This window comes from Triticum urartu, chromosome 5A (assembly GCF_056163025.1).
Source record: "Triticum urartu cultivar PI428250 chromosome 5A, HENAU_Tu73, whole genome shotgun sequence".
NCBI classification, from domain to species: Eukaryota; Viridiplantae; Streptophyta; class Magnoliopsida; order Poales; family Poaceae; genus Triticum; species Triticum urartu.
In genome coordinates, this window is record NC_141877.1 from 619,309,010 (window position 1) to 619,380,060 (window position 71,051).

General features: G+C 50.1%; 3 protein-coding genes across 3 annotated transcripts; 2 read left to right on the top strand and 1 right to left on the bottom strand.

The window, feature by feature from the left end:
* Positions 1 to 46,222: 46,222 nt before the first annotated feature.
* Positions 46,223 to 53,753, top strand: LOC125511087 (wall-associated receptor kinase 2). Its single transcript, XM_048676367.2, has 3 exons — positions 46,223 to 47,192; positions 51,949 to 52,125; positions 52,556 to 53,753. The coding sequence occupies exons 1-3, from the start codon at positions 46,271 to 46,273 to the stop codon at positions 53,590 to 53,592; spliced, it is 2,136 nt and encodes a 711-aa protein (XP_048532324.2). The 5' UTR covers positions 46,223 to 46,270; the 3' UTR covers positions 53,593 to 53,753.
* Positions 47,912 to 51,462, bottom strand: LOC125511088 (serine/threonine-protein phosphatase 7 long form homolog). The gene is made up of 7 exons (XM_048676369.2): positions 51,146 to 51,462; positions 49,783 to 50,550; positions 49,431 to 49,697; positions 49,152 to 49,363; positions 48,762 to 49,061; positions 48,580 to 48,678; positions 47,912 to 48,456 (listed from the first exon to the last, which is right to left on the bottom strand). The coding sequence occupies exons 2-5, from the start codon at positions 50,368 to 50,370 to the stop codon at positions 48,770 to 48,772; spliced, it is 1,359 nt and encodes a 452-aa protein (XP_048532326.2). The 5' UTR covers positions 50,371 to 50,550; positions 51,146 to 51,462; the 3' UTR covers positions 47,912 to 48,456; positions 48,580 to 48,678; positions 48,762 to 48,769.
* Positions 53,754 to 68,491: 14,738 nt separating the features above from the next.
* LOC125511090 (remorin 4.1-like) lies at positions 68,492 to 70,582 on the top strand. Its single transcript, XM_048676374.2, has 2 exons — positions 68,492 to 69,364; positions 70,121 to 70,582. The coding sequence occupies exons 1-2, from the start codon at positions 68,630 to 68,632 to the stop codon at positions 70,310 to 70,312; spliced, it is 927 nt and encodes a 308-aa protein (XP_048532331.1). The 5' UTR covers positions 68,492 to 68,629; the 3' UTR covers positions 70,313 to 70,582.
* Positions 70,583 to 71,051: the final 469 nt, after the last annotated feature.

Sequence of the window (71,051 nt, forward strand, 5' to 3'; positions counted from 1 at the left end):
ATCGTCGGTATCCTCATACCTAGTTCAATCTTGTTTCCGGCAAGTCTCTTTACTCATTCCGTAATGCACGATCCCGTAACTAACTAATTAGTCACATTGCTTGCAAGGCTTATAGTGATGTGCATTACCGAGAGGGCCCAGAGATACCTCTCCGATTCTCGGAGTAAGAAATCCTAATCTCGATCTATGCCAACTCAACAAACACCATCGGAGACACCTGCAGAGCATCTTTATAGTCACCCAGTTACGTTGTGACATTTGATTGCACACAAAGTGTTCCTCCTGTATTCGGGAGTTGCATAATCTCATAGTTAGAGGAATATGTATAAGTCATGAATAAAGCAATAGCAATAAAACTAAACGATCATAATGCTAAGCTAACTGATGGGTCTTGTCCATCACATTATTCACTAATGATGTGATCCCGTTCATCAAATGACAACACATGTCCATGGCTAAGAAACTTAACCATCTTTGATTAACGAGCTAGTCAAGTAGAGGCATACTAGGGACACTCTGTTTGTCTGTGTATTCACACATGTACTAAGTTTCTGGTTAATACAATTCTAGCATGAACAATAAACATTTATCATGATATAAGGAAATATAAATAACAACTTTATTATTGCCTCTAGGGCATATTTTCTTCAATGATATATGTTTGTTCATATTCACATAGAAGTTATATTGTCATAGATCGATCAACATGTTGTACTCGCTCAATATCTTTGCTCGCCAAAATTCCGCACTAAGTAGAGATACTACTTGTGCATCCAAAAACCTTAAACCTAAACCCTTGTTTTGAGAGTCCACCATACCTACCTATGGATTGAGTAAAATCCTTTAAGTAAGTTATCATTGGTGCAATAAGGCAATAAAAATTGCTTCTAAATGTGTTTGATCATTTAGTGTAAGAGAAACTAAGCGGTGTACGAACTTGTGATGGCAAAGTAATAAAAGCAACGGACTGCATAATAAAGGTTGCTATCATAAGGGGCAATATAACGTGACGTTCTTTTGCATTAAGACATTGTGCATACAAACCAAAAGGCGCATGAAAACCTCTGCTTCCCTCTGCGAAGGGCATATCTTTTACTTTTGTGTATTTAGTTTTTATGCAAGAGTCAAAGTGTTTTCCTATATTCCTTTTTATTTTTTCTCTTTGGCAAGCATCATGTGGTGGGGAAAGATCTAGGCACATATACCCCAGTTGGATATCAGTGAGCATGAGTTATTATTGTTGACATCACCCTTGAGGTGATTAAGTTGAGAGGCGAAACTATAAGCCCCTATCTTTCTATGTGTCCGGTTGAAACTTTTTGCTCATATATATATTGTGAGTGTTAGCAATCACAGAAGATTAAATTATGGTTGAGTATGTGGACTTGCCAAAAGGCTCCGATACGTGACCCTTCCTGAAAATATGATGAATTGTAGTAGCAAAGTTGACTGAGAACATAGTTTGTTGGTTTTCAATAAAGTTTATGCTTTTTTACTTCGATGTTGTGATGAATTGTTACTTGTTCATGAGAAGTTATATGATAGAGCTTTATGATAAAGTTTGTTGCCGTTATAATAATAAGCATGATGCTACTATGTCTGTATTTTGTTTTTTGTCGACACCTCTCTCGCTAAACATGTGGACATGATGTTCAATAATGGCTTTCGCTTGAGGACAAGCGGGGTCTAAGCTTGGGGAAGTTGATACGTCCATTTTGCATCATGTTTTACTACTATTATTTATAACATTTTATGCATAATAATGCTTTATGGAGTAATTCTAATGCTTATTCTATGGCGATCGTCAGTAGCCACTCGCCTATCCCCGACGGTTTCTGGATCGTGTGGGAAGGACCCCCATATTGCAGTCACTCACTTGGCGACAGTTCAGAATGTCGTCACGGAAAGGGCTTAAAAACCGTTTGTATAGCACGTTACGGTACCAGTGTACTATCTCAGAGTCAAGTCCATATTTAGTGCTAAACTTGTGAAAAGCATCGGTATCCATAAAAGATTTAAAACAATCAAACTTAAGTGCTATACCTGACTCATTACCTTTGTCGAGTTCCCTATCTTTAGAATTCCATTTAATTATTTCAAGAAGGTCCCACCTGAATTCAATAGTTTTCTTCATAAAAGAGCCAGTCGAAGAATAATCGAGCATGGTTTGATTATCATGACAAAGTCGAGCATAAAAATTCTGTAAGATAATTTCCTTTGAGAGCTCATGACTGGGGCATGTATACATCATATACTTATGCCTTCCCCAAGCTTGAGCGATACTTTCTCCTTCACGAGGCCAAAAATTATATATATAATTCCGATCACAATGAACTAGACGCATAGGATAAAACTTTTGATGAAATTCCAATTTCAATCGATTCCAATCCCAAGCTCCAATATAATCACATAGACTATACCATGTCAATGCTTTCTCCCCTAAAGATCAAGGGAAAATCTTCTTCTTAAATTCATCTCCAGGTAAACCTGCAAGCTTAAATAATCCACAAACTTCATCCACCTAGATTAGGTGCATATCAGGATGTAATGTTCCATCTCCTGCATAAGGATTAGCCAGTAGTTTCTCTATCATAACTGAAGGAATCTCATAACAAATATTTTCAGTAGGTGCAGTAGGTTGAGGGGAAACTCTTTGTGCTTCCGGTCGAGGTCACGATACCCCGAACAAACCCCTCAAAGGATTGTTTTCCATAGTAGCAAGTAATAGTAAATTTCAGCACGTAATATAAATTTTTCCTTACCAAATTCCACTCACCAAAAGTGTTTCACTCACCGGCAACAGCACCAGAAAAGAGCCTTGATGACCCACAAGTATAGGGGATCAATCGCATTCCTTTCGATAAGTAAGAGTGTCGTTGAACCCAACGAGGAGCAGAAGGAAATGACAACCGGTTTTCAGCAAGGTATTTTCTCCAAGCACTAAAATTACCAGTAACAGATAGTTTGGTAGCAAGATAATTTGTAATAAGTAACAAGTAACAATAAAGCAAGGTAGCCCAATCCTTTTTGTAGCAAAGGACAGGCTGGAACGATCTCTTATAATAAGTAAAATGTTCTCGAGGACACATGGGAATTTCATCTAGTCACTTTCATCATGTTGGTTTGGTTCGCGTTCGCTACTTTGATAATTTGATATATGGGTCGACATGTGCTTGGGTGTTGTTCTTACTTGAACAAGCCTCCCACTTATGATTAACCCCTACCGCAAGCATCCGCAACTACGAAACAAGAATCAAGATAAAATCTAACAAAACATTAAACATATGGATCCAAATCAGCCCCTTACGGAATAGCGCATAAACTAGGGTTTAATCTTCTGTCACTCTAACAACCCATCATCTAATAACTAGTCCACAGTGCATTCCCTTAGGCCCAAAGATGGTGAAGTGTCATGTAGTCAACGTTCACATAACACCACTAAGGTAATCACAACATACATATCATCAAAATATAGAAGGGATACCAAATTCACATGATTACTTTTAGAAGTCTTCTCCCATGTCCTCAAGAACAAGCAACTACTCACAAGTAATATCATGCTCAACATCAGAGGATATTAAATAGCATAATGGATCTGAACATATAATCTTCCACCAAATAAACCAATTAGCATCAACTACAAGATGTAATCAGCATACTAGTCACCCACATTTACCAATTTAAAGTTTTGATACAAAGACTGAGCACAAGAGATGAAATGAACTAGGGTTTGAGCCGAGATGGTGTTGGTGAAGAAGTTGACAAAGATTGATCCTCGCAAGATGAGAGGGTTCTTGGTGATAACGATGGCTTCGATTTCCCCCTCCCGGAGGGAAGTTTCCCTGGCGGAATCGCTCCACCAAGTGCAAAAGTGCTCATGCCCAAGTTCCTCCTTGAGACGGTGGCGCTCCATCCCAGAAGTCCTCTCCTTATTTTTTTTCTAGGGAAAATGGGTTCATATACCAGAAGATGGGCACTAGGGGCTGGCTAGGGGCCCCACCACCCACTAGGGCGCACCTGGGGGCGCGGGGGGGGGGGGGGGGGGGGGGGCAGGCGCGCCCTGGTGCCTTGTGGGCACCTCGATGGACCCCTATGGTATTCTTTTACTCCAGTATTTTTTATTTATACCAAAATAAATCTCTGTAAAATTTTAGCTCATTTGGAGATGTGCAGAATAGGTATCTCTGACATAGCTTTTTCAGGTCTAGAATTCCAAGTACCGGCAATCTCCCTCTTTGTGTAAACATTGCATATTATGAGAGAAAAGGCATTAGAATTGCTCCACATAGTTTCATATTGATAGAAAATTTTATAAATAACGGTAGGAAAACATGATGCAAAATGGACGTATCATGTGCCCATTAACATGTGCTAAACTCAACCTTAATTTGAAGAATTTTAAAAGCTGCCTCTTTTGCTTGTTAAGGGTATAATCACCCCCAACCCCACCCCCACTCTAGACCCTTGTTCTCAATCTTTCAGACTGTAACCCAAAATTTTTATAATAAAACTCTCTCTACCCCCACAAAGAAACAACATGCTAAAATTGACAAAGATAAAGTTGGAGAGGAGACTCAACAAGGTAAGATTCAAGGTAAGAAAAATAAATTAGCGAATAAATATGGTAAATAAAGAGAACCTTTGATTCACAAGTCTATGCTTTATTAGAATGATTCTAATAAAACTAAAGACTATGAAAGATTCGCAAATTTCTTGAATTCAAAACTATATTGTTGCAAACCCGATAGAATGATGATCTAAAAAGTACACCTTATTAAAAATACATGAATCACATTATCACAAATAAAATAAAGATACCTACTAAAAAATATCCACCATGCTTCTAATTACTATTGCTAAGTTGGCTAAAAGATGTGAACAAACCTCTACGAGCTGATTGTAATTGTAGATTTTACACTAAGTATAATCATTGTAACTACTGCATGACGCTAGAACGTCTAAAGATATTACTTGCATAATTCATTGATTAACTTCCAACCTAGCACCTATAAACTCAAGAACTACATCGTCTGGGCTTTACCTATTTAAAAGTGTCCCTCTTTTCAAGAGTGAATTTCTTCCTATCATCATTTCAATCACAATTCACTATTCTGAATTAAGGGAATGGGAGAAATATTTCTCTATGTGAATTCAAAGCAAATCAAATGCGTTGACGGACAAATAAATGAACAACATTTACGGAGCAAATAAATAGGTTTGACCAACGAAATGGAGCATTGAGTAATGAAGAGGTCTTTATCGTGTTTAATTATGAATGAAATAAATGGCATTTAGTTCTCCCCATCTACATCTCTATATAAATAACCCCTTGGAGGCGATACAACCAAAGCACGCACTCCTATCCTCTTCTATCTACTCAACATTTAGGTAAACATTCCTTAATTCTATGTGTTCTTCATCTTGCATTGTGAAAAGTGATCTACATAACCATTGATATTTTTCTTCCTACTAATTTGTAGGTTGGACCACTTGCCGGTAGCAGTAGCTGAGGGAGATAGGTTCGATATGGAAAATGTTCAAGATGAAAGCACCGGCTCGTCATCTCCCAGTTCATGTGTATCATCCGATAACAGTCCCGTCGAGATGATGCATGGGGGGTGCCCGCGATGCTATCGGCATGTTCTCGTGCGTAAGGAGAACTTCCCTATGTGCATCAATTGCAAGCAGCCCACCCTCCTCGACTTGCAAACTATGCTCGACAACATGCGGCATGCCAGGCGTCAGTAAATAAGAGCATGGCTATGATGTCATGCTTAGTTAACTTGCACTATTATTGTGTATCTATGTTAATCAGTATTGGATGCTTATTTCTTGTCATAATGCTCATAGTTTTATATGTAAACATATTAATTAAGTAAATAATGGCAATAATTGGCACTTGCATTAGATTTGTTGTCTCTAACTAAACAAAAAATGTTTCAATAAGGTTTGCTTGAAATCTTGTTCCTCGGTTATCCAAAATATGAAACTGGGAGTTGTCTTCTAGAATTGTAGGTTTAAGTTTTCTCCATGTTAGAACACTTGAGTGCTACCTTAACTTCGTATTCTCAGCCTCGGGGTTCTTAGAGTCTTCTTTGAGATCACTGAGTACAATCCCTTGATGGAAGATTCTCAACTGTTATCATTGGCACCACCCTTTTTAGCTTGGAAGCAACAGAGGTTTTTGAGGCTTTGGATCTCATGCTCGTTCCATCCTCAACCTCTTGGATTTAATGCTCCATCATAAGTTTGGGGCCTTTCCATTTTGGAGTGTCATGATCCAACATGTCCTATTAAATGGTTGGTGGGTTCATTGTGACACCCCGATTCAAAGAACCGGAGGCCCTCGAGTTCCAGCACAGATATCCATGTCATCTAGTGTTACGGCATATTTCTCCCTTAGTGGTTTTAGTGATTGATGACAATACTTTTTGCGGACTAACCGTGGGCATTGAGTATTAAGAGATTATTAGATGGCACGAGACGGTTTGTTCCCCCTCGGTGATTAAGAGCACAGACGGTTATTTTCTAGTGATTTCTTTTTTGTGGATTTGAGTCGTAGAATTCCATACTGTTAAGAGGGGGGCCGCATTTGGAAAGGTTAGGGTGGAATAAACATGCACACATTCACATTTGCACCTTCCTTCCTTCTCAACAATTTGGAGCTCTTCTATCTTCTGCTTGGGCTTGTTTAAGGAATTCCTTGATGGTCTTAAAGTTTCTACCGATCTGTCACAAGTGGAGTCAAATGCCAACTCTGGCAAGGAGGGGCTGGTAGCGATAAGCCTACCTTGCCTTAAGGAAAGAATGGGATGGGCATCCATGTCACGGTTGCCCCTCCTCCGGTCTATGGAGGACCAGTCCATGCACCTCATATATGCACCACCTTGGTCCTCCTCCTAAGCTGTGTCAAATGATTTTCCTAATTGGGTTTTTCTTATCAACTCATTTGAATCATAGCTCAACGCATCTATGGAGAATCAATTACAATTCACTATTCCCATATTAAGGGAATGGGAGAAAGATTTCTCAATGTAAATTCAAAACAAAATAAACGACCATTGACGGAGAAATAAATGAACAAAATGGAACAAATAAATAGGTTTGACCAACAAAGATGTAGCATTGAGTAATGAAGAGGTCCTTATGTTGTTTGATTATGAATGAAATAAATGGCATTTAGTTCCCCCCATCTACATCTCTATATAAATAACCAGGGGCCATAATTTTCACTAGAGGCTTCTCTCTCGAACACACAGCATACGATGAGTAAACCAATTATTGTTGGGCAATTGATAGAAAAGGCCATGGTTATGATGATATTCAAGGCAATGATCATGTATATAGGCATCATGTTCGAGACAAGTAGACCGACACTTGCCTGCATCTACTACCATTACTCCATGCATCGACGACTATCCAACATACATCTAGGGTATTAAGTCAATAAAGCAGAGTGACGCCTTAAGTAAGATGACATGATGTAGACAAAGTAAACTCAACTAATAAGAATAAACCCCATGGTTTTATCCTTAAGGGCAACAATACAAGTATGTGTCTTGCCCCTTTCTATCACTGGGATAGAGCACCGCAAGATTGCACCCATCACAAAGCACCTCTCCCACTGAAGATAAATCAATCGAGTTGGCCAAACCAAAAGGACAGATCGGAGAGACATACAAAGCTATAACAATCATGCATAATGAAGTTCAAAGAAGACTTAATTAATATTCATGAATATTTAGACCATAAACCCACAAGTCATCGGATCCTAACAAACACACCGCAAAACAAGATTATATCGGATAGAACTACAAGAACATCAGGTACTCAAGATCATTGAGAGAGAAAAAAACCATCTAGCTACTACCTATGGACTCGTAGGTCCATGGTAAACTACTCATGCATCATCGATAGGGCAGCAAGGATGATGTAGAAGCCCTTCATGATCGATTCCTCCTCCGGTAGAGTACTGGAGAAGGCCTCTAGAAGGGATCACAGACGAAAAGAGGCTTGCAGCGGCAGAAAAGGTGTTTCGGGCTCTCTTCTGTTGGTTTGGGAATATTTATGAATTTATAGAGGCAAAATTAGGTCAAGAGGTGCCACGAGGGCCCACAAGCTCAAGAGGTATGCCTGCCCCCCCTAGGTGCGCCCCGAGGCTTGTCGCTCCCTCGTGACTCTCCTGGTCTTCTCCTGAACCTTCTAGGGTCCCTTCTGGTCCAGAAAAATTAATCCAAAGATTTTTTTGTTTGGACTTTGTTTGATATTGATTTTCTGAAAACCCCAAAACAAGCAAAAAGCAGGTACTGACATTAGGCATTGAGTTAATAGGTTAGTCCCAAAAAATGATATAAAATTGCATATAAAACATCCAAGATTGATACTAAAATAGCATGGAACAATAAAAAATTATAGATACATTGGAGACATACCAGCATCTCCAAGCTTAATTCCAGCTAGCCCTCGAGTAGGTAAATGATAAAAATAGAATTTTTGATGTGGAATGCTACCTAACATGTTCATCATGTAATCTTTCTTTTAGGGTATGAATATTAATATCAGAATGATTCAAAGCAATAGTCTATAATTTGATATAAAGACACCGATACTCAGGCATACCAACAAACAATCATGCCTTGTCATGCTCCATCTTCCTAACACAAAGTATTAATCATGCACAACCCCGATGACAAGCCGAGAAATTGGTTCATACTTTTTAATGCGCTTTAGCTTTTTCAACTCCCATGCAATACATGAGCGTGACCCATGGATGTAGAACTATGGGTGGAATAGAATGCAGTGATAGATATTAATAAGGGGAAGTCAAAAGGAAGATGGTCTCTGATGCGGCTTGAACTACGTCGGTATTTCCCCAAAGAGTAAGGGATGATGTAGCACATCTACGATTCCCTCAGTGATGGGACCAAGGTTATCGAACCAATAGGAGAACCACGCAACACCATGTAAACAAGTCCTACACACAAAGAACAAATACTTGCAACCAGACGTAAGAGAGGGGTTGTCAATCCCTCACGGGTAAAAACATAGGTAAAATTATAGTAGACTGGATAAATAGATCTCGGGGGAACGCGAGATAAAATAAATAATAATAATAAATTGCAGCAAGGTATTTTTGTATTTTTGGATTAATTGATCTAAAAATAAAAGCAAATAAAAATAGATTGCGAAGGCAAATATAATAAAGAAGAAACCCGGGGGTCGTAGGTTTCACTAGTGGCTTCTCTTGAGAAAAATAACGTACCGTGGGTAAACAAATTACTTTTGGGCAATTGATAGAACTTCAAATAATCATGACGATATCCAGGAAATGATCATTATATAGGCATCATGTCCAAGATTAGTAGACCGACTCCTGCATGCATCTACTACTATTACTCCACACATCGACTGCTATCCAGCATGCATCTAGTATATTAAGTTCATGGATAAACGGAGTAATGCAATAAGAATGATGACATGATGTAGACAAGATCTATTTATGTAGAAATAGACCCCATCTTGTTATCCTTAATAGCAACGATACATATGTGTCGGTTCCCCTTCCGTCACTGGGATCAAGATCGAACCCATCACAAAGTACCTCTTCCCATGGCAAGAAAATTTGATCTAGTTGGCCTAACTAAACCCAAAGATTCAAAGAAGAAATACGAGGCTATAAGTAATCGTGCATATAAGAGATCAAAAGACTCAAATAACTTTCATGGATAAAAACATAGATTTGATCATAAACTCAAAGTTCATCGGATCCCAACAAACACACCACAAAAAGAGATACATCAAATAGATCTCGAAGATACCATTGTATTGAGAATCAAAAGAGAGAGAGAGGAAGCCATCTAGCTACTAACTACGGACCCGTAGGTCTACAATGAATTACTCACGCATCATCGGAGAGGCACCAATGAGGATGATGAACCCCTCCGTGATGGTGTCTAGATTGGATCTGGTGGTGCTGAAACTTGCGGTGGCTGGAATAGATTTTCGTTGACTCGCCTAGGGTTTCTGGAATATTGGGGTATTTATAGAGCAAATAGGCGATGTGGGAGGACACTGAGGTGGGCACAACCCATCTGGGCGTGCCTGGGCCCCCAGGCGCGCCTTGGTGGGTTGTGCTCCCCTCGGAGCCCCCCTCTAGTACTTCTTTGGCCCAACAGGTGTCTTCTGGTCCAGAAAAAATCTCCAAAAAGTTTCCCTGGGTTTGGACTCCGCTTGGTATTGATTTTCTACGAAGTAAAAAACAAGCAAAAACAGCAACTGGCACTGGGCACTATGTTAACAGGTTAGTCCCAAAAATTATATAAAGTTGCTATAAAATGATTGTAACATCCAAGAATGATAATATAATACTAGAACAATAAAAAATTATAGATACGTTGGAGACATATCAACATCCCCAAGCTTAATTCTTGCTCGTCCACGAGTAGGTAAATGATAAAAATAGAATTTTTGATGTGGAATGCTGCCTAACATTGTCGGTGCAACAAACGCTGGGTCCGTTGCCCAGACAGTGCACAGGCACGGGAGCAAGATTACAGCACCAAGATCAGGCCAAAGTACAAGAGATCAAGATCTTCAAACGACCAACGTGCAGATCAAGAGGACCAAGACCAAGCCAGAGAAGTAGGAAACCACCAGGAGAAAAGCCTCCGTTGCCAGGCAGGTGAGCTTGGCAAGGACGGGGTCACCCCCAGAAGAAAACCTCCAAGTCACCCCGGCAGGGCCTGCCGGGACTCGTGGAGACGAAGTCACCTCACCAAACCACCTCACCACGATGCACGTCGTCGATCAGTGCGGTGTCAAGCCGCAAAGTGACTAAGTGCCAGCCATTTGCCACATGGCAGCCTCTTTCCACAGGAAATGCCTACAGACGACACCCATCCTGCAACGTGTCAAGAGACCAGGCGTGAAGCTGGCAAAATAGCCCGGCAAGGCTTGCCGGGCAAGCGACGATGTGACGTTGAGCGGCGCATTTAATGTGCTTTGTCAGCCCGTAGAATTAGGTATGATAGCACTATTTGCTATCTTATCGGTGCACAATGACTAATTTGCCACTTTGGTGATCCCTTAGTCTATAAAAGGAGGCCCAAGGCAACATTAGAGAGGGTTGGACCCTGAGTTAGAGAATCCACCCCCTCACATCTCATACGCACATAGTCGTTTCACCCTAAGGCAACCCTACCGGGCAAATGGGCTACGACCACCACCATTTTCCACCATCGTTCCACCAAAGCAGGAGTAGGGTTTTATGCCTCACGGCGGCCCGAACCTAGGTAAAACTACCCGTGTGATCTCTGTCGTGCTGTCCCACACTCCTCTGCTCTTTGTGCAACGTGCAATCCCCCGTCGAACCTGCAAAGGACCCTTGGTCCCATAGGTGGTCGTGGTTCCCCGTGACATCTTTAGCGCGCGAGGTAGGAGAGTCACTTGCGCAAACCGGAAAGCGTGAGCAGCGCGTCATCTTCATCTTCGACGGCGCCATCGACCATGGCGCCTAAGAAGAAACCCGGTGCTTCAGCTCACCCGTCCACCTCGAAGTCTCTGCCGCCCGCAGCCACCAATGCCACGGGGGATGTGGAGGCGCATGAGGATGTGGACGCTGTTGGGGATGTGGTCGGAGCAGGCGGCACCGTCACCACCTCCCCCGCGGCCGAAGCAGGAGCAGGAGACAACAGAGGAGAGCAGCATCAGGAACATCCCGGTGGCCATGCTCCGCGAGGTACGGGTGAAGGGGTTATCCCATCTGCGCCCCTTCCTCTCACCGACGGGCACAACCACGGTGATGGCGCTCAGTCCAGAGCAAATCGCCGCCCTCCGGCCGCCCTGCCACGGGCGCGATCGCAGTGCGTGCGCCTCCCCCGGAGCGAGTCTGCCAGGTCGCTGTGCCCAACGGAGCCGCGAGACCTCAAGCGCCTTCGTCATGTCACCATGCCATCCAAATGGCGGCCTCGGAACAGCGAGGACATGGTGCTGTCACAGCTAGCACCGTCAGAAGCCGAGCGATGGTGCGGTCCACATCATCATCACCTGTGCCAAGCACTGATACGGAGGCCATGGCGCGGGCTCAGCTGCTACTGAGGTTTCCGCCGACAGCCGAGCAGATGGACGAGAGGCATGCCACCATCCAGAGTCTGCTCCATTTCGCCGAGGCTAGGGGCTCACAGCGAGCTGGCCCGCCAAGGCCTCCACAAGCGACGACGACTCGCGCTGCTGGTCATACAGAAGGGGCCACCCCCACGGTACAGTCTCCACCATGGCAACCAATGCGAGTGCGGCAGAATCAAGAACCTGATGACATCTCAATAGCCTCTTCTGACCCTCGAGCACGTCCAGGCCAACGGCGAGCCCCGGAGGACATGCGAAGGGGAGACGCGTGCGTCGTCATTGAGCGATGCCATGATGACCACCTCGGACCAATGGGTGTGATAGTCCCGACGTTGACGAGCCTACGGTCGAGGTTGGTGGGTGCCTACCTTTCGAGGTTGGGTGCCCTGCCTTTACTCGTGAGCTGTGGCAAGTCCGTTGGCCGTCCGTTCGCACGTTCAAGCCAGAGATACCCGAGAAGTATGATTGGAGGCTAAACCCGGTAGAGTTTCTGAGCATATACACCATCGTTGTTCAAGTTGTCGGGGGAAGAGATGAGAAGGTGTTTGCCAACTACTTCCCTTTGGCACTCAAGTCCAATGTGAGGTCTTGGCTGATGCACCTGTCGGAGAACTCCATTTCGTCATGGGCTGACTTGTGCCATGAGTTCATTGGCGCCTTCACTGGTGGCCATCAAGAACCAGGGCGGCCCAGTGAGTTGCAGCTTCTCCAGCAGAAAGAAGGAGAGAGTACTTGCTGAGATTTAGTAGAGTCCATAGGAACATCCCAAATATCCATCCAGCTCATGTGATAGCCGCCTTCCAATCCAATGTGCGCAACTGCATGATTCGTTCCATGATGAACGTACGGTTGCCCAAGACTGTGAATGAGCTTTACACCTTGGTGGAGAAGTGTGCTCAGATAGAGGAGGGAAGTAAACTCCCCGGAGAAGAGGATTGCATCAACGTCGACTCAGAGGATGATGACGAATCCACCAGTCAGAAGAAGAGTAAGAAGCGCAGCAAGAGGTGCAAGGATAAAGAAGTGATGTCTGTTGAAGGATCAAGCACACTTAGTACTGACAAGAAGGCTAGGGCCGAAGCCCCCGGCAAGGAAGATGCCATGTGCGCTGACTGCCGGGAGGCTGCGGCTGCCAAGAAGGCTGGGAAAGGCGATAGGCCATACTACAAGATTCATCAGACCAAGGGCCACGATCTTCAAGAGTGTCATCAAGTTGAGCAGCTTGTCAAGAGGCAGCGAGCAGAATATGAGAAGCGTGATAAGGAAAAAGGTTAGAATGTCGCTGGTGGGAAGGGCCGAGGCGGTGAAGCAAATCGCCCCGGCAAACCATTCCGGAACCAAGGAAAACCCGCCAAGGGTCGAGAGAAGGAAGCTTGTAATGATGAGAGTGATGGACGGGATGAAGAGGAAACCAGTGAGCAGGAGTTCCAGAAGGCCACTGACGCCCTTTGTATTGACGGGGGTGCATCCCTGCACTCCTCTCATCGCCAACTCAAACAGTGGGCATGTGAGGTCAATGTCATGGAGCCAGCGACAGAGGCTTGGAAGCCGCTCAAATGGTCATACACTCCTGCTAACTCTTGAGCACTTGCGTTGGTTTTCCCTCGAAGAGGAAAGGGTGATGCAACAAAGTAGTGTAAGTATTTCCCTCAGTTTTTGAGAACCAAGGTATCAATCCAGTATGAGGCCACGCACGAGTCCCTCCCACCTACACAAACAAATAAATCCTCGCAACCAACGCAATAAGGGGTTGTCAATCCCTACACGGTCACTTAAGAGAGTGAGATCTGATAGATATGATAAGATAATATTTTTGGTATTTTTATGATAAATATGCAAAGTAAAATAAAAGGCAAAGGAAATAACTAAGTATCGGAAGATTAATATGATAGAAGATAGACCCGGGGGCCATATGTTTCACTAGTGGCTTCTCTCAAGAGCATAAGTATTTTACGGTGGGTGAACAAATTACTGTTGAGCAATTGACAGAATTGAGCATAGTTATGAGAATATCTAGGTATGATCATGTATATAGGCATCACGTCCGAGACAAGTAGACCGACTACTGCCTGCATCTTCTACTATTACTCCACACATCGGCCGCTATCCAGCATGCATCTAGAGTATTAATTTCATAAGAACAGAGTAACACCTTAAGCAAGATGACATGATGTAGAGGGATAAACTCATGCAATATGATGAAAACCCCATCTTGTTATCCTCGATGGCAACAATACAATACGTGCCTTGCTGCCCCTACTGTCACTGGGAAAGGACATCGCAAGATTGAAACCAAAGCTAAGCACTTCTCACATTGCAAGAAAGATCAATCTAGTAGGCCAAACCAAACTGATAATTTGAAGAGACTTGCAAAGATAACCAATCATACATAAAAGAATTTAGAGAAGATTCAAATATTGTTCATAGATAAACTTGATCATAAACCCACAATTCATCGGTCTCAACAAACACACCACAAAAGAAGATTACATCGAATAGATCTCCACAAGAGAGGGGGAGAACTTTGTATTGAGATCTAAAAAGAGAGAAGAAGCCATCTAGCTAATAACTATGGACCCGAAGGTCTGAGGCAAACTACTCACACATCATCGGAGAGGCTATGGTGTTTATGTAGAAGCCCTCCGTGATCGATGCCCCCTCCAGTGGAGCTCCGGAACAGGCCCCAAGATGGGATCGCATGGATACAGAAAGTTACGACAGTGGAATTAGGGTTTTGGCTCTGTATTTGATCGTTTGGGGTACGTAGGTATATATAGGAGGAAGAAGTATGTCGGTGGAGCAGCAGGGGGGCCACGAGGGTGGAGGGCGCGCTTGGGGGGGGGGGGGGGGGTAGGCGCGCCCCCTACCTTGTGGCCTCCCTATTGGTTGCTTGACGTAGGGTCCAAGTCTCCTGGATCTTGTTCGTTCCAAAAATCACATTCCCGAAGGTTTCATTCCGTTTGGACTCCGTTTGATATTCCTTTTCTTCGAAACCCTAAAATAGGCAAAAAAAACATCAATTCTGGGCTGAGCCTCCGGTTAATAGGTTAGTCCCAAAAATAATATAAAAGTGGATAATAAAGCCCAATAATGTCCAAAACAGAAGATAATATAGCATGGAGCAATCAAAAATTATAGATACGTTGGAGACGTATCAACTCCCATCATCTTTGACAACGAGGACCATCCTGACCATACCACTGCGGTAAGATGTTTTCCATTGTTGGTCTCTCCAACAATTTGCAACCTCAAGGTCACAAAGATGTTGGTTGACGACGGGGCCGGGTTGAATCTGATTTCCCCAAAGGTCATCAGCAAACTTCAGATAGCAGAGGAAGAGCTAAAGGTCACGGGCACATTTCAAGGAGTTAATTCCGATAGGAGTCATCCTAAGGGAAAGATCATGTTGCCAGTGACATTTGGGGGAGAACTGAACTATCGGACTGAGAAGATTGTGTTTGATGTGGTCGACCTCCCGCTGCCGTACAATGGGATCCTTGGACGCCCAACCCTGGCTAAATTCATGGCAGCATCAAACTATGCCTACAACACCTTGAAGATGCCTGGGCCGGCAGGAGTCATTTCCATCCCATCAGATGAGAAGGACGCAATCGTTTGTGTGGGTAAGATGTACGGGACGCAGTCGCGGCAGAGGCAGCGGCAGTAGCAATTCCCGCCAAGGAGAATAGAGGAAAGAAGGAGGATAGCAGGGACGCTAGCAAGGAATCCGGGAAGCATACCTCTTTGGAGTGTGTTGTGCCTGTTGATGACTTGCCGGAGAGTTCCAAGAGCAAGAGATCCAAGGTTGCTGCACCACAAGTGAAGAAGGTCTAGGCAGGGCTGGCTGGCATTGATGGTACCTTCAATATCATCGCCACCCTTGATGACAAATAGGAAAGCGCGCTCGTTGCCTTCCTGCGGGCAAATATCAATGTGTTTGCCTCGCAACCATCTGATATCCCCAGTGTTCCCAGGGAGGTAATAGAGCACCACCTTGCTGTCCGCCCACATGCCCGACCTATCAAGTAGAAAGTTCAGAAGCAGGCCTTGGAGAGGCAGTATTTTATTGCAGAGGAGATTAAGAAACTTGAGGCAGCTGGTTTGGTCAGAGGAGTGCTAGATCCAACATGGTTAGTGAATCCAGTGGTTGTTCGCAAGGCTAATGGGAAATGGAGGCTTCGCATAGATTTCACAGATCTCAACAAGGCTTGACCGAAGGACCCATTTCCCTTGCCGCGCATCGATCAGATTGTGGATTCCACTTTAGGCTGCAATTTTCTCTCCTTTTTAGATGCAAATTCTAGATATCATCAAATCTTCATGTCCAAAGAAGACGAAGAGAAGACCTCATTCATCACCTCATGTGGTACGTATTGTTTGTTCGCATGCCAGTTGGATTAAAGACTGCTGGGTTGAATTTTTCTGATGGAAAGTGAGCATGAAGATTTGTTTGATGGAAAGTGAGCATGAAACCATTACAGATGGAAAGATTGAATTTTTCTGATCATTTTTCATATATATAATTTGTTTGATTTGGAGCTATGGTTGATTTTCTATGATTTTTAGAAGTTTTGGCTATTTTCTGGAATTTCTATATAAGAATAAATCCAGAAAATGAATAATTGCATCAGCACTGCGTCACTGTGACGTCAGCGAGTCAAAGGCGCCAGCCCAAGTCAAACCTGACGGCTGGGACCCACACGTCAGTGAAACAGCTAATTAACAGGGTTAAGTTAATACTAACTAACTGTCAGTGGGGCCTGGGCCCGCATGTCAGTGACCTAAACTAACTAAAATTAGTTAGTGCTAACACTAGGTTAATTAGCAGAGGGGGCCCACTTGTCATAGACTCAGGGGGAGTCAACCTGGGCCCACCCAGTCAAGTCAATGGGTCAAACCCGCCGGCGTTGGTCCACGGCTCAACGCCGGCGACGACAGACGCGGCGGAGAGCGTCGGGTTTTTGCCCACAGTCGACCAAATCAACTACAGTTTGGTCCTACGCGTAGCTGGGGCTCGCGTGCATCTGGTAGGCCAAGCGGGAGGAGCTGGGGTGGTCGGAAAAGGCGTCGGCGACGAGTTTGGCGGCGGCCGGAGCTCGGCTTCGTGCGAGCGTGGCGCTAGAGCAAGCAGGCGAGCGTGTAGAGGGGCTAGGCGGCCTCCTGGAGGCACCAGCAGTGTGATGCGGTGCAAGGGAGCGGGTGGTTCGAGCTCGGGTCACGGCGGCGACAAAGCAGGGCGGCGGTGGGTTTCGGTCACCGACGAAGCGGCAGCTACGGCATGCAAACGAGAAAACGGGGAGGGGGAGGAGGAGCAGCAGCTCACAGCGGTTGCAGCAGGCGTCGAAGCGGGCTCGGGGAAGCTCGGGAGGCGGCAAATCGTCGGTGACAATCTCCGGTGGCCGACGAGGGGAACGGCAGTGGTGGCGGCGTTGCAGCGTGTCCGAAGCCTCGTGGCTCGTCGAGGAGGTCAAGGGAGATGCGGCGAAGCTCGTGGACACAGTGGGGCGGCACGGGGACGACGGTGGCTATGGCTATGGCGGCAAGATGGTGGCGGCTGCGTCGGCCATGGCTTCAGGGGAGCGAGGGAGAGAGCAGGGGGGGGAATGAGGTGTCCAGGGGGTCGAGGGGAGACCGGGGAGGCGGTTCAGGCATCGCGGTGGCAAGGGATGTAGGCAGGCAGGGAGGTGGCATGTCGCCACGGCACGCGCGTGCGCTGTCTCCCTCCTCTGCCTACTGGCAGAGGTAGAGGATGACTGGCATGGGCCCTGGTGGGCTAGGCCACCAGCTGGGCCAGCCAGGTGGGCTGCCAGGTGAGGTAAGCTCAGGTGGGTTTCTCTCTCTCTGTTTTCTGTTTTGTTTTATTTTCTATTATTCTTTAACTTTAGGGCTATATTAAAAAGAGGGTTGCTAGGAGGAGTTCAGTCACCCCTCTCTCTCTCTCCTCGATTCTCTCTTCTTGATTCCGATTTCGATCCCAGCTTGTTTTTGGGTTGGCCGATTCTCGATCCCCTCTACCCTGGGGGTGGCTAGTCCTATTTATAGGCAAAGGCCCTGGGCCTCTTCCCAAATATTGAGCGGGAAGGGCGCCAACAATTGGCCATTATAAAGGTTAACATCTGGTACACTTATCCTGACTAAAGTTGGTCCTCGCCTGCCAAAGGCTCTGGTGGTGACGCTGGCTTGGGCTCCACAATGACTTCCTCCCTGCCGTTGGACTGGTCTTGGTCTCATTGCACCGAAACGGGTGCCTTTGCTTGATGCTCTCGCCTGCGCTTGCTCCCTTTGCACCAAAGAGGAAAGGAGGACACTGCGCGGCTGGCGCCCGCCTGGCGCCTTTGGTCGTCATGGCTTGCGTCACGGGCACCTCGTGAGGTACCCCGCCTTGATCTCTCCGCCTCCTCGCGAGCCAGCGTGATGAGGCCGTGCCTGAGGAAGCTCCGTGTCGTCCGCCCCGCGAGGCTTGGCCCCTCGCAAGGGTCTTGGGTCTGTGTTGATGAAGATGGGCCGCGCTGGGCCCCCTTTTGAGCCACGCCGCGGGCCGCAGGCAGGCAAGTCTGGGGACCCCCATTCCTAGAACGCCGACAGCAGTCCCCGGGCCCAAGGCGCGCCCGGACTTGGCCGTGCAGGGAGGCGAAAGGGCAAGAGCGAAGCGCCGCAGGCCTTTACAGCCTGCGGCCTTGGGCGCCGCGTGGCGGTTGATTGGACGTGGGCGTCTCCACTTCCCATGGCGCCTCGGCAACTGCACGGACTGGACAAGTCCCTGCATGCAAACAGGGTCATGATTACCTGCGATCGTGGAGGTCGGCGGTTGGCCTTCGCCGGCCATAAGTACGGAACGGCGCACGCCCTTCCAGTCCATCCCTTCTTGCTTCTCCTTCTTCCCGGTCCTTGCTCCGTCTTGCTGCGATGGCTCCGATCCGCCGGTTCTCAGCGGCAGAGAAGGGAAAGGCTCCCCGAGAGGAACCAGACCCGCTCCCGCCGAAGAAACGGCTCGCCCTCCGCGGCCGGGACGAGGGGGGCCATCAGGTGGTGTCGAGGCCCTGGTGCGAGCGGCCACCGCCGAGGTTCCCGCTTCCCTTGTACGCCCACATCGAGGGCTCTGAAGGAGTCGATGCCGATCGCCACGGGCGGCGCCACCGTCGGCGCCGACGGGTCACAAAGGTGTGGGTCATCCCCCCTGGGGTCCACACCGAGGGCTCCTCCCGAGAGTTTGTGCTCCATGCCTCCATGCCTCCTCAGTCTTGGATTCGCCTTCCTCCCTTCTTCGCCTCCATCATCCCGCAGGGAGAACTCCTGAAGCTTTGGCTGCAGCACGCCGGCTGCAGCACCCTCATGACCGAGGCAGAGGTCGCGGTCATTGCCCCGGGTGAGGTCTTCATGACTCGAGGCTGGAGCGAAATCGCCCGGGTTTGCAGGACAAGAGGCGCCCTCGCGATCCACTTGGAGTACGATGGTTCTTTGGTGATGTTCTTCAAGGTCTTCGATGCTAACGGGCGCCGGCTGGAGTGCTGCCCCGGGAGAGGTGGTCGGGACCCTGTTACGGCGAGGACTGGGCCCGCCGACCGCTCCCTTGGCGGCTCCTCAGGTGGCGGAGGCGTAGGAGGTTCCAGCAACTCCGGCGAGCTCTTCGTGACTCCGGAGACGAGCGACGACAGCTATGAGCCCCCGAGCCAGCGCCGCTCCTGGAGCAGGGCGGGCTCGTCAGGCCGTCGCCGACTCTGATCTGGATGGGGTTGGCGCCGGTGCTCGACGGCCCACTGTTGATGATGGCGTCTTTTGCAGGGGCATGTGTAGTTAGCGTCCTTTTAGGATCTGTTCCCTGCGAGGAATCAAAGACGCGTCCTGTGGGGGCTTGTAAGGTGCCTGTGATCCTGTTTTGTTAATATAACCTTTGTCGTAGAATTGTGCGAGTTGCTCATTCCGTCTTAGCTCAGTTCTCCCTTTCGAACCTCACGAGGGCTTGGTGCTCTGCACCGACAGGTCCCAGTCCCAAGGCGGCTTCAGCCATCGCTGGTATGCCAGGTCGCGATGCCGTGGTCAAGGCCAGGAGGTGAGCGACCCGGGGTCCGGTAAGAGCCCCTGAGTCGCGATGCTCAGGAGGTCCCCTTTGGCGCTCAAGCAGCCGTCGTTTAGTGAGAAAGGAGAGTGGCGTCGCTAACACAGGATTGCATTAGGTGCGGGGATGGTGCCACGGTAGCTGGTGCTTCCGGGTGGTGACTTATCTCGAGAATCAGGGGCCGCTCTCTGGTGTGTCGCCAGGTCCGTGCATCGGCAGGCGTGAGGTTGCTCGGCGAGGTCCTCGCGTGTCCCTCCCCTCTCGCCTTTGCTCCCCTTTCTGCTCTACGTCCTCGGGTCCCGGCCCTCGAGCGAGTCTCAGTCGTCGCTGGTATGCTAGGTCGCGATGCCGTGGACAAGGCCAGAGGGTGAGGGCTGGAGAGCCAGTAGGAGCCCTGAGTCGCGATGCTCAGGCACCCCCCCTTTAATGTGCAAGCGGTTCGTGCAGATGAGAGTGAAGGAGACACCGCAAGGGCCTCGCCTGACGCAGCTCCTTTAGGAGATCCTGTAGACCCATCATAGAAAGAACGAGGGGTTGCCATGACAATTGACAGTCAGCCGTTGGTTGCTTCCGAGGGGCGATGAGGCACTGAAGGCTTGACGAGGTGGCGCCATGCGGGGCTGCCGCGGCCAGAGCTCAGCCATTCAGGTTTGTCGGCGTTGCAGGGACGGACCCATGCGCAAGTGTCGTGCCGTTTGGGAGCAGCTCCGTCAGTTGGCGTCAGTTGAGCGGGCAACTAGGTCAAACACATTAGCCGCGAAGGAGTGGATTCATTCAAATAGATGCTGGGAAGGCGGACATCACTGGGTCAGGCCCGAGCGACTTGGGGATGATGCAGCCCGTGGGGCGCCCCCAACAAGGTAAGCTAACAACATAAAATAAAAGGGATACATGCCGCAGGGATGGACCCACGCGGCCTGGGAATAATGCAGCCCTGGGGGGCGCTCCCAGCTGGAAATGAAACTTGAAAGATGTCACCTGATGATGTTGAGGACGAAGGAGTGTTGGCGTAGCAGACTCGGTGGACTGCGGAAGACGATGCTCACGAGCCCCCAGGCCCAGGGGCCTCGGGAGGCTCCGGAGGCGCTGGTGGCTCCTCGCGAACCATCTCCATCTCCGCCAGGGCTGCGGAACGCCTGGCCTCTTGAGCCTCCATGATGCCCCTCATGAGGCGCTGGTACGTGGCAGCCGCGTTCGGCAAGCCGTAAGGCATGCGAACGTAGCTGTGGGGTGGACCTTCGCAGCGCCCCACTCGCGAGGACCAGAGGCGCTCCAGAGAGGCGACTCGATTGAGCCCTGGTATGTCGATGCAGACGCGCAGCCCACCATCCTCGCCTGGATGGGGAGCCACAGCTGGTAGGCGGCGGCCGCCTCTCATGACTCTTGACTCCTGTAGCTCCTGAATGGCCTTGCTGACGAACTCCTGAGGATCTGGCCCTCCTTGCCTTACTCCTTCTTGAGGGAAACGTGCTTCGAAACACGCCTCCATGTGGTGCCCAAGCGCCTCCCTCGTGACCTTAGCCAGGTCGGTGGCCCTCCAGAGGAGAGCCCCCAAGCCCTGCCTGAGGAGGGCGCCGGGCGCGCTTTCCTATGCGATGGAAGGAAGTTCCCCCTGGGCAGGTGCGGGCCCTGAGGGGCCTGCCTCCTGAGGGGCCGGGCCGGACGATGTCTTCTTCTTCTTGGGGGCGGTCTCGGGAAGCCTCCTGCTTCCGCGATCCGGGTCTTCCAGCGATGCGGCCTGAAAGGCTCGTTCCAGGGAACACACCGCGTCCTTCTCTTCACAGGGCACCGTGATGACTCCGCCACTTCCTGGCATCTTGAGGACGTTGTAGCCATGGTGAGTTACGGCCATGAACTTGGCCAGCGTTGGGTACCCAAGGATGGCGTTGTACGGCAGGCGAATGTGAGCGATGTCGAAGTCGATGAGCTCGGTGCGGTAGTTGTCGCGTGCCCCAAAGGTGACAGGGAGGCGGACCTGCCCATTCGGGACCGTGGAGCCGTCGGTGACTCCGAAGAAAGGCTTGGTTGGCTGAAACTGGTTGTAGGGCACTTGGAGATTGTTGAATGTTTCCACGGACAGGACGTTGAGCCCTGCCCCGCCATCGATGAGGATCCTAGTGACCACCATGTTGCTGATGATTGGGGAACAAAGCATCGGGAGGACTCCGGCTGTGGCTGCACACTTGAGCTGATCTGCTGAGCTGAACGTGATGGCGCACGCCGACCACCTAAGAGGGCGCGTGGCTTCGAGCTTGGGGAGGACTGCATTCACTTCGCGGGCGAACTGCTTGAAGATGCATTGAGAGGCTGGGGCTTGAGCCCCGCCCAGGATGCAGGCGATCATGCGCGGCTCCTGGAAGCCCCCAGCCCCCTCGTCCTGATGGCGGTCCTCATTTCTCCTTGGCTGCGGCGGCAGCGGAGGGAGGCCTGCGTTGCCTGGCGGGCGATCCTCGCAAGGCTGATCCCTCCAGTCTCCCTTGCGAGGCGGGTCTTGCCAGCGATCCTCGCGAGGTCGATCGCGCCACCCTTGGCGCGGGCAGCGGTCTTCCCAGCGTCCTGCGTTCCTTCCTCCTCCTCGACCATAGCCCCGGTCACCGCGGTCGGGGCGATGGCCGATCCTTCCTTCTCGCACGCCTGGGAGCTCTTGACATTCGTTGGTGTTGTGGGTATGGAGGTCGTGGTACACACAGTACCGACTGCCCTTGGAAGATTCGGGCTGATCTCTGCCCCGCTTGGTGTCTGGTTCTGCCACGAGCACGGCAGCCCCCTTGCGCTTCACATCCTTGGCCTTGGGCTTCTTCTCTTCTGGGTCCGTGGCAGGCAGCTCGAGGAGGGAGAGACGCCCTTCTTCAGCCCTGGCGCACTTGGTTGCCAAGTTGAACAACTCCAAGGAAGTGCACAGGTCTTCATGCATCGCCAGCTCCTCCTTCATCTTGACATCGCGCACGCCGTCGGAGAAGGCTGAGATGATGGCCTCCTCGGTCACCTTGGGAATCTTGAGGCATGCGTTGTTGAAGCACTGGATGTACTTCTGCAGGGTCTCTCCGGGTTGTTGCTAAAGGAAATATGCCCTAGAGGCAATAATAAAGTTATTATTTATTTCCTTATATCATGATAAAAGTTTATTATTCATGCTAGAATTGTATTAACCGGAAGCATAATACATGTGTGAATACATAGACAAACAGAGTGTCACTAGTATGCCTCTACTTCACTAGCTCGTTAATCAAAGATGGTTATGTTTCCTAACCATGGACAAAGAGTTGTTATTTGATTAACGGGATCACATCATTAGTTGAATGATCTGATTGACATGACCCATTCCATTAGCTTAGCACCCGATCGTTTAGTATGTTGCTATTGCTTTCTTCATGACTTATACATGTTCCTATGACTATGAGATTATGCAACTCCCGTTTGCCAGAGGAACACTTTGTGTGCTACCAAACGTCACAACGTAACTGGGTGATTATAAAGAAGCTCTACAGGTGTCTCCAAAGGTACATGTTGGGTTGGCGTATTTCGAGATTAGGATTTGTTACTCCGATTGTCGGAGAGGTATCTTTGGGCCCTCTCGGTAGTGCACATCACTTAAGCCTTGCAAGCATTGCGACTAATGAGTTAGTTGCGGGATGATGTATTACAGAACGAGTAAAGAGACTTGCCAGTAACGAGATTGAACTAGGTATAGGATACCGACGATCGAATCTCGGGCAAGTAACATACCGATGACAAAGGGAACAACGTATGTTGTTATGCGGTCTGACTGATAAAGATCTTCGTAGAATATGTAGGAGCCAATATGGGCATCCAGGTCCCGCTATTGGTTATTGACCGGAGACGTGTCTCGATCATGTCTACATTGTTCTCGAACCCGTAGGGTCCGCACGCTTAAGGTTTCGATGACAGTTACATTATGAGTTTATACGTTTTGATGTACCGAAGGTTGTTCGGAGTCCCGGATGTGATCACGGACATGACGAGGAGTCTCGAAATGGTCGAGACATAAAGATTGATATATTGGAAGCCTATGTTTGGATATCAGAAGTGTTCCGGGTGAAATCGGGATTTTACCGGAGTACCAGGAGGTTACCGGAACCCCCCGGGAGCTATATGGGCCTTAGTGGGCCTTAGTGGAAAAGAGAAGGGGCAGCCCAAGATGGGCCGCGCGCCCCTCCCCTCCCTTGGTCCGAATAGGACAAGGAGAGGGGGCCAGCCCCCATCTCTCTTTTTCCCCCTCCATGAGTCCTATTCCAACTAGGATTGGGGGGGGGGGGGGGGGGGAATCCTACTCCCAGAGGGAGTAGGACTCCTCCTGGCGCGCCTCTCCTAGGCCGGCCGCACCCCCCCCCTTGGTCCTTTATATACGGAGGCAGGGGAACCCCAGAGATACACAAGTTGATCCACGTGATCATACTCTTAGCCGTGTGCGGTGCCCCCTTCCACCATAGTCCTCGATAATATTGTAGCGGTGCTTAGGCGAAGCCCTGCGACAGTAGTACATCAAGATCGTCACCACGCCGTCGTGCTGACGGAACTCTTCCCCGACACTTTGCTGGATCGGAGTCCGAGGATCGTCATCGATCTGAACGTGTGCTAGAACTCGGAGGTGCCGTAGTTTCGGTGCTTGATCGGTCGGGCCGTGGAGACGTACGACTACATCAACCAAACGCTTCCGTTGTCGATCTACAAGGGTACGTAGATCATACTCTCCCCTCTCGTTGCTATGCATCACCATGATCTTGCCTGAGCGTAGGAAATTTTTTGAAATTACTACGAAACCCTACAGTTGCTTGATGCGGCGGATGTCGCTCACGGCGGGTGGCCGGTCGCGAGTACCTTGGAAGTTGGCGATGAAGCGGGTGCGCATCTCGTCCCAGGAGGAGATCGTGCCTGGAGCCAGGTTCAGGAGCCAGGTGCGGGCCCCGTCCTTGAGCGCCATGGGAAACCAGTTCGTCATGACCTTCTCGTCTCCATTGGTAGCTTCGATGCCCAGCTCGTAGAGCTGGAGGAACTCCACAGGGTCGGACGTGCCGTCGTAATGAGGAGGCAGGTCTGGCTTGAACTTGTCGGGCCACGTGACGCTGCGTAGCTCGGTGGTGAAGGCACGGCAGCCTGCTGTGGCCACGGGAGGCCTTGGGTGAAGGAGAGCTTGGTATTGCGTGTCCCCACGCGCTGCAGCTGGGAGCAGCGCGGGGTCTTGACGTGCGGGAGCAGGAACATGGTCGCGACGTGCTGGAGCAGGGAGCGCCCGGGCAGCTTCTTGCGGGCGAGGGACTTCTTGGCAGCTCTGCTCTTGCCGCGCTGGCACCTGACGGAGCGGGTTCCGCCCAGTGGCCACGCGCCTTGGAGCCATGGCACCTTCTTGAGGAGGAGGCGGCTGGGGCGCCCCCGGAGCTTCGTCGCCCGCGCGGGGCGGGGTGCGGTGCAGCGGAACGGACGGCGCGGGAGAGCCCCCTGCGGTGCAGACGAGCTCGGCGACGCGGTCGAGCCATTCTTTGTAGACGTCGTCGACGGGACGGTAGCGCAGGAGCTCGTTTGCCGCGATGAGCGCAGCTCGAGCCTCCATGGGTGCGCGGAGCACGCGGGACGAAGAACCAGCTGGGATGAGCGAGGGAGTAGCGGTGCGGCCGTCTTGCCACACGGACGGATGCTGAGACGACGCTTGCTGCTCGTCCCCCGCCCGGCCGGTGGCGGCGTTGACGGCAGGTGACGGGGAACGGCGAGGACGCTCGCTGACAGGAGCCATCTGTGCGACGCGGGAAGCGAGAGCGGCCCGGCGCTCGGCACGGGCCCGACGAGCGTCAAACATGGACACGATGGTCGGAGGAGAACGGGGTGGTGGAAGAAGAATTCTGGCACACCCCTACCTGGCGCGCCAAATATCGGATTTCGGGTTCCGGCAGACCCTTGAGGTTCGAACACTGGGGTGCGCGCGGAGATTTTGCCTTCTACCTACCTGCACCCCTCCGCCTCGCTAAGATCTAAGCTATGGAAAGAACAGCACAAGAGACACAGGGTTTATAGTGGTTCGGGCCACCGTTGTGGTGTAATACCCTACTCTAGTGTGTGGTGTGGTGGATTGCCTCTTGGGCTGATGATGATGAGCAATACAAGGAAGAACAGCCTCACGAGGGTCTGTTCTTGGCTGAGGGGATGAACTGCTAGGAGGAGTTCAGTCACCCTTCTCTCTCTCTCTTCTTGATTCCGATTTCGATCCCAGCTTGTTTCTGGGTTGGCCGATTCTCGATCCCCTCTACCCTGGGGGTGGCTAGTCCTATTTATAGGCAAAGGCCCTGGGCCTCTTCCCAAATATTGAGCGGGAAGGGCGCCAACAATTGGCCATTTTGAAGGGGAACATCTGGTACACTTATCCTAACTAAAGTTGGTCCTCGCCTACCAAAGGCTCTGGTGGTGACGCTGGCTTGGGCTCCACAATGACTTCCTCCCTGCCGTTGGACTGGTCTTGGTCTCGTTGCACCGAAACGGGTGCCTTTGCTTGATGCTCTCGCCTGCGCTTGCTCCCTTTGCACCAAAGAGGAAAGGAGGACACTGCGCGGCTGGCGCCCGCCTGGCGCCTTTGTTCGTCATGGCTTGCGTCACGGGCACCTGGTGAGGTACCCCGCCTTGATCTCTCCGCCTCCTCGCGAGCCAGCATGATGAGGCCGTGCCTGAGGAAGCTCCATGTCGTCCGCCCCGCGAGGCTTGGCCCCTCGCGAGGGTCTTGGGTCTATGTTGATGAAGATGGGCCGCGCTGGGCCCCCTTTTGAGCCATGCCACGGGCCGCAGGCAGGCAATTCTAGGGACCCCCGTTCCCAGAACGCCGACAACATGGAAGACATCGTGAACTCTGGAAAGATGCGGAGGTAGTTCCAATTGGTAGGCAACTTCTCCTCGTTTGGCAAGAATGCGAAAGGGTCCAATGTAACGAGGGGCCAATTTGCCTTTGATACCGAAACGATGGGTTCCCTTTAACGGAGTAACCTGAAGGTAAGCCTTCTCGCCGACTTCATAAGTCATGAGCTTATTTTTACGATCATATTGGCTCTTATGACGAGATTGGGCTGTTTTCAATTTCTCATGAATAACGCGAACCTGCTCTTCTGCTTCCTGAGTCATATCCGGGCCAAAGAGTTGTCTTTCCCCGGTTTCTGACCAGTTAAGATGCGTTCGACATTTTCGTCCATAGAGAACTTCGAAAGGAGCTTTGCCCAAGCTAGCTTGATAACTATTGTTATAAGCAAACTCCGCGAATGGAAGGCATTTCTCCCAACCCATTCCGAATGAGATGACAGAAGCTCGGAGCATATCTTCCAGAATTTGATTGACTCGCTCTACTTGACCACTTGATTGAGGGTGGAAGGCGGTGCTAAAAGAGAGACGAGTTCCCATAGCATTTTGGAAACTTTCCCAAAATCGAGAGGTGAAGAGACTCCCACGGTCTGAGTTAATTTCCAATGGGACACCATGATGAGACACTATTCAGGATATGTATAAATCAGCTAGCTGGCTAGCGGTGATACTCTCATGAACAGGTAGGAAATGGGCTACTTTGGAAAGATGATCGATCATGACGAAGATAGCATTATTCCCTCTCTTGGTCCTGGGAAACCCAGTAATGAAATCCATGCTAATTTTATCCCATTTCCACTCAGGAATAGCCAAAGGTTGAAGGGTGCAAGCAGGCCGTTGATGCTCTGCTTTAACACGACGATAGACGTCGCAACTAGCAATATATTGAGCAATTTCTCTCTTCATCCTAGTCCACCAAAACCTCTGGCGTAGGTCTTGATACATTTTAGTACTACTGGGATGAATGGTGAGAGGGGATTCATGAGCTTCCTTAAGAATCAACTGGCGTAGATGTTGTTTCTTGGGAACCACCAAGCGGTTCTCGAAGAAGACAACACCTCGCTCATCCATGGAAAAACATTTAGCAACTCCACTAGCGATGTTTTCCTTAATCCGGGATATGCCCTTATCATACCGCTGGGCGGTTATGATCTGATCCATAAGGTTAGGCTTCGCCACCAGGGTGGATAGGAATCCTCGAGGAACTATGTGAAGGTTAAGCTTACGAAATTCCTCGTGGAGAAGTGGTTGCCTTTGTTGTAACATCAGGTTGTTACAATAAGATTTACGACTTAGCACATCAGCCATGACATTGGCTTTGCCCGGGGTGTAAGTTATTCCTAAGTCGTAATCCGAGATCAACTCGGCACAATGTCTTTGTCTGAGATTCAAATCCGGTTGGGTGAAGATATATTTCAAACTTTGGTGATCGGTGAAGATCTCGCAACGATTACCGAGAAGGTAATGTCGCCAAGTTTTGAGTGCATGGACTACAGCTGCAAGCTCTAGATCATGTGTGGGGTAGTTTTCCTCATGGGGGTGTAATTGCCGTGAAGCATAGGCAATTACCTGACGATCTTGCATGAGTATGCAACCTAGTCCTTGTCGTGAGGCGTCGCAATAGATAATAAAGTCCTTGGAGAAATCTGGTGGTACCAGTACGGGAGCAGATGTCAGGCGTCTTTTCAGTTCCTGAAAGCTGAACTCGCACTGTGGGGTCCACTCAAACTTTTTATCTTTCTTGAGGAGTTCAGTTAGAGGTTTAGAAACCTTGGAGAAATACTCGACAAAGCGGCGGCAATAACTCGCTAAGCCCAGGAAGCTCCGAACGTGCTTGACCGTCTCAGGTGGAGTCCAATCAAGGACGACTTGAACTTGCTCGGGTTTGACAGTAATACCCTTACCAGAGATTACATGGCCTAGATAGGTCACTTCTGGCAACCAAAATTCACACTTGGAGAATTTGGCATAAAGGCGATGCTCTCGAAGTTTCGTCAATACCAGCCTTAGATGTTCGGCATGTTCCTCTTCATTCTTGGAGTAGATGAGTATGTCATCGAGGTATACTACGACGAATTTATCCAAATACTCCATGAAGACCGAGTTCATTAACTGAGAGAAAGTGGCTGGGGCATTGGTTAAACCGAAGGACATGACGGTGTACTCGTATTGGCCATAACGAGTAACAAAGGCCGTTTTGGGAATGTCCCCATTTCTGATTTTGATTTGATGGTAGCCCAACCTCAATCCATCTTGGAAAAGACTGAGGATCCAGCGAGCTGGTCATACATATCATTGATCCTGGGAAGCGGATACTTGTTCTTGATAGTGACCAAGTTGACAGGTCGGTAATCTACAACCATCTGATCCGTTCCATCCTTCTTCTTGACGAAGAGGACGGGGCAAGCCCAATGAGAGGAACTAGGACGGATGAAACCCTTTTTCAAGGACTCATCGAGTTGGTTCTTAAGCTCGGCTAGTTCTAAGGGTGCCATCTTATAGGGTCTTCTAGAAATCAGAACGGTTCCTGGAACAAGGTCTATCACAAACTCGACATCCCTGTCAGGTGAAACACCTGGCAGTTCTTCTGGAAAGATATCCGGGAAGTCTCGGACTACCGGAATATCTTCAAGGTCTGGAAGGGGGTTGGCATTTAGGGAGTAAAGCTGGCGCTTGGCCACTTGAGTTAAGACATTGACTGTCTTGCCCGATGGGTGAGTAAGTTGAACGGTTCTAGTGGCACAATCAATCTTAGCATAATGAGCTGACATCCAGTCCGTACCCAAGATGATGTTTATGTCCGAGGACTTGAGAGCTATTAAAGATGCAAGGAAGACAAGTCTATCGACAAGAATTTCGTTCCCATGGCTTACTCTAGAAGTTTGCCATTTGGAACCCGGAGTTTGAATTACCATGGAAGTGGGCATGTCACAGAATGTCGTGTTATGCAATCGAGCATAGTTCTCATATATGAATGAATGAGATGCTCCAGTATCGAAAAGAACAGATGTCGGATGGAAATTAACAAGGAGCGTACCAAGGACAACGTTAGGATCCTCATGAGCCTCCTCAGCTGAGACATAGTTGACATGGCCACGTGCAGTGGTGGCTGGCTTGGCGTAGAATGTCTTTCCCGCTGGCTTACCACGGCCAACGGACTTTCCAGACTGATTGGGGTTGTTGTTCTGGGGACACTCTCGACTGTAGTGACCCGGCTCTCCACACTTGAAACATGTCACAACATTGGGGCGTGGAGCAGCATTAGCAGCGGGGCCACCATAGGGCTTAGACGGTGAAAACTGCTGGTTGGGGTGAGGCACCTCAAAGGATGGCCTCGGAATGAACCTGGGTGGCAGTGTCGTGCTTGGGATCCACACCCGGCGCTTCTGATGTCCAGAGCCATATGAAGAACCAAAATCACGAGAGTGCTTGCGTGAAGCGTCATAGTCAGAATGTCCTGTCTCAGCACTGATGGCTTTATTGACCAACTTCTGAAAGGAGGTGCACTCGTGCAGACGAAGATCGCGGCGAAGCTCGGGGCTAAGTCCCTTGCGGAACCTTGCCTACTTCTTAGCATCGGTGGATACCTCTTCAGGAGCATATTGTGCCAGAATCCCAAATTCACGACTATATGCATCCACAGTCAGTCTTCCTTGGGTGAAATTGCAGAACTCCTCCCTCTTGCGATCTATGAGACCTTCCGGGATGTGATTCTCACGGAAAGCCTCACTGAATTCAGCCCAAGTAGTGATTTGGCCGACCGGGCGCATAGCCTCAAAGTTTTCCCACCAAAGGCTAGCAGGGCCTTCGAGGTGATAGGCAGCATAGGTAACCTTATCAGTTTCGGCTACGTTGGCAGAACGTAGCTTGTGTGTGATGCTGCGGAGCCAGTCATCCACGTCGAGGGGCTCGACGGAATAATTAAACTTTGGTGGGTACAACTTGATGAAGTCATTGATTGACACCAAGTCATTTCGCTGATGGCGTGCAGTGTTCTGCTCAATCCACTCCAGCAAGCGGTTAGTCTCACGCTTGTTTCTTTCCGCCTCTAGCATAACTTCGGCCAGAGAAGGCGGGTGAGGCAGATTTTCACCCCTAGCTGCACTGGCTTCCCCCTGCTCTGGGGCAGCAGGGTTGCTGCGGGTGTTGACCATCCTAGGAGAAAACAAGACAGCGGTTTGGACAAGGATGGCACAAACTTAACAAGGAAGTGCAGAATGTAATGGATAACATGGAATGCTAAGATGTTCATTGCACGACATGGTAATATAGAAACTGCCATATATATACCATTGGTCATACACACCGTACATAGTTTAGTACAAGCCCATGCTAGAGTACAACTACAGTGAAAGATATTACATCTCATCGGAGGCATTCCAAGCTCCTATACATTATTTTTCTACACCTCCGGAGCGTGATACACACCAAGTCGTATCCCACGGGTCACGCAGGACTGTGGAGAATGCAACTATTACAATACTAGTGAAACTACTACTAGCTCAGACAGCTCCGTAGTAATCCTCATAAAAGTCGCCACCAAAGCCTGGAAGTGGAACATGATCATCTGGGAACAGACGGTCCTGCGGAGCCTGCGGACCATAGGGACTCGGATGTGGCCTCGGTCCCACAGGTGGTGGCAGACAGGGACCTCGAGGAGGGGTGATGCCTCCTACATCGCGCCATTCCATACAATCTGGCAATCCAGACCGCACAGGGTACAAGTCCCTCATATCCATGTATCATGCCTGCACCGCAGGTGCAAACCGAGTCAAAGTGGCCCAATGATCAGAATGAGTGTGGAAAAGCTCCATACGCAAGGCCCGATTTTTGCGGTCCTTATCCTCGAGCATCTCGGCAGTGGTGCGGAGTAGTGACTCCTCATGTGTAGAGTCATAGTACAAAGCCTGATAGTACCCCTGTGCTCCAGGAAGTGAGATTGGCATGTAACGGAAGTCGGTGTTCTGAAGCAAGGCAGTCCTGGCTCGAATGATAGTCATCATTGAATAGGCTACATCCTGCACAGACATCTCAATAGTGACCCCAAGTCCATAGGAACAGTGAAGGGGCTCAGTGGCTCCAGGATAAGAGGGATATATCCTGACGGTACAGAGGTACTGGCTCTGGTTGAAGTCTCTGAACTGCTCCTCGACGGTATATTCCGGATACCACCGATAACCTGACTCGACCATCACTCGAACCAACATGCCCGTGTGGCCGGGCACATCGAGGCACCGGGTCAGACGAACCACTTGGTTCTGCGAAGAGGTGGCCATCTGAAAGCACAAAATAATGCAAAGGCATTCGAATTTTCTAGGGGAAATCGGACAGCATAACGGCTGTAAATGCTCAGAAAAAGATTTGAGACATCCACAACAGTTTGCAATACCACTCAACAACATCATATCAAGGTTCGGATTCAACTGGCAACATACTAAAAGTAGTAGAAACTGTACTGAGGCTTGTAACAGCAATCCTATAAGCTACTACGGATTAGTAACACGTGACCCTGATAGAAGGAGAGAGCCTAGTCCTTAACCCACGTAGAATGAGAAGAGAATGACTCAGATCAGAGGGCATAAGGTAAAGGAGTAAAAGAGCCTTACGTTCCCTCCCACAATCAATTCCCCTACATATAACTAAAGCATTTCAAGACTCGACATCGACCAGTTTGGCTCAACGAACCTACAGGCAGTCTGGCTCTGATGCCAACGCTGTCAGGACCCCGATTCCAAGTCACATCGATCTAGCCGGTAACACCTCATATCACATTGCGGCCTCACGCATGGCATCCCCACGGGTGTCGCCTTACCATGGCCCGGGACCGTTTGCGCCTTTTGGCTCATGTATATGATAGTGTCGCTAGCATCCATATGACAGAGAACCCGGGCCGACATGGCTAGTCGTGAACCCAAAGCGGCACAGACCTATGGAGACAAGCATACATGAATCACATCAAGCATGTCGGTCATCGGCGAGTGAATCCGGGCTGTAGCACTGGGCTAACAGGACTCCAGGGAACCCGGGCTGTAGCAGGCTAGGCAGGACTCCGGAAGTCACCGCGTGACATTTCCCTGAAGGGACAGACATAGGAACGAAGTGAAACACATGACGGCCAGTCAAGTGTCCTGAGCAATAGTGCTGGGCTAGCAGGACTCCGGTGAACTGGGCTGTAGCGGACTACTATGGCTTGAGGAGCACTAGACTACATTTCCCCATAAGAGAGGCTGCCAAGGATAAACAACTAGATTGTCGGATCCCACACATACCAAGCATTTCAATCATACACACAATATGCTCGATATGTGCAAATACAACATGGCATCACAACAAAACTCTACAACTCAAGTACTTTATTTAAAGGCTCCAGAGAGCCATACATAACATGTGCATACAGGTAGGGGTCACAAGACCCGACACTCAAGTCATACAAGCATACAAGCACATGCGGAAGCAAATAGTCTGAGTACAGACACTAGAAAGAAAGAAGGCTTCTCGAAGCCTGTCTATCTACATAGGGCCCTCCATGGCCAGGATCACCACTTGGGTGGCAAGTTACTCATTGACGTCGAGGTCTACATAAAACCCATCGGAGGGGGCGGTGTTGTCATCTGAAAACAGTAATTAAAGCAAACATGAGTACAAAGGTACTCAGCAAGTCTTACAACGGAACCTACTATACATGCTCATTCTCAAGAAGGTGGTGGAGTTATTGCAGCAAGCCAGCTTTGACTCTTGGCTAAGCTATCCTACGAGATACCACTAGTAAAATAGTTTTCGCACACGAGTCCACTAATCACCAACACAATACTCCACCGGGGATCCTCCCTCGTCATCCTACGAGAGGGCCATCCCCGGTACTCACACTTATCTTAAGTCTTTTAGTAGTAACCATTAACTTGTCTATGAACTGTATAGGCAACCAAGTAGTCCTTTACCGCGGATGCGGCTATTCGAATAGATGATGTTAACCCTGCAGGGGTGTACTTCTTCATACACGCTCTCACCACTTACCATCGTTTACATGACATGTACTCGGCAACCTTCAAGCGGAAGCCCAACGAGGGTGTCGGCCACGGCCTACCTAAACACTCAAGTCTCTAGTCCAGGTTTATCGCCTATTCAGGTTCTATCCGCAGGGAGTCCGGCCGAGGTTTCCACATACGGCCCCGAACAATGTGAACAGGGTTCCGGAGACACCAAACAGGTGACTCGGTACACTGTGCCACGGTGTATCTACCGCATCATAGCCCACCCCCTAGGGTCAGCGCTACGCACGGCCGCCAACACATAACCTACAAACACCAGAAACTAGTTGCAACTCCTGGACAGAGTACTAGGGTGATTAAGAAGCCGAGAGGGTCCATTGGTTTCGGGCCCAATGTATGGTAGTAACTAAATCTTAAATCACACATACAGATCTCAGTTCTTAGGGACGGCCTCAATGAAACAACCCACCACGTACTCCTACATGGCCTCTCATCGATACCTTTACCAAATCATGTTCAACACATCCCTCACATTACCGACATAATCATTTCACTCTAGCCCATCACCCAGATGAACCAGACCTGACACAACTCTAAGCATAGCAGGCATAGCAAGGTAGGAAACACATACATGGCTCAATCAACTCCTACACATGCTAGTGGGTTTCATCTAGTTACTGTGGCAATGACAGGTCATGCAGAGGATAAGGGTTCAACTACCGCAGCACACAGCAGTTTGAAACGTTGTTGTCTTAATGCAGTAAGTGAGAGCAGAGGCGAGAACATGGGATTGTATCGATATGATCAATGGGGCTGCTTGCCTGATGGAGTAGTAGTAGGGTACTGCCCTTCAGTTGGATACTCGGAGATATCCTCGGAGGCAGAACCTACCACGAAAGACACATAGAATATAATCAACACATGGCAATATGCAACAATATGATGCATGCTATGACATGGCAAAATGATGTGTCCTGCCTAATACAATGTGAAACAAGTTGAAATGGGTCCATTTGAATCAAAGATTCAAATGGAAACTTAAGTTCTTATGCATAATAAGTGTATTAGCTTGTTTCACCTAAACAGCAAGGTTAAAGTGTTTTGTCATGCATTAAACCATTACAGATGGAAAGATTGAATTTTTCTGATCATTTTTCATATATAATTTGTTTGATTTGGAGCTATGGTTGATTTTCTATGATTTTTAGAAGTTTTGGCTATTTTCTGGAATTTCCTATATAAGAATAAATCCAGAAAATGAATAATTGCATCAGCACTGCGTCACTGTGACGTCAGCGAGTCAAAGGCGCCAACCCAGGTCAAACCTGATGGCTGGGACCCACACGTCAGTGAAACAGCTAATTAACAGGGTTAAGTTAATACTAACTAACTGTCAGTGGGGCCTAGGCCCGCATGTCAGTGACCTAAACTAACTAAAATTATTAGTGCTAACACTAGGTTAATTAGCAGAGGGGGCCCACTTTTCATAGACTCAGGGGGAGTCAACCTGGGCCCACCCAGTCAAGTCAATGGGTCAAACCCGCTGGCGTTGGTCCACGGCTCGATGCCGGCGACGACAGGCGCGGCGGAGAGCGTCGGGTTTTTGCCCACAGTCGACCAAATCGACTGCAGTTTTGTCCTACGTGTAGCTGGGGCTCGCGCGCATCTGGTAGGCCAAGCGGGAGGAGCTGGGATGGTCGGAAAAGGCGTCGGCGACGAGTTTGGCGGCGGCCGGAGCTCGGCTTCGTGCGAGCGTGGCGCTAGAGCAAGCAGGCGAGCGCGTAGAGGGGCTAGGCGGCCTCCTAGAGGCACCAGGAGTGCGATGCGGTGCAAGGGCGTGGGTGGTTTGATCTCGGGTCATGGCGGCGACAAAGACGGGCGGCGGTGGGTTTCGGTCACCGGCGAAGCGGCAGCTATAGCGTGCAAATGAGAAAACGGAGAGGGGGAGGAGGAGCAGCAGCTCACAGCGGTTGCAGCAGGCGTCGAAGCGGGCTCGGGGAAGCTCGGGAGGCGGCGAATCGTCGGCGACAATCTCCGGTGGCCGACGAGGGGAACGGCAGCGATGGCAGCGTTGCAGTGCGTCTGAAGCCTCGTGGCTCGTTGAGGGAGATGCGGTGGAGCTCGTGGACACGGTGGGGCGGCACGGGGATGACGGTGGCTACGGCTACGGCGGCAAGACGGCGGCGGCTGCGTCGGCCATGGCTTCGGGGGAGCGAGGGAGAGAGCAGGGGGAGGAGTGAGGTGTCCAGGGGGTCGAGGGGAGGCCGGGGAGGCGGTTCAGGCGTCGCGGTGGCGAGGGATGCAGGCAGGCAGGGAGGTGGCGTGTCGCCACGGCGCGCGCGTGCGTTGTCTCCCTCCTCTGCATACTGGCAGAGGTAGAGGATGACTGCATGGGCCCTGGTGAGCTAGGCCACCAGGTGGGCTGCCAGGTGAGGTAAGCCCGGGTGGGTTTCTCTCTCTCTCTGTTTTCTGTTTTGTTTTATTTTCTATTATTCTGTAACTTTAGGGCTATATTAAAAATAGTTGGGCACTTACAAAAATCCTGAAAATAATCATAGGCTCTGTTTAGATTATTTCCAACAGCCCACACTTATTTCCAGAATTATTTGAGCATTTAAAATATTTTATAGCATTTAAATGCCCAAATTCAAATACTTATGATTTAATTCAAAAAATCCAGAATGTCCTAGAAAAGAATGCACCATTTTTGCCAGGGGTTTTAGCCCAATCCAGAAATGATGAACATTTTGTGAAGGGCATTTTGGGTTCATTGAAACCAATTTTAGTAAACCCTAGTTGGTTTAAGGGGGTGTTGGGGGTTCTGTTATCCCCATTTCATCTTTCTGGGAGAAATAAACATGATGCAAACACTCTAATGCATGAACTTGCTAGGGTGTGACATTAATCATGCATGTAATATATATATATGTTGTTGTTCGGTATGCAATCCCATCGCACAACACACACGTCTTATTAGCAGCAATCGTATGTGTTATTATCGGTCTTCACACACATTTCTGATTACAGACCTGTTTGCCGCGTATCACACACATCTTGTTAAGTTGAACCGTTTCTGTTCTCATGTCCAACGCAAAACAGTTCATCCGAGTGAACCGCATGCCGTATATCGCACACACCTTGATTTGGCTGGCCGTTTCTTTTATGTTGCCTAATCACAAACAGTTCATTCGAGTAAACCGTATGACGTATATCACACACACCTCCATCTGGTTGCCTGTTTATTTTGTTCCTCCTCATCGCAAACAATTAATTGAACTAAACCGTATGCCCTGCATCGCACACGCAACTAAAATCTGAACCTTGTTTGATGGCTCCGCCATCGCAAACGTTTTTCACCTTTTTTTTGACGTGTTTTTTACACCACTGTTTGCGATTATGGCATCGCACACAGTTTCGTCGAAGGGTCTCTAATCGTAGTGTCGCGTTAGCAGCATCCTATAGTAGTGCTCCTCCAGAGCATCAGGCGAAGCAGAAGAATCACGGCCCAACAGCGTGATGGAAGGGGGAGGAGGCAGCACCGGTGCCAGGATCAGCAAGTTAGCAGCAGCAGAGGAGGCCGGGGGCTCCGGAGCCTTCGGTGCCTCGTCAGGTGAGCTGAGGGCGGGCGTCCTCGGAGCTGGCATGAACGCTTCCTCCTGAGGTTGGGCCCCCGAATCTTACGAGGATAACCCTGCCACAGAAGCGTGAGGGCCATCACCGCCTTTTGTGTCGGGGGTGGTGCGGCCGCGGCAAGCTGCTCAGCTACGGGGACCACAATCATCTCCTTCTTCTTCACCACCGGCATCAGCCTAGCCATTCCAAAGGGAGGCATCAAGGTACTACAACAAGAGCAAAGAAGGAAGATCAGGGCAGAGCACTTACTGATCCACGGCAGTGTAATCTCTTGCCCTCTTCAGCAGCACCATGCCTGTGGTCTTCACAGGCTGGGGCACTGGTGCACGAGCCCCAGGGGCAGACAGGGGCGTGATGCCCAGGCCTGCGGCAGCGCCGACCGGTGACGAGCTGGAGGCGCCACCTTGGGAGATCAGCGTCGACCAGCTCTTCTTCGAGACCCCCGGCTCCGGCTTCTTCGGGGGGTGCCCCTGGATCTCGTGGTGACCCCGGCGGAGTGCAGGGGCTCCCGAGCCGGGTGCTCACCGGCATCACCATCATCATCAGAAAGGATGAGGAGGAGGTCGGGTTGGCACGGGGGGAGGTCTCCCACGCACCTTCCACAGTCTCCTACGAGTCCGACCCCCCTCCTCGTTGGACTCACTAGAAGCTGCCGCCACCGGGGAGCCCGGTGGGCGCCAGCGGTACAAGCCCGCGCACGTTGAAGACAGGCATGGTGGCGGCGATCTTCGCCCCATCCGGGCGGCGGTACAGCGGAAGATGAGTATCTGGCGGGCAACCCTGGTCCTTCCCGACCAGGAGACGCGGGACCTTGTCCAGCTCCTCGTCGGACAAGGCGTTCGGGCGCAGGCGGAGGTCGCCTCCCTCGTACATGAGCTTCCACAAGGGACGCGAGCGTGCCTGGAGCGGAGCCAGGCGCTGCATCGGGAACTCGGGTCGTTGGGCTTCAGGTCGGCCACCATCCCCTCCATCATTTGCTCCGCCCGGGGATCAGTGAGCTTCGCGTGATTCCATCCCTCGTGGGGCACTGGCATCCCAGTCGGCAGCGCCAGCCGAGGATAGGAGCGCTTGGCATCCATGAAGATCCACTTGTTCCTAAAGTCGTCCACCTTCTTCCCGGCTGGCGAGATCACGTTGCTACCGTTGGCCGCGACGGAGCTGTCACACCCTGAGCACTGGCCCTCCTTGAGCCGGAGGTAGAAGAAATGGTGGAGCAGCACCACGGATGCCATCACCACCACGAATGCCTTGCAATAAAAGGCAAAGATCGACAGGAGGAGGAGGGAGTTGGGATGAAGATGGAGTGCGTGGAGATTGTAATGACGAAGGACGGCATAGAAGAAGCTGGAGAAGGGGGGACCAGCCCCGCGAAGACGTTGTGCTAGAAGAAGGGATAGAAGGTACCGCCCAAGGTTTCAGGCTTGGCGGAGCCGGCCCGAAGCGTTGTCTCTCCCCCCTCGTTGCTGCCGCCCGCCGTCACCAGGAGCGCGGCGACGAGGTTCTTCTCTGAGACCGTGGACGCGCTCAAGGCAGGCTCGAACCACAAGGGCGAACGCATGCCCTTCTCCTTGTCGGTGGCCATTGACTATGGGCTGGGGGAAGAGTTTCAGTGGATCTAGGGCTCTCTGGGAGAGAAGGAGAAAGGGGATTCGGAGCGAGACGAAAGGAAGGCAATGTAAGCTCTACAGTGGGGCACCAGCCTTTTTGACAACCAGGAACGGTTGTCGAGGCAGCATGGGGAAGCGAAGGTGCCCACGTCCTATCAATCACCACGTGCCAACCAAGGCCGCAGGAGGATGGGGCCCACGGCGCTCCGCCCTTGCACTTTGGCTTCACCTCGAAGCCAAGTTCAAGCGCGCCTTGGGCCCGGGGGCTACTGTCGGCGTCCTGGGAACAGGGGTGCCCAAACTTGCCTGCCTGCGGCCCACGGCGTGGCTCCGTCAATGGCCCGGTACAGCCCAGCTTCAGCAACAAGGACCCAATACCCTCGCGAGGGGCCAAGCCTCGCGAGGCGGATGACACCAAGACCTCCTTGAGGGGCGGCCTCACTAGGCTGGCTCCCAAGGAGCGGAGATATCAATGCAAGGTGCACCTCGCGAGGTTCATGTGACGTAAGCCATGACGACCAAGGCCAGGCGGGCGCCAGCGGGCATAGTGTACCAACTTCCTCTTTGGTTCTAAGAAGGCAAGCGCAGGCGCAGGGTCCCGAGGAATCAACTAAAGGTTTTCAAATCGGTGCAATGAGACTAAGACCGCCAGGACGACAGGACGGAGGTCATTGCGGAGCTCACTGCAGCATCACCACCAGAGCCTTTGTAGGCGAAGACTACTTTTGTCAGGATAGCTTGTCCTAGTTGTCTCCCTTTGAATTTGGCCGTTGTGGGATCCCTTCCCGCCTACATTTGGGAGTGCCACTATAAATAGGACCTAGCCGCCACCGTAGAGACGGACAGGACGGACGAATTCCGCCCGATCCACACACCCACCAGCTCATCGAGCTCAAGAATACCTCACCTCCTGAGGTTGTTCATCCACTGTACTAGTTCATCCTCAGCCCCTCGAGGCAATCCACCACAAAGCTGAAGTAGGATATTACACCGCAAGGTGGCCCAAACCAGGATAAACTGATGTGTCCCTTGTCCCTCAAGTTCGTCGAGCTAGGCTGTGGAATCGTTGAGCCGGCAGGTTGGGAAGAGGGAGTTCTTCACACGCACCCCAGAGTTCGAACCTCTCAAGGGTCTGTGGAACCCCGAATCTGACAGCCGCGCATGGCTCTCGCCTCTTGAAGCTCCCCGGTCGCCTTGGTGATGAACTCCTAAGCACCTGGCACCCCATGCCTTGTGCCCTCGTGGGGAAAGCATGCGATGAAGCATGCCTCATGTGGTGCCCGAGCGCCTCCCTCGTAACATTGGCTAAGTCAGAGGCCCTCCAGAAGAGAGCCACCGAGCCCAGCCTGAGGAGGGTGTCGGGCGCGCCTTCCTATGTGAGAGAGGGAGGCGCCCCATCCGTGGCGCAGGTCCTGAGGTGGTGCCGCTGGAGACACCGCTCTCCTGAGGCTCTTGCGGAGCAGCTGCTTCTTCTTCTTGGGGATAGCCTCAGGAGGGTAGATGGCGCATTCGTTGTCTGGGTATTCGATCGCCGCAGCCTAGTAGGCGCACTCGAGGGAGCACACTGCGTCCTTCTCCTTGTAGCCGATCGTGATGATGTCGCGGTTCCCTGGCATCTTGAGGACATTGTAGCCATGATGCGTCACCGCCATGAACATGGCCAGGGCTGGATATCCAAGGATGGCACTGTACAGAAGGTGGACGTGGGCGACGTCGAAGTCGATGAGCTCGGTGCGGTAGTTGTCGCATTAGCCGAAGGTGACAGGGAGGCGGATCTGCCCTATCGGGGTGGTGGAGCCGTCGGTCACTCCTGAGAAAGGCTTGGTGGGCTGCAGCTGATCATATGGCACTTGGAGGCGGTCGAACGTCTCGGTAGAAGAACAGTGAGCCCCACGCCGCCATCGATGAAGGTCTTGGTGACAAGGACATTGCTAATGATGGGCGAGCAAAGCATCGGGAGGGCGCCGGCAGTTGCCGCGCACTTGAGCTGGTCGGACAGGCTGAAGGTGATGGTGCACTTGGACCACCTGAGCGGACGTGTGGCCTCGAGCCTGGGGAGGGCCGCGTTCACGTCGCGAGCGAACTACTTGAAGATGCGCTGAGAGTCTGGGGCCTGAGCGCCGCCCAAGATGCAGGCGATGGCATGTGGCTCCTAGAAGCCCCCAGCCCCCTTGTCCTGGTGGTGGTCATCATTCCTTCTTGGTGGCGGTGGCAGCGGAGGGAGGCCGGCATTGCCCTGAGGACAGTCCTCATGAGGCTGATCTCTCCAAGCGCCCTCGTGAGGCTGGCCCTGCCAGCGGTCCTCACGAGGCTGATCTCGCCCCTCCTGACGGAGGTTGCGGTCATCCCAGCGTCCTCCACTTCAACCTCCTCCACGGCCATAGCCTCGATCGTTGTGCTCGGGGCATCGACCGAGGCGCCCGTCGTGTATGGCCCTGAGCTCCTGACAGTCATTGGTGTTGTGGTTGTGTACGTTGTGGAAGACGCAGAACGGACGGCTCCCTTGGATGACTCTGGGTGGTCGCAGCCGCGCTTCATCTCTGGTTCAGCCGCGAGCACGGCCACCCCCTTGCGCTTCACGTACTTGGCCTTGGCCTTCTTGTCTTCTGGGTCGGCCGCTGGGAGCTCGAGGAGGGAGAGGCGCCCTTCCTCAGCTCTCGCGCACTTGATTGTCATGTTGAACATCTCCAGAGCCGTGCACATGTCCTCATGGATGGTGAGCTCCTCCTTCATCTTGACATCACGGATGCCATGTCCTCGTCCGAAACCTTGGGGATCTCGAGGCGAACGTTATTGAAGAGATGGATGTACTTCTGCAAGGTTTCCCTTGGCTGCTGCTTGATGTGTCGTAGGTCACCCGCGGCAGGCGGGCGGTCACGGGTGCCCTCAAAGTTGGCGACGAAACGCTCGCGCATCTCGCCCCAGGAGGAGATCAATCCCACGGGCGGGTTCAGGAGCCACGAGCGTGCGCCATCCTTGAGAGCCATGGGAAACCAGTTCGCCATGACCTTCTCGTCGCCGTTGGCCGCCTCGATGCTCAGCTCGTAGAGCTGCAGGTACTCCGCAGGGTCAGGGGTGCCGTCGTAGCGCGGAGGCAGGTCGCAGTGGTCACGGGAGCCTGTCGTGGAGGTGGAGCCTGGTCTTGGCGCTCACGCACCGCCACTGCAGGCGGCGTGCGGTCTTGACGCAGTGGTGTAGGGAGCGCTGGATCACCTTCTTGCGGCCGCTGGACCTCTTGGCAGCTTTCTTCTTCGCGCGCGGGTGCCCTACGCTGCGGGTCATGCTGTGGGGATGCGCATCTTGGACCGAGGATGACGTCCTAACGGGGAGGTGGCAGAGGTGCTCCATGGGCTACGTCACCCGTAGTGGGCGGCGGGCGAGGCAGCGAGAGAGATGGTGCAGGCGAGCCCCAACCACGCTGACAAGCTCGGCGATGCGGTCCAGTCAGTCCTCGTAGAAGTCGTCGGTGGGGCGGTAGTGCAGGAGCTCGCATGCCATGAGCAGCGCAGCCTGTGTGTCCGCCGGCCACGACAAGCGTGAGACGATGAGCCAGCCGGAGTCAGCGACGGGGTGGCGGTGCGTCCGTCTCGCCACACAGAGGGGTGCAGCGACGAAGCTTATTGCTCGTGACCCACCGGGCCGGTGGCGGCGTTGGCGGCAGGTGATGGAGAACGACGGGGAGGCCCGCCGACGGGCGCCGTCTGGGTGACGCGAGCGGCGAGAGCGGCTCGACGCTCAACACGGGCTCGACGAGCATCAGCCATGGAGGCGGTGGAGCGGCGGCGGGTCGATCGACCGAAGAGAGGCTCCGACGCACCCCTACTTGTTGCGCCAAATGTCGGATTTGGGGTTCCGCGGACCCTTGAGAGGTTCGAACTCTGGGGTGCGTGCGAAGAACTCTTCTTTCCCAGTCTGCCTGCTTAACAATTTCACGGCCTAGCTCGACGAACCCAAGGGACAAGAGACATAGTAGTTTACCCTGGTCCCTCGCGGTGTAATACCCTACTCCAGCTTTGTGGTGGATTGCCTCGAGGGGCTGAGGATGAACTAGTACAGTGGTTGAACTGCCTCGGGAGGTGAGGTGTTCTTGAGCTCGATGAGCTGGTGAGATGGTCCGGGTGGAATGGATCCCTCAGGGCGGAATTGGTCCCCCTCTATGGTGGTGGCTAAGTCCTGTTTATAGTGGCCTTGGTCCTCTTCCCAAATGTAGGCGGTAAGGAATCCCATAACGGCCAAATTTGAAGGGAGACAACTAGTACAAGCTATCCTGATAAAAGTAGTCTTCGCCTGCAAAAGGCTTTGGTGGTGATGCTGCGGTGGGCTCTGCGATGACCTCCGTCATGCCGTCCTGGCGGTCTTGGTCTTGTTGCACCGATATGAAAACCTTTGCTTGATTCCTCGGGACTCCGCGCCTGCACTTGTCTCCTTAGCACCAAAGAGGAAACTGATACACTGCACCCGCTGGCACCCGCCTGACCTTGGTCGTCATGGCTCACGTCATATGAACCTCGTGAGGTATACCCTGCATAGATATCTGCACTCCTTGGGAGCCAGCCTGGTGAGGCCGCCCCCCAGGGAGGTCTTGGTGTCGTCCGCCTCACGAGGGTCTTGGGTTGTTGTTGCTGAAGCTGGGCCGTACCAGGCCGTTGACGAAGCCACGCCGTGGGCCGCAGGCAGGCAAGTCTGGATACCCCCGTTCCCAGGACACAGACATTGACCTTAGTAGTTAGTCGGAAGGTTTAGTTTCCTAGTTGAGTCGGTACACAAAAAGAGAACGCGAAAAAGCTAGCTTGCCGTCGGCAAGGTGGGAATTCAACGGCAGTAGAGCGACAAGGAGGAAGACATCAAAACTCGCCCTCTTGGCGTTCTCGCGTCGAAAAGAAAAGGAAAGGCGAAGGAAAACTAGAAGAGATAAAAAATGGGACCTAAATCGAGTAAAATGAAGGGATTTCTATTGAATAAGGTAAAACCTGAAACTTAAGGGGGTATAGCCTCCATACACTAACCTTCACATGCAAGCCGACGGACGCATGAGAGGCATGAGAGATCGATTTCGAAGACAGACATGCTCGGCTGCTTGCTACCAAAGGCAAACAAATATATCTGGAGGGTCGTGTGCCTGCTAGTTGCCCGGAGAATTTCTGGTGCTCCCACACTTTCTGTGATACCATGATATGAGAGCTTCTGGTCCGTCAGATCAAAGATCCAACGGTTAGTGTTCCCGTCTTCGGACCTGCGCAAAATTAAGAGATAAATCACGGGTGTTTCTGCAAGTTTGCACAAGCTTTTCCTGTGACCACTAGATCTTTGATCGGACGGACCACGAGCTCCCGTATCATGGTATCACAGTCACAGAAGGTGTGGTAGCGCCTGAAATTCTCCCGCTAGTCGCCTGGTGCTTCTGGAAGGAGCGCAATGCAAAGATTTTTAACGTTGCAGTAAGCTCTACAACCCAGGTCCATAACAGGATACTTGACGAGGCACAGTGCTGGCTATATGCCGGGCTTAAGCCGATGTCAAAGTTTTTTGATCCGCCTTGATTGGCCTCTAGCCGGTTTGTATAGATTGGCTGCCGGTGCCCCAATTGTAATAGCTAAGCTACTATTTCCTCTTCATCAATGAGACTCAGCGACCGCTGCTTTTTCGTCAAAAAAAACTTAGGGGGTGTAAACAGTGTACATGTATAGCTACTCTAATTGAATATAGCCTCTTGGTATAACTATTTGAATGGAAATGAGTAATCTGTTCATTAGGTAGAGACGGAGACGGGGATCGAGAGGTACATAAACGTATTCATGGGTGCTTGCCTGTCATGGGTGCGTTGAAGGCTCTGCATCTACGTACACGATGAGAGCGAAGCTCTGGCAATAGCTGTAGAATGGTTAAGAACATCAGTATACTTGACTTCATTGACTAATTAATTGCCTAGCAAAAGGACACCTGCAGTTGTTGTATTTTTCTGGCGGAGTTGAAAATTTGGGTATCATGGCGCTAAGAAGGTGAAATTCAGATAATAGTGTTCTGAATAGTCATAGTTGTCTTTTTTATGAGAGTTGATAATATGAATATGTGATGTGTGCTAATGTCTGCACCCACGAGAGCGGATATTCCTTACCCTGAGGACAATAAGCCAGAGAGAGGTAGCAGCCTTACAGTTGTTGCTAGTTGCTTGAACACAAGGATGTCCTCACCACGAGAGCCTTTTGCCGCTCTTGATAATCTTGTTAACCACGATCAATTGACTTTCAGTCTGAATTGTTTCTTTTGTTTACAGCTGGTTGGGCGGTGTACATGTAGACAACGAGCTGGCCAAATATATAAGCTGACGAATATACAAAATTAGTTGCTGAGTCATTCCGTTGTGACCTGCAATATTGTATCCAGTGACTCAAAATTAGACACTAGTGTTGCAATCAGGACGTCATACATAAAATTTAGTTTGGTTACATGACAAGTGGTTATATAGATTAAGATGCAAATATTAAAGGAGTAGCGTCCTCCTGCACATATTACGAACACATAGCTACTCTAAGCAAACAACAATGAAAACAATGACAGAACGGAGATGATATGGTCAAAATATCTTTCATTACAAGTATCGCAATGTGTTTGGTCTAACCACTATCTGAATGTAAGGTCGGAGATGGAGAACGAAGAGGTGCATAAATGTAATCTGGTTTCCTCACGGGGAAGTGGAGTGCTAATAATATTGAGAAGATGGCTGTCATGGGATGGTGTGTTGAAGTTTCTGCGTCTACACGACGAGAGCGAAGCTCTGGCAATAGCTGTGGAATGGTTAAGAATAGCAGCATGCCTAACTTGATTAACTAATTAATTGCCCAGCAGAGTTTGTTAAGGTGGTGAGGTCGGCTAGGAGGCTTTGCCTCCATGATGGAAGCAACTTGTCTAAAACTAGAAAAAACAAGACACGCCACAGCATCAGCATGCTCTTGTACTTAAACGGCGGCAGTGCCTGGCTTCCATGCGTGCCAAGTAATTACTCTTCAACAATGTCAACGGCCGCATTCTTACTGCCGGCGTTGCTCCTACTGCCGTCGTTGTTGGCAGCCACCGCAGCCGCGGAGGGCCGCACCATCACCGTGTCACCGACATGTCAGGGTAGCTGTGGCGGCGTTGACATCCCTTACCCCTTCGGCATCGGCGCCGGCTGCTTCCGCAAGGGCTTCGAGATCAACTGCACAGACGCCGGCGTGCCGCTCCTCACCAACACGTCCATCCAGGTGGTCAACCTCTCCGTCGATCCACCCGAGTCACGGGTGCTGCTTCCCATTAGGTGGCAGTGCTATCAAGTGAACGACTCCGACGTCAATAAAGTGGTAAGCAATATGAAGGACACGAGCTTCTTCAACCCCGAGAAGAACGTACCTATAGACGGCGTATACCGCATCTCCAACAAGCACAACGTGCTCTTCGTCCTCGGCTGCGCCACCATCGGCATCGTGATGACCTTCAAGGGCCAAACACTGGCCTACTCCTCCGGGTGCATGTCCTTCTGCCGCAGTGCCACTGCAGCACAGGACGGCCAGTGCGCCGGCGCCGGATGCTGCAAGGTAGCCATCCAGCCGGAGGTCACGAGCGTCGTGTTCGAGTTCCCCAACATCAGGAAAGAGATGCCACAAATGCTCAACTACAGCCCATGCGACTATGCCTTCATCGTCGACGAGGACAACTACACCTTCCAGAGCTCCGACCTGCGGCACATGGACAGAACCCGGACCATGCCGGCGCGCCTTGACTGGGCTATCCGCGAAATGCCGTCCTGCGCCGACGCCAAGGACGCGGCAGATCAGTACGCTTGCAAGAGCAATCACAGCGAGTGCGTTAACTCCACCAATGGGACTGGCTATGCCTGCAAGTGCTCCCAAGGCTACGAGGGCAACCCATACCTTGTCGGAGAAAGCGGATGCGCCGGTAAGCACCACTCTGCATCTCTCCTTTTTTACACTCCTCCACCCTCTCCTTACTGCTCTGCCATCACCGGCACCTATGCTTAGCCACCCACCGCTACCCCAAGTGCAAACCGCAAGCTTGTCTCCCAGTCCACCACCGCCGGATTGGTCGCTGCATACCGTGCCCTGGCTCGACCCAGCCAGCCGGCCCTTTCGGCCACTTCATTTTTAGAGCACATGCATGTGGATCAGGCTTTCCACTGTGGGCATCTTCAAGAACCGCAACGCCAAGGTCTTCCTCTCGCAACATCTTCAACCAGAGGCCGAATTTCATGTTTTGACCCTTTTGGCATACAAATTCAGGATCTGACCCGGTTGAAAAAAAAATCAGAATTTGACCCTTTCGCTATCGCCAGGGGTACTGACGGTAGGGTTAGACAGCCTACCACCAGGGGATCTGGCGGTAGGGTGCGACAGAGAGGGAGGGCGGCCGTTTGCCCGAGCTGACGTGGATAAGTACCCTACCGCTAGGTACACTGGCGGTAGGGTGCGGCTGGGTTTTGCCTCCCAAACTTTCCGTGACGAAATATCAAAGTGCCCTGGCGATAGGTTGGCGGTAGCCTGAGACACCCTACCGCCAGCGTCCGTGGCTGTAAGGTTCTGTGTTTTATTTTCCCAAGTTCAGTTGCTTGTTTCTTTTCAAATTCAATATGACAGGAAAATCACAAATAGATAAGCACAGCAGCAAAAAGTGTTTGCATATGAAATTATGATAACCTCACACTTGCAGATAGTAAAATTGATGTATCCATTAAGTTCAACATATCAAAATAGGTTCAACTACTAACATAAATAGCAATAACAGGACACCAAGTAGTTCAACATAAGACAACTACTTTAACTTAGCAAGTTCAACATCACTAGTTCCTCCCCCTCCCCCTCTTGGCGGCATGCTCCTCCTCGTTTGTCTTCGAGCGGCCCCCGTCCGGCTGGGTTGGCTGAGTCAGTTGAGGTCCATCATCGTCGTCGTACTTCTCATCACCTTCTTCGTCGTCACCTCCTTCCTCTTCTCCCTCTTCTTCCTCTTCCTCCTCGTCCACTTCCTCTTCTTCCTCGGTCTCGTTAACAAGGCGAGACGACGAGGCGGCATGGCTCGAGGAACCTCCTCCGGTGTGGCTTGATGAAGCTAGGGCACGTGTCGACCCACCAGGAGGAGGAACATGCACGTCAACCAAGGCGGCGCACCCAAGCATGCCCGCTAGCTTGCGGCAACGGTTAATGATCTTCTGCAATAACAAATATAGTAGAGTATGACTTGGATCAGGTTTAGGGTTGCAAATAAGTAAGAACATGTGGCATGGATCAAATTTGCGTTCGCTCCAATAGAATGCTATGAGGCTTAAAGTTACCTTCGTCGCTTCCCTCAGCTTGTTGTCACCCTCCATGGTTCCAGGGTCAGAACTTAGCGCATTCGAGCCGTCGAAAATGTTCCTGTTTAGCTCTGCGGCCTGGAAATCCAAGGATCATTAAAAAGTTAGCGAGAATGACCATGTCATCATCATTAGCTCGAATGCATTTCAACAAAACTTACCACTCTGTTCATAAGGGGCGCATACTCTCTGAAATCACCTTGCATATCTCCGAGGTTTCTTCATCCTCAGAGTCCTCCTCCTCCTGAAGTGATGCCATGTCCACTTCCGTCCATCGTGGCCTCAGATGCAGACGAAACTTGATGCCATCGTCATACCAATTCATGTGCCTCTCATACACATTCCAGCAAATGCCTGACCTCTCCCCATCTTTGCGGAACGTCCTCTCGTCCCACATTGTCACAAAAGACTTGTGCTCGTCAGCCCAGTCCAATATCGACTGAGAATACTGATTGCTCTTCCTGCATAGGGGCATAACAAGCAAAAAAACACAAAAGACCATAAGAACGTCGAACTTAAAGAAATCACGGTAAAGAGATGGCAGCACATACTTGTGAAGGTCGTAACCGCCGGTGTCGTGGGGCCTTGCCGGTGGTGTGTGTTGCAATACGCCAAATTGTGTCGCCACGCGTTGTGGTAGGTGCCATTCGACGGCGTACACGCATATCAGCGGGACAATGCACCAGAAGAGAAGGCGGTCCCGCTCGCACATCTCGTTCAGCTCGAACCCCCAAGCTCTATCGTGGTACGGCCACCAGTTAACCTATACAAATATTGTTTAGCAACCGTGAAAGTATAAACATTTAAAACTATCTCGCTCATTGGTATACCTGAAAAGATGTCAGGTTGTCCAGCTCGTTGGTGAAGGCCTTGTACATCGCACTTTCCTTGCCCGAGAAGACCTTAACCTTGTCCCAAGAATAGGCGACAGTAGGGTATCGAGAACGGTCGCCATCCTCGCCATACTCCGTCCACTCTGTCTGTGGCAGCTTCTCAGGGCGACCAACCGGCAGCCGCTCCCAACTCCAAATCGAGAGGGCCCAGACACACCCACACATCCCAGATGTTTTCTCGGTCCTCTGCGTTGCGTCATCCAGCTGCAAACAACAAGTGATGATCAGACGACACAATTTAAAGCAATTTAAAGAACCACACACATAGGTGAAATGTATGACGTCTTACTGAACGGTAGAGGTACACGAGGCCAGCAGACCCCCAGCTGTACCCTGCATCCCAGTCGGCCAGGAAGTCCAGGTACATCCATAGGGCGTTGTCCCCCGAGCAGTCAGGAAAGACCACCTCTATGAGAAGAAACCACAGGTAGGTCCTTGCATACTGCTCCACGGTCCTCGGATCCGCATCTTGCGGGCATTCAGCCCGGTGGTCTAGGAGCCATGCCAGTGCTACACCGGATGTTCGGTTACTCTTGATGGGAGGGCAGTCGCCGATGAGGGCGGTAACCCTGTCCGGCCAGTTCTTCTTATCCACGCACCCAATGAGAGCATGGCCCTTGATCGGTAGGGCCGTGATCATGGCGAAGTCCTCGAGCGTCACCGTCATCTCACCACATGGGAGATGGAAAGAGTGTGTCTCGGGCCGCCAACGGTCCACCAACGATGTGAGAGCCGTGTGGACAAGCATCGGCGGCATACGCTTGAACTGGAGCACGAAACCCAAGAGCCCGGCTCTCCTGTAATATGGCTTGTAGCGGTTGTCGTAGTTCATCTCTTTGACCTTGGTGTGGCCCCTCATACGTAAGGGCGGAAGCATTTGTCAATGTGCACACGAAAATAGTTAGAAAAAACTTTTGAAAAGGCAAAATTGTGATGCAACACGTTGATCAGTGCTATTTACCACTCCGCTCTCGATGTAACGGGCGCGATGACCGTTGTCGAATGCCGGGTCAAGCATAATGTAATTAGTGCGATCGCCGGACCAATGGGGGGCCTCCTGAAACACAAACACTTTGTTATGAACATATAATCATATCATATTAAACCGTTCAACTAACATCAATCATATCATATTCAACAAATGTAAAAAAATATTATGAATATGAACTGCGGTTCATCTTCAAACTAGTTATTCTATCCTTTTATGAATATGAACATTAACCAATCAATTTCAACAATTGTAAAAACATATATAAAAATTACCAACATATTCATCTTCAAACCACATCACCACATCACCTCATCACCTCATCTTGTGCCAAATAGGTTCTATCCTCAAACTAGTTAACAAATCCAACATATTCAACCACATCACCACATCAACTCATCAATCAAATTCAAACGTATTTAACCACATCAAACATCAATAAATAATTCAAAAAATATTAACATGAACTAGGGTTCATCAACTATATAAAATAGGATCTATCATAGTCAACTACATCAAACATCATATTACTCCTAATTAAACGAACCTAAAAACAACAAAAATCTAAATCTACTAAATGAAATAGGGTTCATCTTGTGCCAAATAATGCGTCGAATCGAAAGCTTCTTAACTAAAACGAATTGGAGGGATTGAGAGAGCTTACTTTTCTCGTTTCGAAGCCATCTCGATCCGCAAAAACCGTTCACAAACGAAGAAGATTGGATGGGGGGAGTGGAGGGGCTGAGAGAGGCCTTCCCCTCTCTGTTCTTGCGGGCGACGGCAGGGGAGAAGAAGATGGGGGCTGGGTTCGTGGATGGGCCCCACGAGCCGGCCCCTGCGGGCTTACAACCGTTCGGCACTTACCGCCACGGACATTGGCGGTAGGGTTGCACACCCTACCGCTGGGTGTCCTAGCGGTAGGGTCGATGGCATGAAACGGCAGCCGTTTGGTGAGGCTGACATGGATAAGTAGCCTACCGCCAAGGCCCCTGGCGGTAGGCTATGTAACCCAACCGCCAGAGCCTCTGGCGGTAAGAAAAAGGGTAAAATCCCGGAAAAAATTCAAACAGGGGTCAAATCCCGAATTTGTATGCCAAAAGGGTCAAAACACGAAATTCGGCCTCAACCAGACACCTTTGCCCGGAAGTTCACTGCTGACGTCCTGCTCTGGCGCTACCTGCACTTGATCCTCAATTCGATCTGAGAAACCTGGGTGCAAAGCTTCTCATCATCAGTATAAAATTCACATGTTTTTCGTCCCTCCCCCCCCTCCCCTACTGCGCCTTCAACCTTTCCAAAAAGAACAGTCATTACATCACTATATTGTTGGGACAGTAAGACAGCTAGTGCAATGGATCAAAAGAATATTTAAAAAGATGCCACTGGAGCAATTCACAATATAGCGTAAATTCTGCGATAACTAGTCGTGTACACCGATGATCATTTATTTATGTATGCATTCCGCAGATATCAATGAATGCAACGATCCAGGGAAGTATCCTTGCTTGCAGCCGGGAGAATGTGCGAACAACGAAGGATCTTATGACTGCCCCTGTCCTCCGGGTTATCGTAACCATGACGCCAAAATAGAAAAGTGTACCTTACTTCCTTCAAGTTTCCCACTGGCAGCAAAGATCTCCATAGGTATATATACATCTTTTTTCTCTTTTTTCTTATACGAAGGGAGATCTCATTCGTGGCATTTAAATATTAATTTGTTGTGTTTAACTGGAATAAGGGAGTTATTTTCACTATATATACGAGAATCGGTCTCTTGCCAAAGGAATATCCTGCAAGTTAATAGAAAATTATGTTTTTGAAAGACTATATTTAAGAAATCAATAGTTTCAGTGCGGATGCACTAGATGCAGTTCACATATATAGCACACATTTGTTTTAGAAACAAATACCTTAGATTATGGATCAACTCTCCCAAATGGTATAGCTAATTGTTGTTTTTACGTAAAGCAGTTGTTAGCACTGCCTGTCCACTTTGTATTATCAATACTCGCTATGTATGTGGCCAAAATTAACATGCATAAATGCATAATATCTCTATGCATGATCATTGTAGGTATCATTTCGGGCTCCTCCTTATTACTTGTTGCTCTACTTTCGAAGCTACTGAGGCTCCAAAGGAGAAGAACGAAGGGCTTGTTTAAGAAGAATGGAGGTTTGGTCCTTCGAGATGTGAGAACTTTAAATATCTTCACAAAGAAGGAGATAAACAAAATCACCAAGAACCAATCAGAGGTCCTTGGTAAAGGGTGCTTTGGCAAAGTATACAAAGGGATTCTTCCAGATGGTACGACAGTGGCAGTAAAAACCTCCATCAAGATAAACAAAGTTCGAAAGGAGGAATTTACCAAGGAAGTGGAAATCCAGTCACAGATGATCCACAAGAACATCATCAAACTCATCGGCTGCTGCTTGGAGGTGGATGTTCCAATGTTGGTGTATGAGTTCGCTGCTAATGGGAGTCTGCAAGACATTCTCCATGGTAACACTCGCCTCTCTAATTTCCCACTAGACCTGCGACTGGATATTGCAATTGATGCTGCAGAAGGGTTATCTTATATGCACTCATCAACAAGTCGTACCATCCGGCATGGGGATGTCAAGCCAGCCAACATACTTTTAGATGAAAAGTACATGCCAAAAATCTCGGATTTCGGGACATCAAAGTTTCTTACAAAGGACAAAAATCACACCGGGCTTGTTGTAGGCAGCATGGAATATATAGACCCGATGTTCTGTGAAACGGGACAATTAACACAGAAGAGTGATGTTTACAACTTTGGAGTTGTACTCTTGGAACTCATCACCAGAAAGCCAATTGTGTATGATGGAAATCATAGGCTCATAGTTGACTTCTGTGATGTTTATAAGAAAGAAAACAGTGGAGAGGCAATGTTTGACAAAGATATTGCAACTGAAGAAGATACTTACATACTGGAAGAGATTGGCAGACTGGCTGTAAAGTGTTTAGCAAATGTTGTAGAAGATCGTCCAGAGATGAAGGAGGTAGCAGAACGACTTGCCATGCTTAGAAGAGCTAGGAAAACTGGGAACATAAACAACAAAAGCCCCAATTACTTTGAGGAAATTTAAGGTGCTCCCTGAGCATTGCTTCTGAGATTGAAGATTAGTTAACTAGTAGAAAAAAAATGTACTGTATTTCTGTATCTTATATCTTCAGTGTAAATGAATATTGACTGTTGTATCATGCCATAAAGTCTGTTGCAGTGAATAGTTATCAAACTTACCTGGTAGCTTTGTTGGTGTATATCACCTTGTTCTTCGAAGTGTTAATATGTTGTACACTAGTTCTAAATGACAACATTGAGATCGACATCCGCCTGGAGTAAATGATTAATTCCTAGAGTTTTCTTGACGGCATGTGATATTCAGTACCTTAGAATCCTTTCGAGGATTGTAGAAACCGATGTCCATCGAAAACAGGGCATATCAGAGTTATGTTATATGACACGACACTGTGATGCATAGGAGTATATATTTTAATTAATAAAAACAAGCGAAAAATTAAGCATGGAGCACTTGAAGATGCAGTGGCAACTAAACTGCGCAGCTCTAGGAAGTTAAGGCAAAGCTGATGTTGGTGCTACAATATATCAGGAATCGCAGAGAATAACATGTGCTGCTAAAAAAGAAATTCAATGGAAGACAGCACTGGTGGAGACTACTGAATGCTAAAATGAATCAAACAATAAATTAAGGACCATCCTCTATTCTCAATTGGTGGGAAGTTTCAGAAATTGAGAAGCTGGAGCACTCACGCTAGGGCGGGCGGATCGGCGTCGGGCCCTCCGTGCTGCCTGCTGCGCCGTCGGCCGTCGCGGTGGACGGTGGTCGGCGTGCGACGGGCGCGGTCCAAGCCGTGCCCGCCGAAGCGCCGAGCAGCCGAGGACGGAGGCGGGCGCGACGGTGCACGGGCTGGCGGCGTCCGGGCGCGGGAACGCTGCGCGGTGGATTGGGCGTCAGCGTTTACCTGATGGACTATCTGAAGATCGACTGTAGAAGTGTCGATATGGTCTTCAGGCGAACGACTTCAGTTATCGGACGGACGGCCATCGTCTCTCCGGTACTTCTACTGTTTTTTTTTTCAAGGGAAATACTTGTATTACTCAATAATCAAGTCTTTACAATCATCTTTAGCAATCTCTACCACCTCCAAAGGACCTGACCCAATCCAGGTCATAGTTCTACTCTCCACTCTCCCAAAGGCAGCTAGACAATCACTAGCTTTATTTTAAACTCGCGAAACGTAAGTAATACAAGTAGATCGAAGACTAACAAGATATCTTATCTCATTAATAAAAGAAGCATAAACGGATCGATCCTTGCCAGCACAAGTGATCATGGCCACCGCCTCCGAAGAATCCATCTCAACAACAATAGGAAGATTTGACCTTTGAATAGATATCGAAAGCCCCTCCATGCATGCACATAACTCCGCTTCCAGAGCATCTCCGCAAGAAAACAAAACTCTGGAGGCTGAGAATATAATGTCACCATTTGAATCCCGGAGGATCATTCCAGCTCCCGCTGCTCCAGAAGAATCGTAGGACCCGTCAGTATTTAGTTTAACCCAATCCGTGCTCGGTCTAGACCATCTGACCTCCGGGGATGCAGTTCTGCCCGGTGAAGGCAAAGAACCCAAGACCACCACGGACTTGCCCTTAATCGGGTCCATGTTGGAGTTCAGTTTGATCGCCAACAGCGACTCCAGGTAGCTTTGCAAGAAGCGAACCAAAATTTCCAGTGGTGGGACTGGTTTTTGATGTGTTATCTCATTCCGGACAAACCAGCTACGCCAAAGGGTCATAAGCATCATGCTTCGCTCAATTTCACTTAATGGTGATAGGGCAATTAGCAGCCACTCCTTCCCACTATTTGTCAGATTATCAATATTGGGTAACCTCCATACCTTGGCCATCTCTAGATACAAGTCTCGCCCAAACTGGCAACGCACAAAGGGGTGAAAATTATCTTCCTCTTCAACACCACAAACTGGACATGTGCTAGACACTTCTAGTCCAATTTTATGCTTGTTCCGCCAAGTGGGAAGCCCATCAGTCGCTACTCGCCAAGCAAAGTTCTTGACAGTAGGAGGCACCACACTTTTCCATATGTAAGACCAGCAAGCTCTACTCCCGTCTGGAGAAGAGCTAGATGAGGACGCCCTCTCTCTATGTGCTTCATCAAACACCAGCATATAAGCACTTTTTACTGTGAACACTCCCAGCTTATTAGGCCCCCATGCAATAACATCTTCGGCCTGCCTCGGAGAAGCTCTAATCTTTAGAATTTCATCAACGTCCGCGGCAAGGAAGTGCTGCGACAGTAACTGCACCTTCCAGGATCCATTCTCATTCAGGAAATCGGAGACATAGCGCACACGACATCTGCCTTGCAATGAGATGGGTTTATATGAGAAAGGCCTAGGGATCCAGTTATCGCGCCAAACTCGTATGCTCCTGCCATTGCCCACACGCCAAATCAAACCCTTCTTTAGCAAATCCAACCCGTGGCTTATTGCTTGCCAGGAAGAGGATGCACTTCCGGTGAAAACCGTATCCTCAAGCTTGCCCTCTGGATAGTATCTTGCTTTCAAAACCTGTGCACATAAACTGTCCGGCCTAGAGATCAATCTCCACGCCTGCCGAGCCAAAAGCGCCTGGTTAAACAACCAAAAATCTCGAAAACCTGCACCGCCTCTATCCTTTGGCTGCATGAGATGGTCCCACCCCCTCCAGTGGACCTTTCTTTTCCCTTTTGCCGAACCCCAATAAAAATTTCTAACCATTCTTGTAAGATCATCGCATACTGAAAATGGCAATTTGAAAACCCCCATGATATAAGTTGGCAGCGCCTGTGCAACAGCTTTCACTAATACCTCCCTTCCGGGCTGGGCAAGTTGACCATCTCCCCACTGAATAAGGCGTTTTGTCAAGCTTGTCTGAAGGTTTTGGAACTTCCCCTTAGACATGCATCCCTCAGGAGTAGGCAGGCCCAAATACTTCTCAAAAACCAGACTTTGCACACGCAACACCTGCCGAACCTCATCTTGAACTGTGTTCGGACAAGAAGAACCAAAGAACATGGAACATTTTTCATAGTTGAGACTTTGCCCGGTGGCCGTACCATACAAGTCTAGAGCTTCCTTAACGCTCTCTGCCTGACCTCTAGTTGCCTCAAAAAACAACAAGGTATCGTCAGCAAATAACAAGTGAGATATACCTGGTGCTCGCCTGCATACTCTCACCGGAGTAATAAGACCAGAAGTCACTCTTTTTTTAGGATCACAGAAAGACCATCCGCCACAAACAGGAATAAGAATGGTGAAAGGGGATCACCTTGCCGAAGCCCACGCGTCGGTGCAAATGAATCCAAGAGAGTTCCGTTTAATTTGACAGAATATCTCACCGATGTGACACAAGTCATGATCCAGTCTATCCATCGCTGAGAGAACCCCAACTTTTGCATCACTTGCCTCAAGAATCCCCAGTCCACCCTATCATATGCTTTGGAGAGATCAAGCTTATATGCACAAAAGCTCTTTGTGGAATCCTTTTCCTGTTTGATGTAGTGTAAGCACTCAAAGGCAATTAGCGCATTATCGGTAATCATCCTACCCGGTATGAACGCACTCTGCTCATCTGAGATTAGGTTGTCCAAGAGAGGACGGAGCCTATTAACCAAACACTTAGATATGACTTTGTAAATCACATTGCACAGACTAATTGGCCTATACTCAGACAACTTTGTAGGATTAGCAACTTTCGGTATGAGGACAATTGTCGTGGAGTTAACTCCCTCTGGCATCACCCCCGTCCCAAAGAAGTCCTTAACAGCCGCAATCACACTGTCCTTGAGAGTCGCCCAATTCTTCTGAAAGAATCTGGCTGGAAAAACATCGGGCCTCGGCGCCTTAAGTGGTCCTATCTGAAAGAGTGTGTCAGAGATTTCCTTATCACTAAACGGAGCACACAGCTTGTTATTGTCCTCCTCCGTGACCAGTGCTTCAAAAAGATCAACCACATGGCCTGCATCAAGGTTAACATCCGTTGTGAAGATATCATAAAAATACTCATTCGCTAACTTACCCATAGATACGAAATCTGAGTGGACCACCCCAATACTATCTGTTAACTGCCTGATTTTGTTTTTTCGAGCCCTCCACACTGCCTTACTATGAAAAAACTTTGTGTTGCGATCGCCCTCCTTAAGCCATGAAATTATCAATCTTTGGAGCCAGATCATCTCCTCTTGGTACAAAAGATCATTCATCCTGTCTGTCACTTTCCTTATTTCTCGTCTGTCCGCATTCATATGCATGAGCTCTTCGAGCTGTGATCGGGACTTAGCTAGCTCCTTTGTTACATTTCCGAACTTCCTGCACCAATACCCAAGCGACACCATCGTCTTGGTTAGCGCCTCTCGCAGCTGCTCCAAAGTTTGGACATTTCCAACAGACTCCCAAGCATTCTTGATGACCTCCGGCAGCGTGGAGTCCCGCTCCTAGAAAATCTCATACCGGCGCTGTTTAGGCCCAACCGGTCCTGAATCCGCCTCACCTTTGAGAAGTACTGCCACATGGTCCGAACAAGGACTAAGAATATGATGTACAGAGGCAAAAGAGAATAGATTCCTCCGCTCATTTGTTGCAACGGCCCTATCAAGCCTCACCCTGACATTGTTCGTGCCGCTTCTCTTATTGTCATAGGTGAAAGGGACCCCCGAAAAACCCAAGTCTACCAAGCCACAAACTTCAAGGACATCCCTGAATGCTATCATCTGCGGCTCCGGCCTTGGTGTAGCTCAAAAGTGTTCAAAATCCCACATTGCTTCGTTAAAATCCCCAATAACCAACCACGGAAGATCATTGACAGATTTCAAATTCTGTATTTTTGCCCACATGAGATGCCGATTCTCTACCCGCGGTTCTCCATATACGAACGTAACTCTCCATTGCTCCGCCCCTTCCTGCACCCAAACTAGAGCATCGACATGACGGTCGTCTTTGTCTAGCACTTCCACCACACAATTTCATGCCAATATACTGCCAAGCCACCGCTCATGTCAGAACTATCAACGCCACAAAAACCCTTCAGTCCCAGCCGACCTCTCAACCTCTTCATCTTCGCTTCCTTCTGTCTCGTTTCACACAAGAACACAAACATGGGGGAATGTGACCTACATAAGGTCGTCAGCTCTCGAACTGTCTGGGAATTCCCCCCTCCTCGGTAGTTCCAGCTTAAGTAATTCATTGGACCCGGCGGTCCTCCGTTTCGGAGGCCGCCTCATAAGATGTACCCATATCCACTTCGCCAATCATCTCCTCCCCACTCCCGCTGTGCTGCAGTCTCTTCACGATCGGGTTCTTACCCGGTGTAGAGCCAGCCGCAGTCGGGCTCGGGCTCACAAACCCGGCGCCGTTCTCAATAAGAAGCACGGTATCAGCCACCTTCCCTCCTAGATTAGGGACTAGCTGCCCACGGAGGTTAATAGTGCCATCATCTCTGACGAGTCTTTTACGAACCGAGCGTTCCTGTTCCAGCCTGACATGCTCGCCATCCTCAACAACCCCCTCAGCTTGACTCGGGTGCACTCCAGCACCCCTACCTCCAGCCCCAAAGCTTCTCCCTCCTCTTTCACCCCTGCCTCCACCTCCTCTTCTACCACCCCGTACTCCCTCCCCAGAGGCATTATCTCCTCTACGCGAATCAGACCAAGCACCTCAACCTCCTCTTGTGCCACTGTTAGTTGGTTCTCCACTCCAATGCAAATAGTCACCACATTCACACGACGACGGATCGTGTATCCCATCGCCACATTCCTCAACCACGTGACCCATACATCCACAAAAGAAACAGAAATCAGGCAGCTTTTCGTAGTAAACGGGGTATTTCTTCCTTTCCTTCAAAGTGATTGGCACAAATCTCACCAAAGGTTTATTAACATTAACAAACACCCTAACCCTCAAGTGGCTCGAAGGATTGATCTTGCCTTCATTGACAATCACCGTAAACGGAGGCTCCCCTACCTTCTTTGCCACCTTCTCGGCCAGTTCTTTCTTTCTCGTTAGCTCGTCAGGCAGGCCTTTGATCCCTGCCCATATTGGATACATGTCCAACGAGTAATCAGAGACATTAGTAAACCCATCATATTCAACCAAAACCACTGGATCTCTCCTAAACTGCCACGGTCCTCCTTCCATAACCCTCTTCCAGTCTCCCAAACAATGGCATTACGTCAAGAACAAATTAGGTCCCTTGATGTTGAACGTCACACCTTGAGCACACGCCCAAGCATTCCTCATGGAGTTTAACAGGGCCGTGTGACTGAATGGGCGTAGGGTATGAACCCTAAAGAGAGACAGCCATCTCACATCCTTGATTAACTCATCAACCTCCCCTGAAAGATCTAGATCTTCCTCCTCCTCACCATGTAAGTTTAGGCCTTCAAACACATCCTCCAGATTCGGATCTGGGCCATGGTGATTCCAATTTTCCTCCTCATCCCCATCCACCCGATCATGCTCCATGCCCCTCGCTTCACCCGCCCCTCCCGCGGCCACCCTCGCCGCCGATGACGACGGGACTTGATCCTCTCCAGGCCCCAAGGACTTCCGCCCTAACTCCTTCGCCTGCGCTCCCTTCGACCCCCCTGCTCCGCGATCTCCATCCCCTACCTCCATGCTACCGGTGTACCAGGACGATTGCCACGGGGCGACCCGATCACCAGAAAAAGCTAAGCGATCCGGCCGGTTTTCACGTGGAAATTTTGTGGACTTCGGCGGCGCTGCCGAAGGAAGAGGTAGACCCTAGGGAAACCCTAGGGGGGAAAAGAGTAGTGTTACTTATTCACCATCATTAGAGCACAAAAAAACAACATTAGTTTGGTTGCCTGCATTTAGACTACCTCAAGCAATTTTTACCATGGTACTTGTTGCCTGGGTCGCAGTTTTTAGACAAACAGTATAAATGTGATCACCCCTTCTCACTAGTTATAACTTACCACACATGGGTTGAATAGCATCTATTAGTGTCAAAAAACGTCTTATATTATGGGATGGAGGGAGTAGAAAACAAATGGCAGTTTATCCTAACTACAACAAATAGTAGTACAAATTAAGAGTCATATGGCTGAATAGGGGAAAGATCGTCGATGCTAACTAGGTGGAAGTCCATTGTCGTCCTTTTCTTCTTCTTCTTCTGCTGCTGCTTCTTCTCTTGTACTGCTGTCTCTTCTTTCTCTTCTTCAGATTCTTGTCTGATCTCTGTTATCCCACATTGTCTGAGCTCACTTCATCCTTTTGTTCTTCAAGGCTTCGTTGTCAAATGCCTTCGCGCCATGGTCCGAGCTGACAACATCATCAGGCGTCACATCTTCCTCCTTTGGCACAAGTTCATCACAACCCCATTGTAGGATCTAGTTATGAATGATGCAACATGCAAGAACAAGCTTAACCTGGGTAGGGTAAGGGTGGAATGGCTTCTGATCTAGTATCTTAAACCTATTCTTGAGAGCTTCAAATGCCCTCTCAACCATCACTCTAAGCCTAGGTGAGTAAGATTAAACAGTTCATGTGGAGTCTAGGATAGTTCCTGAAAGGGACTCGTTCAAATGGTGTATTGTTTTCCTGAAGGGTGGAAGAACACCAGGCTGACATGCATAGCCAGCATCCCCTGGATAAAACTCGCCATCGGGGATATTGATGCCATCAGGTTGTTTCGTGCTGTCAGTTAGGATGTTAGCATCATGGGTTGATCCTTCCCACCCAGCTAGCACACAGGTGAACTTCGGAGCGAAGTCAACCGCAGCAAGAACATTCTGACTTGTGTAGTGCTTTCTATCCTTGTATGCTATCGACTGTGCCCTTGGCACTTTAGAAGTCACCTGAGTACCATATATTGCGCCCATGCAATCCTGAAAATGGTATGGTAGATGGTGTTATGGCAATCCTGAAAATTGGCTATCCTCTTCTGATTCTGGATTAACAATGGATCATATACCGAATGACAGGCTTGTCATTCCGCTTATGGACCAACAGGATCCAGGCATGAATCATAGCTATCAGCAATACTACCTAAACTACCAGCTTCATTCGTTCGTTCACAACCTAAGTGACGGCCATGGTGCAATCAGCAATGGCGCAATTGATCCTACACCGTCCTAACAAATGACCTAATAGAGGAGGCGGGCGGCGGGGTTGTATGCTGCTTACCAGCTTCGGAGGGGGCATGGCTGAGACGAGGATGGCCAGTTGGAGTCGAAGAAGAAGGGAAGAAGCAACTAGTGCTATCGAAGAGTGTTGTTGACGTCTCCGCACCGCCGCTGCTTGCGCAGTTCTGAGTCGCCTTTGTCGTCGGTGCTAAGAACAGAGGAAGGGATTGTCCTGGAGCTAGGGTGACCTAGTAAATGGGTTGAGGCTATGTTTCGTTCCATCCCGCCTCTGCCGCTTTCCTTCTCCCGCCATCTCCGCCCCGATTCCCCCCTGCATCGTGGCCTACGTCGTCTCTTATTTTTGCGCCCAACTCAACCTGGTTCGCTAGAAACGGCCGATTTGAGCGTTCCCGGCGAGGCAGGCTCTGGGGTGCTTTTAAGTTTCGTGTCGATGCAAGTCAGCTCTTCCTGCACGCAACCAAACAGGCTTTTTTCATCCCGTCCGGACATGGTTAGGATGTATGCAAGTAACCAAACGTGTCCCAGAAGGCCACCACTCTTCCCATTCGCCTGAACCCAAGCTTGGCAGGCTAATAATCGGCGGCTGATTAGTCGCTCAAGCTGTGGTGGCGGAGGCTACGGAGGCAAAGCTGGAGAGCGCCGAGGCGAAACAAGAGAAGGCAAAGGCAAGTGCCGGAGCTTTAGTTCTCAGGGCTCATGGCTGGACACGGGAACGGGCGCCGGTGATCATTTAGATTAGGTTTAGAATAGAAGTATGTCCGAAATTATACCTCCAGAGTCGGACGAGCTCCGCTTTTAATTGAAGTAAGTCCGAAATGTAATAAATTTCGCCATGTTTATATGAAATCCGTCGTGTTAGTGTGAATCTCTTCCTGTTTATTATAAAAATCCATCCGATTTGCATGAATTTTGTACTTTTAGTTCAAAATATGATTGAAATGTATGCGAACAACGTTGGATGACGGTCGTCCGGCATCAATGTCTGCGGACTAGTCCTCCTGTCCGCGGACAGATGCCGGAGCAAATTTATGGGTTAGTGTTGGAGATGCCCTCAGCATGTTAGGAAGACCCAAGTATGTATTATCTGATAGGGCTTATGTTACAATATTCAGCTCTCTGCACACATTCTCCCGTATACTGACACGCGTATTAGGACTGGAGAAAACACGTGATTTATCATTACTCACACATTCTCCTTGTGAGAACATGCTTTCATCAATGAGTCATTTGTAAATAAAAGAAGGAAAATTGAAGGTGCATTCCTACACACACACGAATACCATCCAATCCACCAACTTTCTCCTCATCAAGCAAAAGGATGAAAACGCCTAACAAAAAAGACATGGAGATAAAGGCTCGAATCGAGCAATATTTTTGCGGAGAGCGGCGGAAGAAAAAATTGGTGCTAGCAAATGAAGAGGTTCGGATTAGAATGGTAGAAGGTAAAGTGGGAAGATAATGCACTTTTGCTTGTATGACTGTGCAATACAACAATAACCCGTCGTTGGATTGATGGTGAGACGATGCACTTTTGTGCGCTGGCCATGGGAATTGTACGCATCCATCATACCCACTCACATCGATCGATCACCACACCCAGCCAGCGATTTAATCGCGCCGTGCTTAACGAACTTGTATTGGTTTTAGTAGGTACGGAGGATTGTTTATCCTGCTATAAAAGATGGCGAAAGCCACAAAGCGAAGTGCCAGCAGCCTGCATGGCACTCACTAGCCGGAAACAACAATGAGGTGGATGGCCACATCGATCGCATCTTCTTGTTGATCATCTCCACCTTTTGTTTCCTCTTTAATTTTTCCCTCGGTGCCCTCATGAGTAGCCATGCATGATGCATGAACGGACACGGCTCAATCACCCGACGTACGCGTGTGCTCCGGCTTCTTCTAGAACGATTCCACCCGTTAAGCTATAACTAATTCGAGACCATAAGTATCAGGGCGGTCGGTATACGATAATTTATCGGAAAAAAGAAGGTCGGTACAATAATTGTTTTTTTCCCCGAAAAAAATAATTCTCTTTTTAATTGGTATACAATAATTGGTTTGGTTCTGCTTAAAGATACTGTTTGCAGCTGCCTCGCATGATTGAAAGTGTGCAAATGATCCAGACAGACATGGTACATGTACGAGGCGTTTGGTTCGCACGTTGGTATCGTTTTCGACTTTCGGTATTGGAAAAGCACTGCTTCCGTTATTTTCTCCTGAATACGCATGTTGTTTGGTTCGGATGCGAGCGAATACGGAGCAGAGGGGATTTTGTATCCGGCCCGATCAGACGTTTTCGCAGATGTGAAGCGTTGTATCCGGTAGCATCATAACAGAAAACAGAATGACCAAACCAAACGGCTGCAATTGTTTCTTTTTTAAGCGCTGAAGCGCTATAATCAGAAGCGGGGTTTTTTTCTTCTTTTTTCGAGAAAACTTTCAATCTATTCGTCTTCTATCATGATAATACAAAGAACACTAGAAATAATAAAAATTACATCTAGATTCGTAGACCATCTAGCGACGACTATAATCACTGAAGCGAGCTGAAGGCACGCCGCCGTCATCATCCCTCCTCGCCGGAGTCGTGCATAACTTGTTGTAGTAGACAGTCGGGAAGTCGTCGTGCTAAGGCCCCGTAGGACCAGCGCACCAGAATAGCAACCGTCGCTGGTGAAGAATAATGTAGATCGAAAGGATCCAACCTGAAGACACACGGACATAGACGAACCACAACCAGATCCGAGCAAATCCTTCGAGGATAGATCCGCCGGAGACACACCTCCACACGCCCACCAACGATGCTAGACGCATCACCGGAACAGGGACTAGGCGGGGAGACCTTTATTTCATCTTCAGGGAGCCGCCGCACCTTTATTTCATCTTCAGGGAGCCGCCGCCGTCTCGTCTTCCTGAGTAGAACACAAACCCTAACAAATCTTGAAGAAACGACTAACAACCAAACCCTCCCGCCGGCCCTTGCCAGGATCCACACGCCCCCATGGCCCTAGGGCCACCGGAAACGAGGCGGACCTGTAGTGGAGCCGGCGGAAAGCACGAACCCTAGCTTTTCTTGGAGAAGGAGGCGGCGGCTGGAAAGAGGCTCTGAAGACCTACAGAAGCGGGGTTTCTGAAAGAGGCGATTTGGTGCCTGGCTCAGATGAGCCCGGGCATGAACTGTACAGTGATTTGGTGCCTGGAGTTCATGCATAGGAGCATCTTGTACCCAAAAAAATAGAATTTTTGAACTGTTTTTCTTTTCTAAATCGCGGTACTGTTCTGAGCCCGAGCTCTGGGTTGAATTATCGGGGTTTTCTACCCAACCAAACGCTTCGATAATTGGTCTGGATCACTTGAACACTTTGCACGAAGGCCTGATTCGTTTGGCTGACTGGCTACTCTACGATTCGTTGGCGATGGATGTACATGCATGTAACCATGTCCTGTGCGTGGAAAAGGCGGTAGCTCGATGTCATATCATCGTGGATTCGTGACTCGTACACGGCATGGCAGTATATGCCCGGCCGTATGGTACTCTAGCTGACTCATTCCTGAGGTGAGCCCGCGCGCGCACGTCGCGAAAAAGATGACAACCTACCTCTCGACGCACGCGGGCTATGTACTAGTACTACATAGCCATGTTAGAAAAGGAGTAGATAGAAAAGACTAGTAGTTGTTAACCTCGCTATCGGGCTAGCTGTGAACCCAGCGGAACCAGCTGGTGACCGACGGTGACTACTCCCGTCGACCGCAACGTCTCTGCTAAACAAACCACTTCCCCGCATATTCCTCCATTTTTAACCCAGGAAGCTTTCCAGCATACGAAGCCATCGCCGAGGTCGACAGCCATGGAATGGACGTAAGCCGTGCATCAGACGCCGCGTAGACGTCGCCCGGTGGACATGCCCCGCCCCGCGCGCGCACGGCACAACACACCCAGGACGCAGCGCGTACCGCCCCCGTGCTACGTCCGTCCGTCCGTCCGTCCGTTGGTCCTCGGCGACAGCGGCCGCGGAGCAGCTGCGTGCATGGCGCGGCCTGGCTGCATGCCGATGCCATGGAACCTTTGGGAGGGCAGAGCGGGTGGGCTGGTCGTGGCTCTTCCTCTCTTATCCGGAGGATCGGAAAGCGACGGCGCGCCGGCCGGTCGCCGCCTCGCGCCACCACCCGTCCTCCTCCACGTCGAGCAGGACCATGCCTGCACTGCACGCTGATTACACTACAGCGTCAGCGCTTATTTCCAGCGTTAGTTGGCTAATCCCGTCGAGTTCTCGACGATTGCTCCGTGGCTAGCTCCGTTGGATCGATGCAGGTTTAGTCGAGGACAGCGCGTACGTCAAAGACAAGGAAAAACCCGGGCCATGACAAGGACGATCACCTTACTCTATCGCTTAGCTTGGCGCCAAGTTTATTTAAAGTTGTGTGGCCTTGGATTAATGCAGACACCCGTGATCAATCCGCACACGAACACCCGCTTTGCTTTGCTTTGCTTTGGGTTGGAGTGGAGTGGCTGACATAACAGGCAGAGCTAGCATACATGTCCATTACGTACACACGTAACGTACGTGGCTAAAACTTGATGCGCCTAAAAATGGCGACGAGACTTCGTGAAACGCGGGGACGATGTGTGTTCCGACGTCACGTCACGCACCACGGAGTACGTACATCATCGCTCGTCGGGAGCCTATCCATCCGACCGATCTCGATCGAGCTCCCAACATTTCCAGGACACACCGGGGAGCATCTTTCCATCTTCTCTCCTCATGTGGACGGACCCTGCTGCTGCTACGCGACAACAACCTGGGCTATGGGCATGGCACGCCACAAATATCTCGAGTACACAACAGGGACTTGCTCGACTGATTATCTAAACCCATGACACTGTCGTGTGAGTAGTGGACGTGGATTACCAAAGCCCGGGCACACAAATTTACAGTCTACACGGCTACACCAAGCTATAAAGTTGCAAAATTCTCACACAAAAGTTGTTTGTTCTTGGCATTACAGTCTTCTCCTTGGTTGTTACACTACTCACACACCCATGGCCCACGGGGCTAGTACTACACAGCTGTGAGTCAACTCCAAGATGCATGCATGCATGCATGCATCAAGAAACAAACATGCATTCGCGTGTCCATTCCCATCTCGATTTCAAATTAAACAAGAGCCCACTCGCGATATCGCCAATCTCCATAGCGCACCGGCGCACGCGCGCCCAAAGCCCCACGACTTTTCTTTCAAGCAAAGGGAAAAAAGATATTGGGGGGATCCTAGACCAGCAAGTGATTTTTCTTTTCTAATGAGCAAAAAAAGGTCCTGCTATAGCCAGTGGCGGAGCCAGAAATTAAGATTAGGAGGTCAAATGACACAAACTTTGAATTACATGGGCCAAACTACACTAATGCATGTATTATTATCTAAATTCTACACTGTTCGTTGCTATATTAGTATCAAATCAGTGATGTTGGGGGGGGGGGGGGGGGGGGAGGGCAGGGCCCCCTGCTGGTCCTCCCTGACTCTGCCACTAGCTATAGCCTATAGCTCCGACGATTGTTTTCTCTTTCCAATTCCAACTTCAATCCATTTCACCCGGACTTCCTTCTTCCTCCTCCCGACGGGCACCGCTCCTGATCCTACTTGCGTCAGGAACCTATCAACGGTTTGCCTCCCTCGGTGGCGACGTCGTGGTGTGTCTCTGGCGAGATCGCTAGTGACACCGCAACTGTCTCAAGCTTGGCTTTTGTCTAATCCAAGCGGTGGTAAAAAAACGTACGTAACGCCCCCCCCCCTCTCCTCATACAACGTCATTGGATTGAGCTCTAGATTATGCTGCTCCTCTCGGCAATGCCTCCTATCTAGGCGAAATGGACCAAATCAAGAAGAAAGAATCAGTTCGGCGGAAAAATAGGAATTATATTATCAACGGAGACCCAAAAGAGGTCTAGGGGTCCTCCCCCCCTCCTCCCGTCCATCCTCCTTCGCCAATAGATCGTCGACCGGTGGGAGTCGTAGTTTCCTCTCCGAGGCATTAGTTAGGCCTCCGTCTGACTGTGGCGAGAGAATGGTGTCACCGCAGGCGTGGAATCCACCTCCCCTCATTCCGGTGATGCTTCTTCGTATTGCTAGGAAGCGTGTGGAAGATGGTGTGTCCTAAGATCTTATTCTTCGGGTCTGGTGTTTCTTTTGCAGGTTTGTCTCGGTTGCGCTATCCTGCGGAGCACATAACGTGTCTATACGTCTTGATCCGCCGGCTCCAGTTTTGATCGGCGAAGGTTAACCAGACTCCGCCTTTTCAAGGAGTGTGTGAGATTTGTGTTCTCTGGCTCCGTCTGACCGGAATTGGGGTCTACAAGCCCTCTCAACCATCTTCTTCTTCATAGCGGCAATTTGTTACACAAACTACGGCCGCCGACGTCTTCAAATCAACATCGATGACTTGTCGGGCGCTACTTTTATAAGCTTTTTTTGGGTTTAAACAAGTTTGCTCTGATGAAATAGGGACCCAGAGGGGGCAAGGGGCTTTGCCCAGTAAGGGTGTCTTTGTACACCATAGTGTCAAAGAAACGTCTTACATTATCGGACTGAGGGAGTACTTTATAGTTTATATACTGTCTTTGGGCTTTTCAAAAAAAATATAAATAAGAACAAGGCTTAAACGAACATTCGCAGCTGCCCCCGCGACACGTACGTGTCATCCGCCGGTACGCGCCACGGGAGACAAGCCAGCCCCCACCTGCCATCGCCTTCGCCTCACCCACACCCGGGACAGATGGACGGATGAACGGACTGATATAACCACACCCCATCACCCACACACACCACCACACCGCGCACTGACACAGCAAGATCGAGTCAGTCAAGAGGGCGAGGCGTGCACTGCTGGTCCTCCTCCTCCCGCGCATGGTGCCCCGTCCCCGCCGGCCGGCGCCGACACATGTTGCATGAGCGGCACGCACCACCCTCCGCGTCCGACGACGAGGACGATGCCCCAGGGGCCAACGACGAGGAGGGCACTCTGGTGACCACCACCGCCAGCACCACCAACACCACCTTCCACGACGTCGACGAGGTGATCGAGGTGCGCGAGGTCCACCCCCTGTCGCCGCCGCACCCGCCCTTCACGCCGCCCACGCGCACCCTGTCCGCCGCCTCCACCGCCTGGGACAGCGCCAGCAGCCACCGCTCCGTCACCTCCGAGGAGCAGTTCATGACGATGAGCCGCGAGTTCACCGCCATGGTCGCCGCCGGCGCCGGCACCGGGGCGGCCAACAGCAACCCCAACAGTAACAACAGCAACAGCAACCACCACCCAGGCGGCCCCTACGACGGCGGCCCCGACCAGCTGACCAGCATCGGCGAGGACGAGCTGGAGGAGCACAACCCGCTGGCCATCGTGCCGGACAGCGGCCGCCCCTTCGCCACGCCGCCCAGCAGGAGCGGCGGCAGCAGCGGCAGGGCGGCGCGGCTCGACCTTGAGGTCGTCCCCGCGGCCGGCCCGCCGGTGGAGGCGAGCCAGGTGAAGAAGGAGGAGGTGGAGACCAAGGTGTCGGCGTGGCAGACGGCGGAGATCGCCAAGATCAACAACCGGTTCAAGAGGGAGGAGGTGGTCATCAACGGCTGGGAGACGGAGCAGGTCGACAAGGCGTCCGCCTGGCTCAAGAAGATTGAGGTAATCATCACTACTACATGAACAACAAGATCCTTCAGATTCTGATGAAAATCTACTGTGGAATCCTACTTGCTTTGAGCTTAATTTGCATCTAGCATCATCTTTCCTTGCAACCGAGAAAACAATTCTCCAAGCTTCACAGCACTCCTGTCAATTCAAGAAAGAAAAGTAGTAGAGCATGACAAATTAATACAGCAACTAAATTGCCCAAAATTAGCACATGAGATTAGGTAGACCATCGATGGTTGATGCAATCAGCACATGAGATTTGTGCACACTGATTAGCGAGCTGATTTTTTTTCTCCCAGATAAAAAGGAAGTTCCTACGCCTAGCAACACTAATACAGTACCCCTTTTGAGTAGAATAGTGTAAATCTATTCTTGCTTTGAGAAAAGGTATATGAATCTCCAAGATAATTAATTAGATAGAGGTGTTACATCAGAGCGTGGCTGTCTCAATTGCCCCTTTTCTTGTGGGTGCGTGCATGTGAACATCAGTTCGTTTTACAGCTCAATCATGCAACTTTCTGCGCCAAAAGGGAGACTGTGTACCTGTGAGATTATCATGGACCGTTAGCACGTTCATCTCACGGCGATAGGACTGTTCTATGAGAGTGGCGGCCTTTGTCCGGGAGAACCACTAGTAGTGCATGTGAAAATCATGCTTGCTTGCTGTCCAGTTAGTGTATCCTATCTGAATGTTCATCTCGGTCACCTTATGTCTAACTGTGATGGATCCCACGACCACGCGTGCAGAGGAAGCTGGACGAGCAGCGCGCCAAGGCGGTGGAGAAGACGCAGAACGACGTGGCCAAGGCGCGGCACAAGGCGGAGGAGAAGCGGGCGTCGGCGGAGGCCAAGCGGGGGCTCAAGCTGGCCAAGGTGCTGGAGCTGGCCAACTTCATGAAGGCCGTGGGCAGGGTGCCCACCAAGCGCTCATTCTTCTAGCCCGCCGGCCTCCTCAACTGGAGAATCCTACGTATGTGTTTTTGCCTATAGGTCGTAAAGGGCGTGTGCTGCTGCATCCGATCGGCCGGGAAACCTAATTGTAAAAAGGATTTGAAACCTGCTGCTGCTGCCTCCGTTGTATACTGGCCGCCGGTGGCGATCACGGATCACACGGTGGCGCTTTTTTGTTTGGCTTGTATATGCACGCAAAACTGGTGTGAAGATGGAATGAATAGTGTGTTTGCCACAAACCTGCAAACATTCAGAGCATTTGTTCATATGTGACACTGCTGGTGTGGATCTTTACCTTCTTCATTCAGTTCTGTATGTATATATCTAGCTGAAAGTCGTCGTGGTCCTTCTAACGCCTATCAAGAGAGAACCAACAAGTTGCATCAATGGCTGATGGAGACGACTGTTACTTGCCCTTGCACACACCCAGGATCAGGCAACAAGATGACCCACACCCTTGTGTGTTCCAACGAAGACGGCCTAGTTTTTCAGTGGTGGACAACGTGCTGCCCGTCGATAACGAAGTGCACGGTGTCCAATCTTGGATTTCTTAGTTCTGCAGCGACTTTATTATTATTAGTCTTCCAGCTACAGAGTCCGACCTTGGCTTGCGTTTTGTTTTCTGTTCTTGAGATTTTGGGGATTTGGCTTGCGTTGTCTGAACTCGAGCTGGCACTTTTGGCCACAAAAAATAATGCTGGGCACTGTGCGGCCGTCGAGTAGGCAT

What these genes read in the sequence shown, in the direction of transcription:
- LOC125511087 (XM_048676367.2), top strand. Translation starts at nt 46,271, where the DNA reads ATGTCAACGGCCGCATTCTTACTGCCGGCGTTGCTCCTACTGCCGTCG. An exon ending in CGGAGAAAGCGGATGCGCCG is followed by an intron (nt 47,193 to 51,948) that starts GTAAGCACCACT and finishes TGCATTCCGCAG; the next exon opens with ATATCAATGAATGCAACGAT. An exon ending in GGCAGCAAAGATCTCCATAG is followed by an intron (nt 52,126 to 52,555) that starts GTATATATACAT and finishes TGATCATTGTAG; the next exon opens with GTATCATTTCGGGCTCCTCC.
- LOC125511088 (XM_048676369.2), bottom strand. Translation starts at nt 50,370, where the DNA reads ATGCTTCCGCCCTTACGTATGAGGGGCCACACCAAGGTCAAAGAGATG. An exon ending in TCGTGTACCTCTACCGTTCA is followed by an intron (nt 49,698 to 49,782) that starts GTAAGACGTCAT and finishes TGTTGTTTGCAG; the next exon opens with CTGGATGACGCAACGCAGAG. An exon ending in ACAACCTGACATCTTTTCAG is followed by an intron (nt 49,364 to 49,430) that starts GTATACCAATGA and finishes ATATTTGTATAG; the next exon opens with GTTAACTGGTGGCCGTACCA.
- LOC125511090 (XM_048676374.2), top strand. Translation starts at nt 68,630, where the DNA reads ATGTTGCATGAGCGGCACGCACCACCCTCCGCGTCCGACGACGAGGAC. An exon ending in CCTGGCTCAAGAAGATTGAG is followed by an intron (nt 69,365 to 70,120) that starts GTAATCATCACT and finishes CCACGCGTGCAG; the next exon opens with AGGAAGCTGGACGAGCAGCG.